Source organism: Moschus berezovskii, chromosome 4 (genome assembly GCF_049115385.1).
Source record: "Moschus berezovskii isolate FMDL1 chromosome 4, NW_MosBer_1.0, whole genome shotgun sequence".
NCBI lineage: Eukaryota > Metazoa > Chordata > Mammalia > Artiodactyla > Moschidae > Moschus > Moschus berezovskii.
In genome coordinates, this window is record NC_142463.1 from 107,961,197 (window position 1) to 108,031,631 (window position 70,435).

The 70,435-nt window shown below is 47.4% G+C and overlaps 4 protein-coding genes and 1 long non-coding RNA gene across 5 annotated transcripts; 1 reads left to right on the top strand and 4 right to left on the bottom strand.

Moving 5' to 3' along the window:
- Positions 1–7,303: 7,303 nt before the first annotated feature.
- LOC129540896 (protein S100-A12) lies at positions 7,304–8,833 on the bottom strand. The gene is made up of 3 exons (XM_055402401.2): positions 8,678–8,833; positions 7,993–8,149; positions 7,304–7,532 (listed from the first exon to the last, which is right to left on the bottom strand). Exons 2-3 carry the CDS (start codon positions 8,128–8,130, stop codon positions 7,392–7,394), a joined length of 279 nt encoding a protein of 92 aa, XP_055258376.2. The 5' UTR covers positions 8,131–8,149; positions 8,678–8,833; the 3' UTR covers positions 7,304–7,391.
- Positions 8,834–16,638: 7,805 nt separating this feature from the next.
- LOC148778191 (uncharacterized) lies at positions 16,639–25,117 on the bottom strand. The gene is made up of 3 exons (XR_016037135.1): positions 24,822–25,117; positions 18,881–19,117; positions 16,639–17,192 (listed from the first exon to the last, which is right to left on the bottom strand). It is a non-coding gene; the product is annotated as an uncharacterized LOC148778191 (long non-coding RNA).
- Positions 25,118–26,565: 1,448 nt separating this feature from the next.
- Positions 26,566–27,667, bottom strand: S100A8 (S100 calcium binding protein A8). The gene is made up of 3 exons (XM_055402586.2): positions 27,514–27,667; positions 26,915–27,077; positions 26,566–26,764 (listed from the first exon to the last, which is right to left on the bottom strand). Exons 2-3 carry the CDS (start codon positions 27,053–27,055, stop codon positions 26,636–26,638), a joined length of 270 nt encoding a protein of 89 aa, XP_055258561.2. The 5' UTR covers positions 27,056–27,077; positions 27,514–27,667; the 3' UTR covers positions 26,566–26,635.
- Positions 27,668–33,803: 6,136 nt separating this feature from the next.
- Positions 33,804–36,363, bottom strand: LOC129540538 (protein S100-A15A). The gene is made up of 2 exons (XM_055401604.2): positions 36,196–36,363; positions 33,804–33,980 (listed from the first exon to the last, which is right to left on the bottom strand). The coding sequence occupies exons 1-2, from the start codon at positions 36,343–36,345 to the stop codon at positions 33,804–33,806; spliced, it is 327 nt and encodes a 108-aa protein (XP_055257579.1). The 5' UTR covers positions 36,346–36,363.
- A 26,737-nt stretch (positions 36,364–63,100) lies between these two features.
- On the top strand, positions 63,101–66,002 carry LOC129540911 (protein S100-A7). Its single transcript, XM_055402445.2, has 3 exons — positions 63,101–63,252; positions 64,706–64,862; positions 65,789–66,002. Exons 2-3 carry the CDS (start codon positions 64,722–64,724, stop codon positions 65,951–65,953), a joined length of 306 nt encoding a protein of 101 aa, XP_055258420.2. The 5' UTR covers positions 63,101–63,252; positions 64,706–64,721; the 3' UTR covers positions 65,954–66,002.
- The last annotated feature ends 4,433 nt before the right edge of the window (positions 66,003–70,435 follow it).

Consider the following 70,435-nt stretch of genomic DNA (forward strand, 5'->3'; position numbering starts at 1 on the left):
TGATTTGAGGCAGAATTGAGACAGGTTAGGAGGCAGCACGATGGTCCACATGAGGCTAGGAGAGCCCAAGGTGGTGCTTCTCAGAGAAATGATGCTCTCAACCAGGGTCTCAAACTACCCAGACCCCATGTCAACAAGGCAGGTGTGTCCCGCCACCTCTACAGGAAAAAGAAGAGAATTGCATGACGTTTCCCAAGACCTTGCTGGGAAGAAAGGCCTCAGCTTTCACCAGCCGGCTGAGGCAATCTTACACAAGCCTGACACAAGCCCTGCCATGAAGTAAACTCCAGAATCCAACCTCAATGCCCTGCCCCCTCCCACAGTTGCTGAAAACCTGTGTTTTAGAAAGCCCTGTGTCATGGATTTTGACACTTCAATTACCAAAGTGACAGCAGGATTGAAACAATTGGTTGCTCAAGTCCTGCTTCCCCTTGGGACTCCGGCTGAAACAATTCCTCTACCCCAAGACTGGTCAATCCCCTGGCTGAACTAGACCTCTAGCTTCTGTCCTCAGAGGTCCCTGCCTGCACACATCAAACAGGGAAAGTGGTCACCGGGGTAGGGGGAGAGACTGGCCTCCAGGGAGCATTCCCAGGGTTTCTCTTTTCTCTGTGGGTTCCCTCACTTTTGCCCATGAACCCAGAATTGTCTCATGTACGGTGAGATTGTAGAGTGAGAAGGGGGACTATTGCCAATTTTGCAGGAAAGGGGGACCTCTTCCAGGGCCCTAAAGGGAGCCGTTGTCTAACACTCAGAGATGAATTGTCCGAGGAGTCACATGTTCCGACAAAGCAAGAGACTTTACTGGGAAGGGACACCTGGGTGGAGAGAAGCAGGGTAAGGGGACCCAGGAGAACCATCTGCCACATGGCTCGAAGTCTCGGGTTTTGTGGTGATGGGGTTAGTTTCCGGGCTGTCTCTGGCCAGTCTCTCTGACTCAGGGTCCTTCCTGGTGCTGCACACACGGCTCAGCCAAAATGTGTTCCAATGAGGAGGTCTCTGGGAGGTCGGTAGGATGCTCCTCTCCTTTTGACCTTTCCTGAATTCTTCTGATTTGAAGTGGCTTGTTAATTTCATGTTCCTTACCAGGACCTCCTGTGGTAAAATAACTCACAGGAGTGGTTCCCAGGTGCCTGGCCAGGGTGGGCAGTTTCAGCCTGTGTGTTTCCCCCAACACCAAGACTGCGGCGGGCGAGGGGTGCAGCCGAGAGCAGTGGGTGTTTGCCCTGGGGCAGCAGGACTCCAGCGTGGGGCACAGGGCGGCCCAGCCCACTTCCACCCGTCCCCTGCTCTCTGCCCTCTCCTCTCGGTCTGCCTCCTCTCCTCGTCCCTTCCTACAATTTTCTCTCTGAGTCTCTTTCTCAATCTCCTTCACTTGGTGCTTTCTGCCTCTTGATCTCAGGCCTGAGGTGCAGTCTCAAGTAAGTAGGGTATTGTCAGGGAGGGGAATGCCTCTGAAGTATAATCAGGGTCATATCTCACCAGGGGTGACGCCTCCTAAACAAAAGGTGCTCAGCTTCTGAGATGCCGGTTAACAATGGAAGGAGATTACAATGGGAAAGAGCTACTGATAGGGCTGAGGGTACCGAGCCTGGAAAAGAGAAGCTGGAGGGGATTGTGACAACTGCCTTCGAATATTGCCGAGGTCTGGAAAGAGGGGTCCTCTCCACAGCGAGGAGTCCAAAACCCTCTGCGATGGGGTGTACTTGCTGTCGGGTCTCCCCACCCTCCCCACCACGGCCACAAGCATCTCACTTTCATTTTATAAAAGCTGTTGTTCCCCTCAGTTAGCAAACAGTAACTTGATTCTGCTAAACCAATAGGCATCACTGAATAACTGAAGGGGCAGAACACTGTCTCAAGCTCACAAAACACCGCAGGTCCCAGCTCGGCTGGAGTTTCTCTTCAGGGAAACTCAGGCAAGAAACAAGCCAAGGAAGAAAGAATAGATCGTTGCAGGTGCGGATGAGTGCCACAATAAGAGGAAGACATGCTAGAACAACTACTAACGGGGCTGGGGAACCAGACAGGGCTTCCCGGGAAGCTGACAAGCAGAATGAGACCTGGGTGACAAGAAGCACCAGAGAAAGTCTGCAGGGTCTTCATCAGGTAGTGACACAATGTGATTTACGTTTGGGCATCACACTGGCTACTGCGTGGACAAGGGATTGGGGACCCAGAGCAGGAGCACAGGAATCAGGTTGGAGGCTGCTACTGGGATTTACCGATGTTTACTGATGTTTGCATCAAACACTTTGCAGGTCCCCTGCCTTCGAGAAGCCTTCAACCTAACAGGGGCAACAGACACCCAAATAGCTATTTTTCATATTAAGTTGTGACCATAAGACAAAGGTGATGAGAAGCACAGGGTGCCTGGGAGCACAGAGGAGGTGCTTGTCAATAGTCTTCTTGGGTGGAGCAGGTGTGGGGAGGAGGGAGGATTAAGGAAAGGTTCCTGAGATTAGTGCTGAAAGGGCAAGAATTGAACTTCTGCTTACCTGGGGCTGGTTAAGTAACAAGGGAAATCAGAGAAGCAGAGGAAGTCAGGTCTTGCCCGTCAGATTTTCACAATCTGGTTGACTTCCTTTTAACGTTGAAGACTTTTACATACGGGCCAAGTTAAATGACAGGTCTTAAGGAAAGTTATGACCAACCTTCAGTTCAGTTCAGTTCAGTTCAGTTGCTCAGTCGTGAACCGACTCTTTGCGACCCCATGAATCACAGCACGCCAGGCCTCCCTGTCCATCACCAACTCCCGGAGTTCACTCAAACTCATGTCCATCGAGTCGGTGATGCCATCCAGCCATCTCATTCTCTGCCGTCCCCGTCTCCTCCTACCCCCAATCCCTCCTAGTATCAGACTCTTTTCCATTGAGTCAACTCATCGCATGAGGTGGCCAAAGTATTGGAGTTTCAGCTTTAGCATCAGTCCTTCCAATGAACACCCAGGATTGATCTCTTTTAGAATGGACTGGTTGGATTTTCTTGCAGTCCAAGGGACTCTCAAGAGTCTTCTCCAGCACCACAGTTCAAAAGCATCCATTCTTCGGCGATCAGCTTTCATCACAGTCCAACTCTCACATCCATACATGACCACGGGAAAAACCATAGCCTTGACTACAAGTCAAGAAACACCTGGAGTAACAGGCAAATTTGGCCTTGGAGCACGGAATGAAGCAGGGCAAAGGCTAATAGAGTTTTGCCAAGAGAACGCACTGGTCATGACCAACCTAGATAGTATATTAAAAAGCAGAGACATTACTTTGCCAACAAAGGTCCATCTAGTCAAGGCTATGGTTTTTTCAGTGGTCATGTATGGATGTGAGAGTTGGACTGTGAAGAAAGCTGATCACCGAAGAATTGATGCTTTTGAACTGTGGTGCTGAGAAGACTCTTGAGAGTCCCTTGGACTGCAAGGAGATCCAGCCAGTCCATTCTAAAGGAGATCGATCCTGGGTGTTCATTGGAAGGACTGATGCTAAAGCTGAAACTCCAATACTTTGGCCACCTCATGCAATGAGTTGACTCACTGGAAAAGAATCTGATGCTGGGAAGGATTGGGGGCGGGAGGAGAAGGGGACGACAGAGAATGAGATGGCTGGATGGCATCACCGACTCGATGGACATGAATTTGAGTGAACTCCGGGAGTTGGTGATGGACAGGGAGGCCTGGCGTGCTGTGATTCATGGGGTCGCAAAGAGTCGGTCACGACTGAGCGACTGAACTGAACTGAACTGAACTAGCCATGCTAGCCCCAGGGGCTGTTGGTGGCCATCTCACTGAATCCAGATTCTTCTCCTGACTTCCAAAGTCCCAAAGTGCAAGTAAGCTTAGCTCACGGTGTGCGGCAGTGTGCCGGCCCAAGACATCCTCCTGAAGGGCAGGGGTGCACTCAGAGTGCCTGGAAGGCTGCACTTTGTGCCCCTTATCACAGAAGATGGGCTCAATCACGCAGTCGTGTCCAACTCTCTGTGACCCCATGGACTGTAGCCCACCAGGCTCCTCTGTCCATGGGATTTCCCAGGCAAGAATACTGGGTGGGTTGCCATTTCCTTCTCCGGGGGATCTTCCCAACCCAGGAATTGAACCCACATCTCCTGCATTGGCAAGTGGCCTTCCCATATAAATTAGCATTTTACTCTTAGTGTTAATACCTGCTTACTTGGCATCAGATGCTGTGCTAAGTGCTTTGCATGTTTTGCTAGGTTATCTAATCCTCACTTCAACTCTGGGAAAGATGCTGCTGTTATTTCCACTTTATTGATGGGGAAACTGGGGCTTAGAGATTTTAAGTAACTAGCTCAAGGTCTCACAATTAGTAAAAGGTAAAACTAGGATCTGAATCCAGAAATATATCTTTAATCCTCATACTTAGGCCACTACCATTTCTTTGCCCAAGAATACCCTGATTCCCATCTTTCTAGACCTTACTTGAAGTTCTCCATCCCATCCAAGTATCTCAGAACATTAAAGTTGAATTATACCTGCGTGTTCACCTAGTCTGAACTCTTCAAATGAATTTCCAGAATTCCTTTGAATTCTTCAAAAATTAAGAAGACAGAGATCCAGAGAGGCAAAGTGATTTTCCCAAGGTCAGTCAGCAAATGAGGGCTTTCCCTGAGTGGGCCTCCTTTCTCATTCAGCGATGGAAGCCTTCATTCCAAGACCACCTTCTCTGGGTCCTGAATTCCTTCATCTTCTGCCAATCCCACTCCATTTCCATCTTCATCCTCTGCCCTGGCCTCATCCCCAGGAGAGGTCTTCACAGGTTCTTTCTTTCCACAATCCCCTCCAGACTCAACTTTGCCTCAGATCCTCATCACAGAGATAGTGGTTTCCTCTGATGGACAGTCCAGCAAACCTCCAACCCTGGGGCCTCTGGGGCAAGGACTTATCACCTCCTGGCCTCAGTACTGAACCCCAGCTCTCTACACATCATCTCTGCCCGGCTTTGCACCAAAATACAAGCCCACCCCTGCCCCAGTATGAAGCTTCTCTTCTCTCTTTCCCTCATATCTGTCATGCCTGGACTCCAGCAAGTTACCCAGTCTTTTAAAATGGTGTCATAAACTCTGCCCTCCTGGCCTGTTCCTGCTGCTGAAGAGGAGGCAGGTGGGTCTGTCAGCCTAAGGCTGTGCCCTGGCTGCTGCTTTCATGGTACCCCAGCCTGCTCAGGCTGCTATAACAAATGCCCTAGACCAGAGGTCCCCAAACTTTTTGGCACCAGGGACCAGTTTCATGGAAGACAATTTTTCCACAGACAGGGTGTGCAAATGGTTTTAGGTTGATTCAAGCATATAACATTTGTTGTGCACTTTACTTTTAATCTAATTCTGCCACTGATCTGACAGGAATTACCAATTCACAGCCTGAAGGTTGGGGAGCCTTGCCATAAACTGGATGGCTTAAACTACAGACATTTAATCTCCCAGTTAAATCTCTCAGGCTGGAAGCCTGAGATCAAGCTGCCAAGTAGAGATGGGGGTGTGGTGAGGGCTCTCTTCCAGGCTTGTAGATTTGCTGTGTGCTCAGATGACCTCCTCTCCATGTGTGCTCATAGAGAGAAAGAAATATTTATTCTTCTTCTTACAAGGGCACTAATCCCACCATGAAGGTCCCACCCTCATGACTAACCTAATTGCCTCCCAAAGGGCCCATCTCCAAATACCAACACACTAGCGGTTAGAGCTTCAACAAATGAATTTGGGAGGGTACATGCACCCATAAAGTGCAAGTATTCTGACCTCTTGACAAAATGGACCTCTTGACATCTGGACTAAAGGGGCCTGCCATCTCTCCCAGACCTGACTCAGCACTCAACAGAGGATGGTGTTCAGGGAGGCCCCCACTAACTTCTTCCCATTCAGATGGAATGCACTTTTCACTAGGGAACCCAACACTTGGCCCCTAGGGAGATTATTCCATGCTTCTTCCCATTTTCCCCTGGACCTTTTTATAGGGGATCAAATCAAAAGCCTATTAATTTCCATGAGTTTTGAGCAAACTCCAAGAGATAGTGAAGGACAGGGAAGCCTGGTGCTCTGCAGTCCATGGGGTCAGAAAGAGTTGGACATGACTGAGTGACTGAACAACGATTTCCATTCATTCTTTCTTTCTTTCTTTTTTAACTGCTCTGGGTATTTGTTTCAGGATGAGGGCTTTTTGTTGTGAGCCCTGTTGTGAGACCCAGGATGGCACCTGGGTCCCCTGCCTGCAATGGAAGGCAGATTCTTAACCACTGGACCACCAGGTAAGCCCCCGTACGTTCACTTCTGTAAGAGATATTTCTGAAATAACTACTGCATGCCAAGCACAGTGCTGATGACAGAGATGCTGCACCTACTTGCACACACCTCCGTCAATGCAGGAGCCAGACATTAAACAAATAAGCACCCCAGTGGATACAGAATCTCATCAGGGGAGAAGAGCCCGGCAGGAGAGCAGCACAGTCCTAGGGGACCATGTCACGAAGAACCTGGCCTAGGTCAGCGTGGGGAGGGGAGTCTGGCCTGAGAAACCTTCCCTCCCCTGTACCTCACGCTTGCCTCCTGCTCCTGTCTCCCTTTTTCCCACACCTTTTCAAATCTGCCCCAAGTTTCATGATCCATACAGGAAGCATAAGTGAAACCATCTCACGCTCTGGCTCAAAAAACCCCTGACTCCTTAGCACACTTGGCACAAAGTCCAAGGTCCTCCACACAGACTGTAAGCCCCTGTTCCCTACACCTGTTTCCTGCAGGCACTCATCTCCCACCAGCCCCACCTCAGCTCTGCACCCGCCATCGTACTGGCCATCGAGCAGGTCAGGCTCGAGCCTGTCTCAGGGCCTCGACCTCTCTCTACAGGAACTCCTGACCCCCAGACATCTGCAAGCTGCTCTCCATCCTTTTCAGATCTCTGCCCAAATGCATCCCTCGGTCAACATATTTAAACCAGGAACCCTGTCCTTCCCTCTACCCTAGGGAGGTATTTAGGTTTCCACATATCTCTTTTCATTACCTACCAGTGTATCACAGGATGCATTTGTATGCTAATACTTGGTCGTTTGCGGTTGGTTCAATTCCCTCCCTATTAGAATGAAAACCCCAAAAAGATGAGGACTTCATGTCTTTGATCTCTGGCTATTATAGATGCTCACTAAATATTTGTTAAATAAATGAATAAATGAACAAATTAGAGAGATTTAATAAATTGTTAGTGAACAAATGAGCAGACAAGGGGGTCTCAGAGGTCTAAACGGGGCTTGTCAGAACAGCAGGGGTGAGGAAGGATCAAGAAAAAAAGGACACGGATTCTGCTAAGAACTTTGCCAAAGTACGTTTATTAATTCTCTCTTCCCTCGGGGAGGAGAAGGGAGCATCCTCTCGGGGCCGTCGCTGGAAAGAGCTTCCTACTCTTTGTGGATGTCTTCGTGGGCCGTCTTCAGCACCCTGGACACTAGGACTATGAATTCCTCGAAGCTGACCTGCCCATCTTTATTGGCATCCAGCTCTTGGAATATTTTGTCAATGGTAGGTTGATCTTTGGTGTTCTGGGAGAAGAGAAAGCAGGGGCAGTGAGTTCCCCTTTCTTCAGGCCTCGCATCCCTCAGAACTCAGCTCAGGGCAGCCAGGGAACAGTAACTCATGGGCCAAAACTATGTGGGAGAATCCAATATGAGAAAATGGAAGGCAGAGAGAAGCAGCTGTCTTGAGCCATCCTAGAACCAAGTCTTAACCTAGAAGATGTTGTATAGCTCAGTAATCCAACGCCGCCCGGCCCTGCCTCTCTCCACTTTACACAGAGAGGAAGGCGTGAAGCCTAAGGTGATGGAGAGAGCCATTCAGAGAGAGGTGGGCCCCTGTACCACAGCTGCGAGGGGCTGGGGAACATCCTTGGGAACACAAACTGGGGTGAACCCACCCCAGTCCTTGCCCCCACCATCATCCTTCAGGCCTCCGCCCTCAGCTCAAGGGGGTGGGAAACTTTGCCAAAAGAGGGGCCTCCCGTACCTTGAGGGTGTTGGGAAGTTCCTTTGTGATCAGCTGCTTCAGCTCACGCTTGATGAGGGTGTCGTAATCCCCCAGACGAACGGAGTACTGGTGGAAGATGTTGATGATTCCCTCCAGGTGATCTTCCAGCTTAGTCATCTTACCAGCCTACGTTCACCTTCAGGAGACAAGGGAGGTCTCGGGCAGTGCCTCCCCAACCCGCATTTCCACTGTCTCCTCTTTCCTCACTAATGGTTTAGACAAGCGCTACTATCCCGGGTCTGCTGCTCTCTTTGACCCACAGTGAAAGTTCTTATTTGCGCATAGAATAGGGGGAGAAGGACACAGGATACCACCTAAAGCATAAAAGAATCAGCCTTAACTGTCTCATGTTCCATGTGCCCCCATATCCTGGGGAGTATAATTCAGAGTATGGTCACTCAGGCTCGTCTGGGAAGGCTTCTGTGGTTGCCCAGGCTGTTTCCTTTCCCCAAGTGATGGCACTTTAGGGCCCTTACACATGCCGGCCACCCCATCCACATTGGCCATTCCCAAGTCCTGATCTGGGTCTTCCTATCAGAGCAAGAGCTGGCATGCTTGGTCCCAAAGTGCAGTCAGCCAGAGGGGGTTCAGATGGCAGGGAGTTGTGGCTCCCACCATCCTGCCAAGTGGCCCCCAAGGGCTGAGCCAAGGAAAGGACACTTACCCCTCTGCACAGAAGTATGGAATGCCAGGAGCGTGCACGGCAGTGCTGAGGAGCCCTGGACTAGGGAGGTTTTTATAAATCGGGCTTCACCTTTGACCTCTGGTGAAGAAACATCTCTGATTCATCTTGGGGTGAGTGCTGGTCGATACTCTGTTGCTCAAGAGAAGCTTCAGACCTGCGGCTTTGACTGCAATGCAGGCAGCTCAGATTGCACCCATGGCACATGCCACCTGCCACACCCCCCCAGCCTGAAACAGAACGCCCATCCCTGCCACACCCACACTCCCCTCATCCCATCCCCCCAACACACACACGCCCATCATGTTTCTCAGCCCTGGGGCAGGACCCAGCCTGCAGGCTGAGCTCTGTTCCCTGCTTCCTGTTAAGAGGCTAAGAGAACAAGTTTCAGTGCCTACATGGCTCCTACCCAGAAAGGGAAGGGCTGGGGGGAGGCGTTTGCTAAGTATCTGTACAACAAAAATGAGAATGGTAATAAAAAAACAATCAAAGTGGACATGTAACCCTGAAACAGAAAAAGGACACTGGTGTAAAACTAAAGAAATCTATCCCAAGGGTCAGGCAGGTTGCGCTGCCGCAGCAGGAGCTCCACGGATGCATCGCTCTGTGGGCGTGGATGCTCCGCTCACCTCCCCTGTCAGAGGTCCCCCCTTGCGCTGCTTCCGCTTGCAGAGCAGGAACCCTGCCCAGGCTGGCTGCCGATGGCCCAGCATTTGGAAGAATACATGCAGAGTTATTTCCTCGTCGTTGTGTCCTGTTTGGTTTCGACAGCTTTGATTTATTTTATTTTCGATGCCCCCTTTTGGCCACGTAAACTATTTCTGGTAATTATATATTTTTATTTATGAATAAAGAATGCTGTTTCTCATACCAAAAAAAAAAAAAAAACCCTAAAGAAATCTGAATGTAAAACTTAGAACTCAGTTGATAATAAAGCGTCAAGAGTGATTGATTAATTGTAACATATGTACCATGCTGTGTAAGATGTTAACAATCGGGGAGGCTATGCAGGACTATGGGAGCTGTCTATATTATTTTCTCAATTTTTCTCAATTTTTCCATACATCTAAAAAAACTTTTGAACTACTAACAAACAACTATCCCGGGTTGTTTGTTTGTTTTAAAGTCCAACGTTTTTGTTTTTGTCTTTGGCCATGCTGCGCGGCTTCTGGGATCTTAGTTCCCCGACTAGGGATTGAATCCAGGCCACAGCAGTGACAGACCAAGTCCTAACCACTGGACCACCAGGGAAATCCCCTTCTTTTAAAAACGGGCATGTGTTGGCCACTCACATCATGCCAGGCACCACCTTACACAAACCCTCACCTAATTCTCCAAACAGCTTTCACTCCAACAGTGGGGTGAGTGCTAATGGTTTGCTCATTTGAAGATGAAGAAAAGGAGTTTGGAGAGGTTAAGGAACTTTTCCAAGTGCCAAATTCAAGATTGTTTGCTTTTAAAACCTTTGCCATTTTGTAATTGTTCCTTAAAATGAGAATGGTTGTTTTTTCTTGTAAAAATAATATATGCTCATATTTTTTATAGAAAAAAACCCACTAATTTTTGGCAAATGATGCCATCTTGTATCAGACTGATCTTTTTCTTCCATTTATTTTTTTTAACACAATCTATTCTTGGAGAAGGAAATGGCAACCCACTCCAGTGTTCTTGCCTGGAGAATCCCAGGGATGGGGGAGCCTGGTGGGCTTCCATCTATGGGGTCACACAGAGTCGGACACGACTGAAGTGACTTAGCAGTAGAAGCATTCTTGATTAGCCTTTTTAAAAATCCTTTCTTCTTTGCTCCCAACTCACTGTGTCAGACTTGGGCACAGAACAGCACAAATTCTGTGGTTGTCCTGCAGGAATTTGGAGTCTAATGGGTTCAGACACCTTCCTGAATCATAATACACACAGTTCACCGCACATGGAGGTGGGAGATTTCTGAGCACTCATCAGGCCAAGACTAGTGACTGGGATTCCACACTGGAATAGGGCCTTGGGAGAACCAGGACTGCCTGGCAGGCCACAGTGAGAAGGGTGCCAGGGACCAAACTGTGCCCTTGGGCAAGCCCTTGACCTCTGCGAGCCTGCTTCTTCATCTGCATTAGTCAGCTCACCAGCCTCCTTTAGTTCCCAGAGGAGTTATGAGGCTAGCTGATAGAATATGTGAGAGAAGGCTTGAAAACAGTAAACGGCCATCTTTAAGTTGGGTTTTCTTTTACCCTTACCCACCCAGCATAGATATGGGTCATTTAACCCAGCAGGCACGAGCCTGAGTCCACAGCCAGCCCTCCAGGGCTCAGTCACTGGACACCAGGGGTGTCCAGCAGAACAAAGAGACCTTCCTCTTCTGTGTCCTGACAAGTGGCCACTGATAGGGGAGGCTACACCCCAGCTTTCCCTCTGAGCACCAGCCCCTACATCTGTGCCTGACCAGCAATGCCTTTCAGAAGGCAAGGGAGTCCGTGTGTCAGGCAAATGGCCCAGTTCCTGGCATGCGGAATAATGGTCATTGCCTTACCTTCCTCCCTTCTCCCACCTGGCCCCACTGAAAAGGTAGGATTGGCCCCAAGGGGCAAGGCCAAGCCTGGGCAGTGTTCCCTCCTGCCGCTGGCCTTGGTGCTCCCAAGGGTATTCCAGAGACTGGTGGCCTCCTGGCTGTGCCTTGGGCTGGCCCTGCCTCCCCATCGACAGGACCTCCTCAAGGTCAGGACTGTGTCGGAAGGCTGATGCTCACGGCAGCCGAGGAGGGTGAAGAGTATGGGCCACTCTTCTGTTGATAGTTTGATACAGATGCTACAGCAATGGTGGACACATGTCATTATACATTTGTCAAAACCCACAGAATGTACAACACGAAAACTGAGCAGCAATGTGAGTTATGGACCTTGGTTAACAACAGGGCATTAATGTTGGCTCATCAACTGTAGCAAATGTTGTTCAGTTGCTCAGTCGTGTCCGACTGTTTGCGACCCCAGGGACTGCAGCACGCCAGGCTTCCCTGTCCTTCACTATCTCCCGGAGTTTACTCAGACTCATGTCCATTGAGTCGGTGATGCCATCCGACCATCTCTTCCTCTGCCAGACATCAGTAACCATGGAGCTGGGGGAGGGAGGGCTAAGGGGTATACAAGAACTCTGGACTTTCTGCTCAATTTTGCTGTAAACCTAAAACCTCCCTTAAAAAATAAAGTTTATTAATAAAAAAATACTACTGCCTCTAAAGTCACTATGTACAAAAAGTAATAGGATACTGTACAACAAGAAACAACCTTTTCAAATAAATTCTGAGACAAATTGATAGAGATTCACCTGCACAACTCCCTCTACGAAGTTAGTCAAACTACCATGACAATAGTGGGGTACATTAAAGAAAATGTTGACTAACAAAAACATGAATTCATTCTATCTCTTCTAACCTCAATGAGAAATAAATACATGCTCTAAAGTAGATGATAGATCTTCAAGAGAATGAAACTGAATGTGATCATGCAAGCACCTTGACAATGTATATTCTCTAAATTTTCATAATGCAAAGAAACGTGAATTAAGCTGATAAATCTGAGTAAAGCGTATATGGGAATTTCTTGTACTGCACCTGTAATTTCTCTGTGAGTTTGGAATTATCAAAGTAAATTACATCAAACTGAAATTATATCAAAGTTTAAAATTACCCACAAAGTACTCATAGCAGCTGAAATGACTTTGTTAGTCGCACTCAAGCCTTGGGGAGGGGCACACATAGAGCTGAAGGTGCGGCAGGGTGACCGGAAGGGGCAGGTTGCAGCCCACCAAGATGGGACCACCCTCCAAGTGATCCCAGAGCGCAGCTCTGGGTCGAGACAATAAGCATGAGTGCCTGCCCTTGCAGAGGCACGCTCTCTAAAAGATGCTTCTCTGGGAGGGAAACAAACTCCCAGGCAAGCAAGGAGAGGGGAAAAAGAGGATGACATTGCCTTATAAGGCAGCAGTCCCCAACCTTTCTGCCATCAGGAGTCAGTTTTGTAGAAGACAATTTCTCCATGGACCAGGTTAGGGGGGATGGTTTCAGGATGATCCAAGCTCATTACTTTTATTGTGCATTTTATTTCTATTATTATTACATCAGCTCCACCTCAGATCATCAGGCATTAGATTAAAAAGGTTGGGGACCCTGCTCTAAAGGATGGGAAGTTCTGGGTCTAAAGGGATTCCATTCCTGGAGATGTGGAAGCAGGCTCAGATCAACTCCAACCTCTGAGCAGTGGTGAGCAGAAGGGCAGCGTGGGTTCCTTCACCTGGCAAACACTTCCTAGCCCTTCATATCTGCTGGTCACTGCTGGCCAGGCACTAGGGGAAGCAGCCACGAACAGAACAGACATGAACCTGCCCTCACTGAACAGTCTAGGGAGGACACAGATGAGAACGGCTCTCTGATAAGGTGTTGACAGAGCTAAAAAGGGCGGGGAAGCAGAGGCATTGCTTCTTGCTCTTTGAACAAAATAAATTATCAGCCTTATCTTCAGTTTTGGCAAGTGGACAAAAATCTTTTCTGTCTGTAAGGGAAGGGAGACCTTTCCCTCAGTTTTTTCTAGAATGCAAAGCTAATCACTGGAGCATTTTTCAGAAAGGATCCCAGGGCTTTCAGGAACTGAGACACCAATCCCTCTATGCCTTCCCTCCACTTTCTTATCACAATTCCTGAATTCCTGTTAGAAAAGCTGTCAAGTTGGGCTATGATAACCAGGATCAAAGCCCCAAGGTAGGAAGAGGTTATCAAGGACTCTGAAATAAAATCTTTTGAAATCTAACCTAGTGATCTCCATTCAGTACTCTAGACTCCACTACATGCTTTGTGTTAACTGGTTACCATGGCGACAGGTACGGCCTAAATGAGGACCCAGACCACCCCTGCAGCACACCTCTGCAGCAGTGGGCTAGCAATTTGTCCCTAAAACTGCCCAGACCTGGAGGCTTCAGTGGCCACACCTTACAACCACAAGAAGCAACTGCTTTGGGGGGACAACCAGTGAGACCCTAGCTCCCTATCTCCTTGGCTTGTGAAGGCAGAACAGATCCTACCAATGGAGTAAGAAAGCCACCAGGGTGTTTGGGCATTTCACGAATGGGAAGGCTGCAGGAGGAGGAGAAACTAGACGGGTAGGAGCATGAAATGGCAAGAAAATGAGATACTTGTAGTGCTGTGTTCATCCTGAACCGAACAAACCGTGTCACAATTCTATTTTGAAATCACATCCAGATTACTCAGTGTCACGGGCTACTTTACCCCTCCTGAATTAGACAACCGATGTTGATACAAGGCTGTGATTATGTTAGAAAATTGGGTGTGGCAGAGCCTGTCCAAGGTCACTGCTCGCTTTCTTTTTACTTTTTCAGGTGAAATTAACTCTATTTTTTAAACAGCTTTATTGCGGCATAACTGATATACAAAACTTGCACATATTTAATGTGTAAAACTTAATGAATTTAGACATTTTCAAACACCGGTGATACCATCACCACAATCGGGTCATAAGCACATCCATCACCCCTGACAGCTTCCTTGAGTGCCTTTGGCTTTGTCTTTGGTTTCTGCGGTAAGAACACTTGGGTGAGATTGCCATCTTAACAAACATTTGAGTGCACGATGTTGTTGTTGTTCGGTCACTAAGTCGTGTCCGACTCTTTGTGACCCCATGAACTGCAGCGCCAGGCTTCCCTGTCCTTCACTGTCTCCTGGAGTTTGCTCAGATTCGTGTCCATTGGGTCAGTGATGCTACCTGAGCATCTCATCCTCTGCTGCCCTCTTCTCCTTTTATCCTTCCCACCATCAGGGTCTTTTTCAATGAGTCAGCTCTTCACATCTGGTGGCCAAAGTATTGGAGTTTCAATATCAGTACTTCCAATGAATATTCAGGGTTGATTTCCTCTAGAATAGACTGATTTTATCTCCTTGAAGTCCAAGGGACTCTCAAGAATCTTCTCCATCACCACAGTTCGAAAGTATAAATTTTCTGGTGTTTAGCCTTCTTTACAGTCCAACTCTCACATCCATACATGACTACTGGAAAAAACATAGCTTAGACTACATGGACCTTTGACTATGTCACCAAAGTGATGTCTCTGCTTTTTAATATGCTGTCTAGGTTTGTCATAGCTTTCCTTCTAAGGAGCAAGCATCTTTTAATTTCATGGCTACAGTCACTCTCCACGGTAATTTTGGAGACCAAGAAAATAAAATCTGCCACTACTTCTACTTTTCCCCTTCTATTTGCCACAAATTAATGGGACCAAATGCCATATTCTTAGTTTTTGAATGTTGAGTTTCAAGCCAGCTTTTCACTCTCCTCTTTCATCCTCATTAAGAGGCTCTTTAGTTCCTCTTTACTTTCTACTTTCTGCCTTTAGAGTGGTATCATCTGCATATCTGAGATTGTTGATATTTCTCCCAGGAATCTTGCTTGATTCCAGCTTGTGATTCAGTGCCTGATGCCATATCTTTAACCGTAGGCACTATGTAAGCACTGAAGCTGAAACTCCAATACTTTGGCCACCTGATGGGAAGAACTGACTCATTGGAAAAGACCCTGATGCTGGGAAAGATTGAAGGCAGGAGGCGAAGAGGATGACAGAGGATGAGATGGCTGGATGGCATCACTGACTCGATGGACATGAGTTTGAGTAAATTCTGGGAGTTGGTGATGGACAGGGAGGCCTGGGATGCTGCAGTCCATGGGGTCCCAAAGAGTTGGACACGACTGAGCGGCTGATCTGAACTGACTGTGTTGTACAGCACATCTCTCGGTCTGTTTCATCTCACAGGACTATAACTTTATACCCCTGAACAGTAGTAGTCACTGCTGCCTAGAAGGATACAGCTCAAAGGGGTGAGACTGCTTGAAGAACTCCAGAAGAGCCGCTTACTACTGCATTCCATATCATTTTGAGACATGCAAAAGACTATACATAGCATATAAGTTCATTAAAAGGCAAAATAAAGCAGCAAATATCTGTGAATCTATAGGAAGCTTTTAGTACCCCGGACAGAAACCAAGTGATTGGTAAAGTATTCCAGAACACAGAGAAGGAAGAAACTAAATAACTTTTTTGTTTGCTGAGAAATGTAATCCTCTGAGAGTGGCCAGACACACTAGCAGGGAAGACAAGTATGCTTTAAGAATGATAGTTACTAGCCAAGACATGTCCATGGTCAGATGAGTGGATAAAGATGTGGTATGTGCACACAATGGAATACTTCTCAGCCATAAAAATGAATGAAATAATGTCATTTGCAGCAACATGGATGGAAATAGAGATTTCCATATTAAGTGAGCGGGAGACCTGGGTTTGTTCCCTGGGTCGGGAAGATCCCCTGGAGAAGGAAACGGTAACCCACTCCAGTATTCTTGCCTGGAGAATCCCATGGACGGAGAAGCCTGGTAGGCTACAGTCCACGGGGTCGCATAGAGTCGGACACGACTGAGCGACGGAACGGAAACGGAACGGAAACGGAAGGCAGAAAGAGAAAGACAAATGCCATATTGTATCCTTTATATGTGGAATTTAAACTACAGCACAAATGAACCTACCTATGAAACAGAAACAGACTCACAGAAGTAGGGAATAGACTTGTGGTTGCCAAGGGGGAGGCGGTGAGGGAGTGGTGGACTGAGAGTTTGGGATTAGCAGATGCAAACCTATGACATAAACAGCAAGGCCCTGCTGTACAGCACAGGGAACTGTATTCAATATCCTGAGAAAAATCATAACGGGGGGAAGAGAATATATGTGTGTGTATATGGCTGAATCACTTAGCTGTACAATAGAAACTGATACAACATGAATCAACTATACTTCAGTTTAATAAAATAAAATACCTTTTAATGAAAAAAAGTGATTTGCTACTACAAAAAAAATCAGTAATTTTTTAAAAATTTTATTTATTATTTTGGCTGCCCTGGATCTTTGTTGCTATAAAAGGGTTTTCTCTAGGTTGTGGCAAGCATGGGTCATTCTCCAGCTGTGGCTTCTCATGGTCATGCCTTCCCTTGTTGCAGAGTGTGGGCTCTCAGAGCGTGGGCTCAGTGTAGTTGTGGCACATAGGCTTAGTTGCCAGCAGCATGTGGAATTTTCCAAGACCAGGGATCAAACCCATGTCCTCTACATTGGCAGGCAAATTCTTAACCACTGGACCACCAGGGAAATCCAAAATCGGTCACTTTAAATAAAGCAAATACTACATTTCGTGCGGGGTAGGGAGTTTGGGAGAATGATTTGTTAGCTTCTCTACCTCAGACTGAATTTCTTAAGACTCCGACCCTCTTCCTAGAAGGGGGCAGGCCCACATTGCTTGGATCAGTGGGTTCTGGGAACAATGATACACTGAGGCTCTGACCCAACCTAGAGTGGTTGGTGGAGTCAGTCCATTGTGAAGAGGGAGTGTGGTTGATGAAAGCTGACATTACAGCCTCAGGGGAGCATGCATTCCAGGCAGGACTGGGAACCTGGCTGAAAACTGTAAGAGAAAAAAAGAGATGAAGGAGGTCAAGAGGCTCTGCAAGAACCATATGGGCTTCCTGTAGAAAAAGCATCCGTAACTGTGGTGGAGAAACAGAGGCCACAAAAGGTGTACTCGGAGCTGTGAAGAGTTACATAGCCCCAGTGGAATTCCCCAGAAACCTGAAAAGGTGACTGTTGTTGCTAGACCCTGTGCTCCAGAAACTGCTGGAGGAAGCATCAGGGCCCAAGGGTGCCCCAGGCAGGCTCGACCTTTTGAGTCAGGGGAAAGGGGGACACCTGTCACAAAAGTCTCTGGGCTGAGGCCCTCCAGGTTGACTGGTGTCCTTGAGGCTAGTTCTGGCAGGTTGGGGCGGGGGGTGGGGAGGGTGGAAGCAGGCAGTAGTCTGGTTCATAGCATGAGGGAAAAAAGAGACAGACACATCTCATTGGAGAAAGCAGCTAAGGGCCCCATAGAGGTCAAGGCACCTGACTGGGACTTTGAATTCCACTCAGGGCATCAGTCAATGGGAAATTCCAAAGCTCTGAAGGTAAGTCTGAGAAGGGGCTTTTTCTGAGACAACTTCTAAAAACCTTGAGAAAATGAAAATGGCCATCCTCTCCCCTGTCTGTGGACAAGGTGGCTGTTTTCTGGTGACCTGTTCCATACGGTGAACCTGTCTATGGTGTTTCAGAAGCTGAGGCTGACATACATGGGAGATGAGGCCTCTTGAGAAGCTTTCAGCCCCACAGGATTCAGCTCAGTAATCACCAGGGTCTTTTCCTACCCCAGGGCAGAAACACTAGAGGAAGACAATAAAAACTCAGGTCGGGGAAAGGCAGACACCCAAAAGAAATTCAACAGAGGTCTCTGCTCCCTCCAGCTGCATCCCCCATCAGAGAACAGAGAAGAAGCAAGAGGGAGCAAGGGCTGCCCCTTCCCAGCCTGGAGAGCCCCAGAACTGGAGAAGTCCACAACGCTGCAGGTGAGAACTGCATGACTGATGGATCAGCCACAAGTGTCCAAATACAGACAGATTAAAGCCTGAAACAGGAGCTGTTTACCTGTTTTCAGAATAGGGAAAACAGAGAGCTATCTTGAAGCAGTTCTGCTTTGCTCTCTGGGGCAATGGCACTGAGCTACCTGCCCTCTGACCCTCCCCCGCCCTGCCCCGGTAGGCAGTTAGTCAACACTGCTGCTGGCCCAACTGGGGAAGAGAAATCTCCTAGAGATACGAGGCAAGGACGACATATGTCCCAAGTCAGATCCACAGGTAGGAAAACTTTCCTGAAACCAAATTAATATGGTGAGCAAAAGGGGAGATCATGCCAGTGACAAAGGAAACACAGGAACAATAAAATTGATGGAAACTCTTCCAAACCCAAGCTTCCCACGTGCTTTGGGTGACAGTGTCCTCTGTAGAGGCCGCAGGGCCTGGCCCTTATAGAGGGCTTCCCAGCAGCTTGCTAGAAATGCATCATCCACAGAATTGGCCTTGAACATCAGCTTTTATAACAAATAGAAGCAAACACGAAAGAAACTACTGCTGTTCATGAGAGCAGAAATGATCCTCAGACTCCCCACTGGCCTGAGTGAGCCCCAGGCTCAAGAAAGAGATACCAGATACCCTTTTAGTAGGAGATACAGAAAATTGAGCAGTTAACTGGGAAAATAAAAACACATAGTCGTAAATGATCAAATCATACTTATTGCATTTGGAATTTCCTTGGAAGATCCCCATCTGCCTTGTGGATCAATTGATTTTCCTGGAATTGGAGCCCGTTGGTTTTTGAAACAGTAGTTGGAATTGTGTAGAAGTCTGGTTGATGGGGCAGAGGTGATGTTGACTGTCAACTGTCTATGCTGAAATTGGCTTAGTTTGAAGGATTTGTACAGGATACCTCCAAACCCTTCAATAGCATGGAATAGTTGGCAGAATATTTCTGGAGTGAAAAAAAAAAGGCAGATAAAGCATTTTTTTAAATTTATTGAAAAGGTAATTCTCTGTGAGACCCAGAATAGGTAACTGAAGAAGGGAGTGCATCAGAAATGATTTCTGAAGTTCCCTACCTCAGACTGCAAATTTCTAAATTTCTGAACCTTTTCCTAGAGGAGGGGACTCAGGATTAATATCTGATGACCTCTGGAGTCCCAGAGTATAGCATCCTCTATTCTGCTCCAAGCCTGAGAGTTCCAGATGCAGGCTGCAGAAAAAGCCATTCGGCCTACAGAGAAAACTAAGAAACACCAGCTAATCAGTGTGTTTTCCAGTAATGGCATTAATAGCCTGAAGGGAAGAACTAAGTTCAGCTTGGCTGGACACATTCCTGAAAAAATATACAAGAGTAGCAGTTATTCAGAAGGAGAAACAGAGAAGGTAATGAAATGCAAAGACAAGAGTGCCCCGTGGAGTATTAGTTTGCTCCACAAGCTCAGTGTCTCCAGATCTCCCATTACTTCTCATTTAGTTTTTCTTGTCTTATAACATTGGCTAGGGCCCCGCAATACTAATATTAGATAGAAGTGGTAATGGAGGCATCCTTGTGTTTTTCCTGTTATTAAAGATTAATGTCTGTGGAAACAACATAAACGTCCATCAAAAGGTGAATGGATAAAGAAGGTATGGTACATATATATGATGGAATGTTCAGTTCAGTCGCTCAGTCGTGTCCGACTCTTTGCGACCCCATGAATCACAGCACGCCAGGCCTCCCTGTCCATCACCAACTCCCGGAGTTCACTCAAACTCATGTCCATCGAGTCGGTGATGCCATCCAGCCATCTCATTCTCTGTCGTCTCCTTCTCCTCCTGCCCCCAATCCCTCCCAGCATCAGAGTGTTTTCCAGTGAGTCAACTCTTCACATGAGGTGGCCAAAGTATTGGAGCTTCAGCTTTAGCATCAGTCCTTCCAATGAACACCCAGGACCAATCTCCTTTAGAATGGACTGGTTGGATCTCCTTGCAGTCCAAGGGACTCTCAATGGAATGTTACTTGGCTGTAAAAAAGAATGAAATGGTGCCATTTGCATCAACATGGAGGGATCTAGAGATTATCATACTAACTGAAGTATATCAGACAGAGGAAGACAAATATTATATGATATTATTTATCTGTGGACTCTTTAAAAAATGATACTAATAAATTTATTTATGAAACAGAAATAGACCCACAGACAGAAAACAAACTCATGGTTACCGAAGAGGAAGCAGAGGGGAGGGATAAATTGGAAGTTTGAGATTAACGTATACACACAACTACATATGGAGTAGATGACCAATGAGGACTTACTGTATAGCACACAGGAACTATACTCAATATTTTGTAATATCCAATGGGGGAAAGGAATCTGAAAAATAATATATATGTATGTATAACTGAATCACTGTGCTATACACCTAAAACTAACACACCGTTGTAAATTAACTATACTTCAAAAAAGTAAATGTCTAATATTTTTCCATTAAGTATGACATTTATGATGGGGTCTTAATGAATTGCATTATAGTGAAGAGTTCTAGGACCAAAGCAGGAAAGAAATCCAGAGCATTTTATTTGTGTTCGATATTTTACTCTAGAAAGCACAGAAGGGAAATGTGCCATAACAAGACAAGATCCTGAGTAAGCTGAGCTGATTGGAGCCCTTGATGGGCTAGGTTGATGAAGAATCTCTGATTCTGGATGCAGGATATAGTTCTATGCGTTCTGCTGCTAATGAGGTCCCTTCAAGAGGAAGAAGAAACTTCTGCCCACTGAAAGGGCAATGGGTACAAATCATTTGAAAGAGTTGCTAAAGGTCGATGCCCTGACCTAAGCAGGCAGTTCAGACCATGATTTTGCAAACAAGAGAATTATTCATATGGAAATTTCCACCACTCCTAAAACTGGAAGGAAGACTCCCCAACCCAAAAAGAGGGACAGTCCCTAAGAGCTTACGGAAGTCAAAATGTTAACCCCAGTTCTACAGTCATTGTCTGGAGGATTGCTCACACCAGGAAAAAAAATAACCACAGTAATTCAGGCCCAAGTGAGGGTGAGGACCTGGAGATAGAAGAAAGAAGCCCAAGAGAGAAAGTTCATTCTGGTAACTGCGCGGGGCAAGGACAAAGAGACCAAGAAGGCCAGAAGAAGAATGGCAGGCCCTCTGCAAACACAGGCTGGAAACCAACCAGAAGAAAAGCACTTTCATGTCTGAACCAGGGTTTCCTGCCTGGAGACAACCACAGATCTAATCCTAGCTTTGCCATTTGCCACATTAATAAATTTTGTTGAGTTTCTTAACTTCTCTGAACCTCCTTATGTGCAAAATGGAAATATCAATTATCAGTCTTATAGGGGTGTTATAAGAAACAAAAGAGAAAATATATCATAAAGTCTAGTGCTTAAAAGCAAAATTATCAACAAATATAGTGAGCCTGTGTCAAAATTCTTATTTTAATTCATTAATAAGAGAATCAGCAAAGATTTTTAAAAACTGATTTGAAGAATATTTGAGAATATATAAAGACATTCAGGAAAGGAATGACTAAGATTCTTAAATACGACTCAACTTTTAATAGGGAGATAAAAATTAAAGCAACAACCTCAAATGTGAATGTCTTGATTTTATTTTTATGATGATTTTATCTCCAACAGTTCCTGCTTCCAAAACTAAACACTGGAATAATACTGAATTGTCACTTAATTTAAGATAAGTAATTGCTTCTAATGACTAGTTTGTCTCTTGTCATGTATATATTTGAGTTTTTCTCTTGTGCATAATATTATTTGAACAAATGTAGACAGTTTATATGGGGCTTCCCAGGTGGCACTAGTGGTAAAGAACCCGCCTGCCAATGCAGGAGACATAAGAGACACAGGTTCAATCCCTGGGTCAGGAAGATCCCCTGGAGGAGGGTATGGCAACCCACTCCAGTATTCTTGCCTGGAGAATCCCGTGGACAGCAGAGCCTGGTGGGCTACAGTCCATGAAGTCACAAAGACTCGGACACAACTGAGAGACTAAGCACACACACACACACACACACAGCTCATATGCTGCCTTTTTCAGTTCAACTTTGCATGGCCTCAAAGTTGGCTATGGAGTATGTCTCATGTGGGAATACATAGGGGTTTAACATCTCTGCCAAGCTATAGGATCATATTACCCCACCAAGCAGATGTAAACTGCCTACTTCTTTATCCATTGTGATCTGTTAACCAAACATACTGTGCTGACCATGTTGCACTTCCAAAAGTGCCAGATGGTGGAAGATTAACAAGCAGCAAGGCCTTGCTTCTACTCAGGCAAACTCTAGCCTGAGATCAAAGATTTAAGCAATCACCATTTTGTCTTTCTCCAAAAATCATTTTTGAGATGATTTTTTTTTCCGTTCACACTGATTCCAGAAGGATAGCACCTTCCCTCCCCTTCTGGACTTCCCTTGTGGCTCAATGGTAAAGAATCCACCTGCCAATGCAGGAGATGAGGGCTCTATTCCTGGGTTGGGAAGATCCCCTAGAGAAGGGAATGGCCACCCATTGCAGTATTCTTGCCTGGAGAATCCCATGAACAGAGAAGCCTGGTGGGCTACAGTCCATGGGGTCACAGAGAGGCGACAGAGCTGAGCAAATAACACTTTTTTTCCCCTTCTCAGCCCATCTGAAGTTAGGCTGAATTCGCTAGGTCAGGAGGCCAGAATCTAGGCTGATATCTGGACCCAACCAGAATCACTGCGGCTCCCACATGGAAGGATGTACAAGGAAGTCTTCTCCACTGGGATAAGCTGTATGTTCAGCTCCTAGACACCAGTTGCCCAATTCCAGATACTCCCCACGCTCTTTAACAATTCTGTCACAACTGCAAGGCACTTGGCTGAAGTTGGGAGTCTTGGGTCTTGGGTGGAAAAGTCGGATTTCAGACAAGTCATCCTCCAAGGCTGGACCAGCCTCAACTGGTGAGCCAAGTTCTCCTTTGTGGGTTCAGAATGACATGAGGCTTCCTACTAAACCACTTATTTCTCAACTTTCCACCACCTTTTTCTTCCTTTGTTGTTGGGGCAACAGGAAACCGAGACACCTTGCTCTGGGCTACAAGCCCTGTCTGACTCTGCGCAGTAGGTCCTGTAATGGGCACAGCCTTGTTTGTACATTACAATCTGCAAGCCTACCTCCTCCACAGACCTTCCAAAGATGGCCTCACTCATCTCCACCTCATTCTTCAGGTGGCCAGTGCCAGCTGGTCTACCTCCCACGTTCAACCATGAGCTTGGGTATCAACCATTTGACAATGCAGGGTCAATGCAGTTCTTCACAATCACTGGCCCACCACTTATGGTGAAACTCCAGTGGGCATTCTGGGCTGCCTTCCCCATGGTCCTCTGAGAGAACTCAGAGAAAGTGGACTCATTAGGCTTTCAACCAGCAGAACACAGTTGACAATGGTAAATCCCCCACCATCACCCCACCCAAAAGAATCCATTAGCAACAAGTCTAACAGTGCATTTTCAAGGAGAGTGAAAGGCACCGGGATATGTTGCCCCTCACCCCAACTCAGACACATACAAATACACACACAGACCCCCCCCACCACCACCAGTGTGGATTACTGAGGCAGAATGGGGCTGCCCTCTCCTCTTGTGCATTCACCCATTATGCTCCCTAAATATTGAGCGAGGCCTGGGATGCTTCTTGGTGAACCATGACAACCTTTCCCATCTTTTTTGGCCTGGGCCACATTTGGACCAGCAGCTCACGTTTAAAGGTGCCTCTCAGAACTTCAGTGAGAGCCTCCTCGATACAGAGAGTGTAATCACACTCCTGAGTTAGGTGAGAGTCAGACACGACTGACCGACTGAGCACGCACGCACTTGGCTTTGGGGAAAAGATGAAGAGATCCTCCAGGAAAACTGAGAAGGAAGAACTTTTGTCCCTAACCCTCCCACGCCTGCCCAGAGGGCGCCCACCTCCATACTTCATGACTAGATCCCCCATCCCATTCTATGTCCCAGTCTCAGCTCTCTGCTGACGGCCAACCGTTTTCACTAATACATTAGCAGACAATAGAACTAGCTGGTAATTAAAGCCTTGCTCTGTGAATAAGGGTTTAAGCGGTAATCTTTCCCTGTTCATTTGCATTTCTGTATGACTAAACACTACACAAAGGAAAAGCCCAGTGATCTGGGCTGAGTAATCTTCAGCACTGGGACCCAGTTCATCTGAGTGGCATTTTGTTGGGTGAGGGAGAAACTTGCTCCTCCTGAAATTCGGAGGGGGGAATTGGCCAACTCCTTTTCTCCTCCTGGGGTTGAAGCACCTCTGCCTTCACCAAGGGTCCCCTCCTTCCCCCATCTCCACCCTCACTGAGTTGGGCTCCTCTGCAGCCCAGGCTCCTGGAGTTAGAGGCACACAATCATCCCAGAGAGGGGAAGGCTCCCTGCTGTTTATGCAGTGGTTCAGCGCCTGATGCACACAGAGGGACCCCAAGCCAGCATCCATCTCCTGGGACACAGTGCCCCCACCCCAGCTTCACAGAGCAGAAGAGTTGTGAAGGGGTGGGGCAGCAGCAGAGAAACTAATTTAGCCCTTAGGGGCACTTGTTCCCCACCGCCTATCCACCCCACTGAGTCCAGCCACAGACAAAACAACAGTATGGAAATACATACTCTACCTTCCATTACTAAAAATCCAGAAGCCAGACAAATGTTCTCAACATCTGAGGGGTGTCTGCATCCTTTTATAGTGATGAAAGACTCAGAGGAATGAGCATATACATATACAATCAGAGTGGTGTACTCAACTTCAGGTCTGTTCCAGAGATGCACCAGGCATGCGTGCTTGCTCAGTCATTGCAGCTGTGTCTGTTGACCTCATGGACTGTAGCCCACCAGGCTCCTCTGTCCATGAGGATTCTCCAGGCAAGAATACTGGAGTGGGTTGCCATGCTCTCCTCCAGGGGATCTTCCCAACAGCATCTCTTAACATCTCCTGCGTTAGCAGGCAGGCTCTTTACCACTAGCGCCACCTAGGAAGCCCCAAGATGTACCATGTGAAGTGAAGTGAAGTGAAAGTCACTCAGTTGTGTCCGACTCTTTGTGACCCCATGGACTATACAGTCCATGGAATTCTCCAGGCCAGAACACTGGAGTGGGTAGCCTTTTCCTTCTCCAGGGGATCTTCCCAACCCAGGGATCGAACCCAGGTCTCCCACATTGCAAGCAGGTTCTTTACCATCTGAGCCACAAGGGAAGCCCCAAGATGTACCATAGACCAAGTCAAAATCCCTGGTGTAGAGACTCTGGTGACAACTCCCAACTCCCTTCTCCATAACTAACATCACCACTCCTCCCACTAAGTGAAGACAACAGTAAGTGTCCCAAAGACGCCGCAGGGAAACTCAGCTTGCTGGCTGGGTTCTGGTGAGAGACGCCCATTCATTTTCTGGCCCTCCTGTTTCACCAGACCCTTGGAAACCCGGAGTAATGACAGGGAGATTATTTTAGGTAAGTCACTGATTCTCAAAGCATTCACCCCACAGGGAAACAATTGAGTACCCTATTCTTCACACTGAGTTTCCTTAATGTACTAGCCTGTCTGCCCTTTCCTTTATTTTTTAATATCTATTTATTTATTCACTGTGTTGAGTCTCAGTTGAAGTGCGAGGGCTTCTCCGTAGCTGTGGCCCGGGGGCTCTAGAGAGCATGGGCTCAGTACCTGTGGTACGTGGGCTTAGTTGCCCTGCAGCGTGTGTTATCTTCCTGGACCAGGGATCAAGTCCATGTCTCCTGCATTGGAAGGCAAATTCTTAATCACTGGGCCACCAGGGAAATCCTTCTTTTATTACTGAATAAAGTTAAGAGGTTGGGAATGGAGAAAGAAAGCTTCTTAAACCTCTTTAGAAGAAATTACAAGTGTGGGGGCCAGGGGGCTTATTAGTGTTACTTAATGTAGCATCCACCTAAAGTCACACCACAACATAGAATCTCTCTCTCTCTCTCTCTCACACACACACACACACACACACTTCTACACAGTTATCTCCCTAACTTCCTGAAAGTTACATCTAAGACATTTTCCTGGAAATTAAAATTTAGAGAATACTCTGAGTTTTCTTTATGTCACCCTGTTCTCAAATCACCCATATCACTCATACTACAGCTATAGCGTCTTGGACTTTCTAGAATCCTTAAATCCTGGAACTCAGGACTCAGGATTGTGGGGCTGGAAAAGCTCAGGAATTGTTTGGGGAAGAACATGGGGAGGAGAGCAGACAGGTGGCAAGCACAGAGGGCTGGTGACGGATACGTAGTGGGGGTAACACAGGTTTGTTTCTCTTCCTTCGGGTTTTCCAACCCTCCCTCCACCCCCGCAGGAGCCTCATTCCACAAAAGGAAAGCAAGCAATCAGCAGAGACCTGAGGTATCAACTATTTTATTACTCTGCAGGGACGAGTCCAGGGGCCTAGCCCCAGGCCCAGTAGTTCTGCTATTCTTTGTGAATGTCTTCATGGGCTGCCAGGCCCACCTTTATCACCAGCACAAGGAACTCCTCGAAGTTAATTCCACCATCCTGATTGATGTCCAACTCTTTGAACCAAGTGTCCGCATCCTTTTTCTGTGAAGGTTGGAGAGAGAGAAGTCAGAGGGTAAAGATCTCAGGGAAGCTGAGGTGTGGCTGTCTGTACGGGGCAACGCAGGAGATCAGTGACCCAGGGCTTCATCAGAGCCAGGCCAAGAACCCCAACCACACGCAGTCCCTCCTTACCTTCATATACTTAGGACACTCTGTCTCTAACAATTTCTTCAAGTCATCCCTATAGACGGCATGGTAATTCCCTTTCAGCAGGGAGTACTTGTGGAAGACATCAATCAGGGAGTTAATGGCACTCTCCAGATCCGTCAGCATGGTGTCCAAGGATCTGCCCCACCTGGAAGACGGAGCATCCAGGCAGGCCCAAAGTGGGGATGGTGCCTGTGGGGACACTCAGGAAGCTCCTACCCCAGGGGATGGCTTTGTCTTGGATGGCACCATCCAAGTAACTAAAGCCAGCAGAGGGCTATGGCTACAGGGGGAAGGGGTGGGATGATGTAGGTGAGGGTGTGGGAGGGAGCAGGGTGCCCAAGCACACACAGTGCCTGCCAGCTCTCCCCACATCCTCATCCTCTGCCCAGGATGGGCCCAACCGTGCCCTCACTCAGAAGTCCTAGAGCCCTCGGCCCCTTCTTCAGCCCCAGGCTCATGTTCCTCTGGACCCAGTCCAGATGCCAGCGAGCTTTCTCTCCCCTCCCCTGAGAAGGCTGCTGCACTCCTCAGCCCGCCCCAGGGGAAGCCCACAGTGTGGGACAGACCACACTTCCACTTACCAGGTCTCCCCGAAACAGAGTTGCCCAAGGACATGCAGGACTCAGTGTCAGCTCCCTTTTATAGCAACCAGCACTGGCCAGCTGCCCAGGGCCTCGGGCCGCTCAGAGGCAGCTACTCCCTCCCAGTGTTGCAGCCTCAAGTTTCCCAACAAGGAGAATGGGGCAATCACTGTGCAGAATGAAAGGTCCTGAGGGGGGGCACAGGAAGGGTAGAAGGAGGAAGGCGAGTGCCAGGCAGTGACGCCCAGGAGGAGAAACCAGGGAGCAGGCGTGGTGGGCTGCTGGCATCCCCTGGCATGGCCAACTGTGGAAGCTTACTCCTAAGTCCTTCCCACGGTTGCTGTGGTTATTTGCATGGCTTCTCTATGCCTCTCGGAAATAGAACTGAAGTTGAATGCCTCATTTTGAGTGCGTGCAAATAAGCTTAGTCCTCCATAGCATTCATCACATTGTCAAAAGGGTCCAAAGGCCCGTAAAATGTTAAGAACACTTGTCCTTGTCACTGGATTTTTAGTAATGGAAGGCGGAGTATTTCCATCATTGTTGTTATGTTTGGCTGGACTCAGCGGGGATGTGTGCTGCTAAGGGTTAAGTCAGTTTGTCTGCTGCTGTCCCTACACCTTCACAACACCTCTGTTCTGTGAGGCTGGGGTTGGGGGGGCACTGTCCTAGGAGCTGGATGCTGGCTTGGGGTCCCCCTGCGAGCATGAGACACTGAGCCGCTGCGTAAACAGCAGGGACCCTTCCATCCTCTCTGGGGGGATTATGTGCCTGTGACCCCAGGAGTCTGGGCTATAGAGGAAAACAACTCTGTGCGGGTGGGGGAAGGAGGGCACTTTTGGAGAAGGCAGAAATGCTTCAACCCTAGGAGGAGAAGAGGAGGTGGGCAATTCCCCCTGGATTTCAGGAGGAGCGAGTCCTTCCCCGCAACCAGTGCTGAAGATTTGTGATCATTTCTCTTGTACAGAGCACTTGACATTCATGTAACCTATTCAGACCCTCAGAACATGCCTATCAGAAAGTCGGGGCACAGAGCCCCCTCAATCTATACACATGGAAGCCGAGACCTAGAAAGGGGAAGCGGTTCACACAGTTTTCCAGTGCAGATGTGTCAGAGCGCAGACAGGATCCCAGAGCACCAGGCTCCAGGGCATGATCTGACAAGAACATGACTCTGCCGAGAAAGCCCCTCCCATCTCTCCATCCTTCATACATTGAACCAATATTTTCCTTATGCTTCTCCAAGGCCTAGGCCATCATCGCCTCCTAGAGGAAGCAGATGGGATTAGCCTCTCTCTACTTGGGATTAGCCTCTCTCTACTTGTTCCTGCAGCCCTTTGGGCTTTATTCTGTCATTAACTTTGTAGCCGTGTGACCTTGGGCTAATTACTTACCCTCTCTGTGCTTTAGTTAGCTCAACTATTAAATAAAGATTACAATAAAGTCTACCTCCAACCTACAGAATAGGAGAGAATATTTGCAAATCATATATATGAGAAAGGGTTAATATCCAGAATACAGAAAGAACTCCTACAACTCAACTCCAAAAGAAAACAAATAACCCAATGAAAACTGGGGTGGGAGGGAGGTTCCAGATGGAGGGGATATATGTATACTTCTAGTTGATTCACGTTGTACTGCAGAAACAAACCACAACATTGTAAAGCAATTATCTTCCAATTAAAAACAAATTTCTAAAAAACCGAGCAAATGAATAAACATTTCTCCAAAGAAGACATGCAAATGATTCATAAGTACAGGAAAAGATACTCCACATCACTAATCATTAGAGAAGGCAAATCAAAACCACAATGAGATACCACCTCACACCCCTTAGAACATCTACTGCCAAGAAAAACAGAAAACATGAAGTCTTGAAAAGGACGTGGGCACTGCTGGTGGGAATGTAAACTAGTGAAGTCACTGAGGCAAAATAATCGAGTGGTTCCTCAAAAAATTAAAAACCAAATTACCATTTGATGCAGCAATTCCACTTCCGGGTACATACCCAAAATAATTGAAAGCAGAGTCTCAAAAGGATATTTGTACCCTCATGTTCACAGAAGCATTATTCGCAACAGCCAAAATGTGGAAGCAACCCAAGTGTCCATCCACAGATGAATGGATAAATAAATGTGGTATATACATACAATGGAATAGTATTCAGCCTTTAGAAAGGAGGAAAATCTTGACACATGATACAACATGGGTGAACCTTGAGGACAGACAGTGAAGTAAGACATTCAACAAGACCAATATCTCCATTTATATGAGGCGCCTGGAGTAGCTGAACTCATGAAAACAGAAAGTAGAGTGGTGGTTGCCCAGGTCTAGGAGGAGGGGGCTGTGGGGTAATTGTTTATTGGGTACAGAGTTTTAGTTCCAAGATGAGGAGAGTCCTGGAGACTGGATGCACAACAATGGGAATACATTGGGAATTTAACACAACTGAACTGGACACTTAAAAACTGGTTAGGATGGTAAATTTTATGTTTATATATAGCTCAGTCGTGTCCTACTCTTTGTGACCCCATGGATTGTAGCCCACCAGGTTCTGCTGTCCAAGGAATTTTTCAGGCAAGAATACTGGAGTGGGTTGCCATTTCCTACTCCAAGGTTTCATATATATATATAACCACAATTTAAATATTTTAAAATCCTAAATGCTTCCACTCCCCCAAAATAAAATCTGCCCGATAGCGTTGTTGTGAGCATTACAAATAGATGCAAAATATTTGTGACTTGTGGGCTTTTATTAATGGATACTGTATTTTAATTAAAAGCTTACACACAAAAAGCATGTGAGCCATTTAAAGCAGCACATAGTAAGCAAGCACTGTGTGCGTGTGTGCCGTGATCACTGCCCTGTCAATAAGTCTGATTCCCCAGCTGAGCTGTGAAGCCTTGAGGACCCAGACTGCGTCACCTGTCTCTGCCTCCCTGGGGCCCAGCTCAGGGTCAGCTATATGCTGTGACAGCAACAACAATCAATAAGAACAAACAATAGCAAAATAATGGTTGGCATTTATTGGGCTCTTACCATGTGCCAGGAACCACAGTCATTGTTTAAGAGCTTTATTTACATTAATCCATTTAACCCTCACAATAATCCAATGAAGTACGTTCTATCATAAGTTCCACTTTACAGATGAGGAAACTGAGGCCCACAGAGACACGGCATTCGGTGCCTCAAATGACCCGGGTGACATGACCTACTGTGACATCATCCATTTCCTGCACTTGACTGGAATACCTCTTGGCCAGTGCTTCTCATCCTTCCTGACCCAGCCCAGGCACCATCTGCTCTGGCCCATTGCTGACTCTCTGTCCCCCAGCGCTGTCAACACTGAGTGGATTCTCACCTCCATGCTATCAAGCCGTCCTGCGTTACACATGCGCTCTGCTATACTGGAGTTCATCTGTTTATTGCCTGTCTTTTCTTTGGGACTAAGGGCCCCTTGAGAGCAGAAACCACATCACATCCTGGGGTCTGGTGCATACCAGGTACCCAGTTAATACTTACTGAGGGGATAAATGACTGAAGGGCTGAACACTCGATCGAGCCCTTATCCCACGCAGAAATTCCCTTTGCCACACCCAGCCACGTTAAACGATAGTGTTTGGGAAAAAGCAGGATATAGACCCACCCACCAAATACAGTCTGCCTTCCTTGATAGTCAACCTCTTGATAGGAAAAAAGGGCTGTTTATGACGTCAAATATGACAAGTTTTCAACCAATGATCAAACACTTGGCGCCTACCTATGGTGGTCCAGGCCCACTTCTAAATGACCTGCACGATCACATCCTACCCCAAGTAGCACATCATATTTTCAGTGTTTTTGCTAACTCATCTGATAGCACCGTAAAGTGGACACCACAGATATAACAGTCCCTTTGTGACAGATGAGGAAACCGAGGCCTGAGGTCCTACGGGCCTGTGTCCTGCTTTGTTTTGGTGCTCACACGCCAAACACACACTGTGGAACAAGCTGGCTTTTTCTGAGATTCTTCTTCGGGTTCGTTCCCCAGCCCAGGATGACCTTCACGCTGACCTCTCTCAAGGATGGTGATGGCGAGATTGATGGAAACGGTGTTTTTCCAGGCCCCGACCCCTCAGGAGATGCCTGCCTTGAAGCCACTCCTGAGAACGTCCGGGTGGAAACAGCTTTCTTCATCCAGAAAGGACGGGAAACAGTCCCCAGGTCCAGTGAGGGAATCATAAACCGTGATCCCCTCCAGCATCGTGTGCTTGTCAGTGGAGCCTGCTGCTCAGCGAGGCCATGAAATGCCGCCCCAGAGACGCTCCCCCTGGACAGGCAGCCTTGGGGGCTTCCGGGAGAGCAGGAGCCAGGCTGAGCTGACCCGGCAGGAGACGGTGTCAGGAACTGGGCAAGCACGAGTCTGTAATCAGACTGACAGACATGGGGCAAGCCAGGGGGAACGGAACTTAGTCCTGTTTACAGGAAAGAGCTCGGTCCTGGATGTGTGCCTCAACGCCAGGCCCGAGCCCGTGGCTGAGGAAATGAGGACAGAGCGTGCAGCGCCGGGGGAGAAACCCCCAGGAAGAGAGACAAGGACTGGGCTGAGCCGCCGCTTTGTAATCAAAGGCCTGTGCAACCCAGTACATTTCAGGTGAGACAGGCAGGGAGGATCCACCTGGGCCTGGGGCAAGGGTGGCCTGAGTCACCCTGCCAACTGTCTCCCAGTCTCTGGATGTGACTAAGGGCCTGCAAGAGGCAACGTAGACCCCAGTCATGGGATTCCAGTCCACAGGCCCCATTCCTGCACACCCCCCGCTCCACTCTGTGTGCTGACGCTGGGCCATGCACGGGTCACGGAGATGACAGGATGGGGTCCCTGTCTTGGTGAAGGATACAGACAGCCACACATAACCTGAGTGCAGGACAAGCACCTCCACAATGGAGGTCCAGAGGGAAAGTGGGGCCAGTGACACTGACCCCTAAATGATGAGAATTGAAGATCAGCCAGTGTGTGGACCTGGCGTCCGTGGAGGACCTGCCTCTGAGCTCCACTGATCAGGAGCAAAGGTCTCCAGTTCGGCCTGCAGGGCGCTGCTCCCCGTTTGGTTCACAGATCCAGTTAGCAGAGGGAACCAAACCAAGTCCCTTAAATGACACCCCTAGTCACTGCATAGGGATGCAGACAGTTACCCATCACTCTCAAATAACTCATTGTCTCTAGCACAGTCGACTCGGGACATGGGTTCTCAGACCATCCTCAGAGAAGAAACCCACCAAAATGGACCTGGCAAGACCTAAAGGCAGATGAGACCCTCTCCCAAGAGAGTGTGCGTCAGACTCCTGGGCTCCCAGGGAGAGACAAAAGCAAACAGCACGGAGAGAGGGCAGGGCAGGTCTGAGTTGGGAGAGACGAGGGAGCCACAAATGGCCCAGAGTCAGAACAACACTCACACCCATCATCGTTCATTTATTAATAAAACCAAACCAAACCAAACCCTCCTCTCCCCAGGAAGCCTTCCCTGATCGACAGTCACCCACGTTCCACTCATCACTCTTCCCATTGACAGGCTGCATCGCCAACTTTAAGTCTGACCCATCTCTGACTCAATGTGTGGAAACCCCACCTCACAATCTTCCGTCACCGACTGGCCATGGACCTGCCACCCATGTCAATTGCCAGCATCATCTTCCCCACCCTGTCCTGGCCCCTTCCCAGTCCCAGCGGCTCCGCCTTTGTTGGGGCTCTCTTTTGAAGCTGGGAGAACTTCTGCCCTCATGGCTCCTGTCCAATCAGGTGTGTGTAGCGAATGAGTGACCAGAACATCAATGGTGAGGCCTGGCTTCCTTGTCAGAGAGCTGACTCCCTGAGAGAAGAGACTCCACCCTCTCAGACCGAAAGCTGAGGGTAAGGGCTGTCTCCCTGCTCAGACAGGGGCTCCTGGGGCAGGACTGGCTCCTCCCTCAGACAGGGGTTCCTGGGGGCAGGGGCTGTCTCCCCACTCAGACAAGGGTTCCTGGGGCAGGACTGGCTCCTCCCTCAGACAGGGGCTCCTGGGGCACAGACTACCCAAAATGACAGATCCTCAGAGTAGGACCAAACCTTTCTTTCTGGGCCCAGAGCAGATGCATGGAACCAGGAACTGAGCAACACCCAGAAGTCTTTACAAAGTTGCTTTATTCTCTTCCCTCACAGTGTCCACTCCACGCGCGCGCACACACACACACGCGCACGCGCGCGCGCGCGGCTGTGTCTTCAGCTGCCCACGGCTAGGTCACACCTGCTCCCCAGGCAGGCCCCGCGCTCCCCCTAATAGAGGCTGTGCCGGGTACAGTAGTGGGCACACAGCTGCCGGTGGTACTGAAGGTGGTAGTCCTTCACCAGCTTGCCCAAGATGTAGAGGAACTCCTCAAAGCAGATCTGGTTGTCCTGGTTCTTGTCTGCCGTCCGGAACAACTGTGTGATGTAGTGCGGCTCCTTCCGGCCCTGATGAGTGAGCAGAGGGTCAACCACACACCCCAGCACCACCCTGCAGTGAAGGCCAGGCGCTCCTCGGCCTGCTGGTGGGAGGACGGGGGCAGTGGGAGGGGAGAGTGTGGCCTGGCCCTGTCTGGAGGGGGTTCGCAGGAGACAGCTCCTCATACGGTCAGCAGCCAGAACCCTCTGTGCTGCAGAATGTTCAGGCCGCAGTGTCAGGGGCACCTCAGCTAACTGGACCTGCGGCTGCATGGGAGACAGCGCAGGCAGGGCTCCATGAGCTGGTTGACTGGGCACCCCCAACACAATTCACCTTTGCCCATCATCAGGGGCTGTGGGCTAAGTCGGTTCAGTCATATCAGACGCTATGCAACCCCATGGACTCTAACCTACCAGGCTCCTTTGTCCATGGGCATTCTCCAGGCAAGAATACTGGAGGGGGTTGCCATGCCCTCCTCCAGGGGATCTTCCCAACCCAGGGATTGAACCCGGGTCTCTTGCATTGGCAGGTCTGCCCTTTCCCACTAGCGCCACTTGCCTCTCTCCACTAGCTAAAGTGCCAGCTCCCCTGCAGGGACAGCCCAGCCCAGGGGCATCAGGGTGGAAGGCTATGCCTTCCTGCTCCACAGTGGGAGCCTCCAGGGCAGAACCCCCTGCCCCTCGTGTCTGCGTCTCCAGAGCTACTGCAGGGCCAACACCAAGTGGGGTCAGATACCTCCATGCACTGTCATCTGCCTGGGAACTGTTTAGGACTCAGTGCCCATGTCACCTCCAGAAAGCACAAAAGACAGGAAAGGCCAGAGCTAGGGGGCTGGGACGTCCCAAGTAGGCAGCCCTCAGGGCTGGTATAGGGCGGAAAGGAGCATTTGAGGGGGTAGGGACAGCAGGGAGGAGTCCCCCTCAGAGGGTCGGTGAAGGCAGGTGGGTCACTGAGCAGTGCTGGTGAAGCAGGTGTCAGCAGGATTTCGTTGGTGGGCACGGGAAAGCTGGGGTGAACCTCTCAGAAAGCTTCCAGGAAGGTCGTAGCAATAGCAAGCAGCCGTGGGCCTGGAAGCAGTCCTCACCCCTGTGGAAATTCTCCCTTTCCATCTTCCCCATGGCCCCCATCTACCTATTATCTTATCTCCTCCACAAATTTGGTTGACCTGAGAAACTGGAGGCCTCTGGCCTGGGGCAGGCATGTCCCAGCTTCCCTCCTCTCAGATCACGGCCCAGGCTGCTGTTTGCCCAGTGAGTCCTCCAGTGCAGGTTCTGGGGGTCCTTGCATAGTCCCATGACATTGGCCACTGGCCTTGGAAAGAAAAAGTTTTCCCAGAAACAGGGACTAGCCAGTCACCCTGGTCCCACTGCCCTGTGACTCTCGAGCTGCACTCCAATAAACAGAGGGTGAGGCTCTCTCCTCTGATGTGTCCCAGAGGCAGGCAGGGGACACGACTTGAGGCGTGACCAGGGGAGGTGCCTCTCCTGGAATGGAGGGTCTTGAGTTGGGCACCACCTGAAGTACTCTGGACGTGACATTCCAGAGACCCCGGGGCTGAGCGCCAAGGGCCAAGAGACAGACACTTCTGCCAGCCTTGCAGTCCCCAAGGAGCTGGGGAGTCACAGGGCTGGGCCTGATGACAGAGGAGAGGCACAAGCCTGAGGAGGTGACTGAGCCCAGCCTGAGTTCCGGGGCTGGGCCCCCAGGCTGCTCGGAGGGACTCTGCTGGCCTCTCAGATGGGAGAGGAAATGATATTTCCCAGCCCCGCAGGTCAGCAGCAGCCACCACAGCCCAAACTGTCCTCCACTGGGACCGGGAGGTGGATGAGAGAGGCTTATACAGACCCCAGGAGAAGGGCCTAGGGTTCAAAGGTCAGGTGTGGGGCAAGGTCGCTGACCGAACTAGCCTGTGGGCAGAGGAAGGATTTAGGTCCTTTTCTTTCCAGAAGCAGGTCAGGCAGAAGAACAAACAGGTTTGGGGTTAGGACTGAGTTTCAGGGATTAGCCGTGTTTGGTCTGGAGTGGGGCCAGGCAGAGAGTTTCAGGAGAGGGAAGGACAGAAAATAAAGCTAGGCTGGGCCACGCTTCCCCCACCAAACATCCTGCCTTCCTCCCACCCTCACGCCCCCACCCCTAGCCGGAAGCGCTCCAAAGAGATGGCTTCCTGTACCTTCACCCGCACCACTCACTTCCAGCCCCACAAGCAACCCCATACTTTATGTATCCCCTCCCAACCCCACGCACCAAGGTCTCCATGAAACGGGGCACGTTGTCCATGAGCAGAGCCTTCAGCTCCTCCAGCGACAGTGTCTCTGTATCCCCTTCCCGGGCAGCATACTCATGGTAGCAGTGGATGATTTGGAAGAGGGACTCCTCCACTGGTGTGTCTGGCATGGTGGCTGGGCCTGGGCCCAGGATGGAGCAACTCAGGAGATGCAGGGGAAGCCACTGGGGATAGTGCAGAATCTGGGGGCAGGGAGCACAGCAGAGTAGGCCACGCAGAGGCCAGGCCACAACAGGTGGGCGCTTCCTCCAGGAATCTTCTGCCCATTGTGTAAGGGCCCCTCTCTGCCCTCCCCACCTGACCCCTTGCAAACTTGGCTCAGCCTCCCTGCCCTGCAGGAAACTGTCACAAACTCAGGACAGGGCTCTGTCCCTTCCCTGAGCCAGCAGGCTTCCAGGAGACAGGATCTGTGTCCTGTGTCCCACCCCAAACCATGTCCTCAGCTTAGGAGCCCTCAAAATCGAGAAATCAAGGAGCCCTCGAAATCAAGAGTGAGAAGAAATTAGACTCTTGGAAGCAAGATGACATATCCCAATGGAAATATTTTTAAACCCCTTGAGAAGGCAAGATACCCACTACCATAAACTATTTTATAACACAAACAGAATATTGAGATAATTATCACACCCAGAACCCCAGACGTGCTAAAATAATTGTTTTCCTTTTGGGGCTGAATACAGACGGCACAGGGATCTCCATCTTGCTCCCACTCCTTCCCTGACTGGCCCTCTCTGAAGGAGTCTATGTGCCATCCGCATGCCCCAGGGGCCCCCAGAGTCTCTGTGTGGGGGGCTGTTCAGTGCCCAGTGTCAGGGGCAGGCAGGAGCGCCGTGGCCTCTCCCAGTCACCCCACAGCCCCATCCAGGTGCTTTACATGAGTGAAGGCAGGTGCCCTCAACCCCCTGCTCCCCACTTCCTGTAGAGATGAGATCCCTGTTTTCAGGAGGCAGGGCTGTCCCATAGCATCAGCTGTCCTCCCTGGATTCTGGGCAGATAAGATTCAGGACAACTGGTTCCAATTCTTACGGAGCCAGCCAGGCCCTGGGCAAAGCAGTTTATGCACAGTATCCCATGCAATCCTCACAATGACCTTGTAAAGTAGGCATCACGCCCCCACCCCATTTTCCTGAGGAAGAAACGAAATCCAAAAGGGCTAAGTAAATTTCCCCAAATCACACACAACTGACCATTTGGAGCTGGAGTCAGTCAGTGTCTTTGGTGGTTTTGATTTGGAAGTCCTTAACCCTTTTGAGGCCACAGTATGCGATTGGGACATCCATCTACAAGGCACACATCGTCCAAAATGGGTAAGCAACTCCTTTCAGCTATCCTGGACCTGTGCGGGATATCCTGGACCCACATAACCCAGCCTACCCCCACAGCTCCCTCGGACCAGGCGCTGACCTGTTGCTACTGGGGTGAGGCTGCTGCTGATCCACAGTCTTGATCTGTGTTTTATCCTAGGGATTCCTCAGGGCTCAGGCAGGAGCAGGTGTGAGAGCAGGGGCTCCTCCGCCAAGTTCCGCATCCTGCCCATCCTCAGAGCCTCCAATTATGGCAGCCAGTGCTGCGACTCTGAACAGGTTCCACAGCAACACGACTGGGCCTTAATTGCATTCCTGAGATGACATCACAGGACACTGCTTTCTATGATTAACTCAGTCAGCTTCAGGGACCCACCTGCCCTCAGAGCCTGATCTAAAGCATCTCAGGACCACAGAAGATCATGTTATCCATCTCCCTACTTCAGAGCTCATCATCACAGCTCCCGGGCTCATTCAGGGTCAGACCCATAACTTAAATACATCTTTGGGGACGTCCTCCCACAATTAGCAAACCCCCAGACTCCAGAGTCACGAAACACATTCATTCGTCCAACAAATATTTCTCAAGCAGTAGGCCCTCTCTAGGCAATAAAGAGTAAGACACAAGGCCAAGTCACAGGGTGGGGACACTTGGAGGGGACAGAGTCACACACAGTCAGAGAGCACTGGGAACACTGCTAATTTAGTGGCATAAACAGGGCACCCTGGGCACCCAAGGAGCACCTTCTGCCTGCCTGGAAAGCAGAAAGCTGAGGAAGGTTTCCTTGGGAGGTGCCATTTGCCGTGGCACTTGAAAACATGATTGCAAGGAAATGCATGGAGAACCAGGCACTCCAGAGGAAAAGAGGAAAAGGCTTTGCCCAGGGGCAAAGGCTCAGGTGCATGAGACAGTGGCTTGCTTGGGGGATGAAGTCCACAGGGGTATCCGAGGAGCAGTTAGAAGAAACAAGACTGGAAAGGGAGGATGCAGACCAGATGTGAAAGGCCCTGTGTGCCAGGCTAGAGCCGCAATTTTATCCTGCGCAAAGAAAGCAGCTGACGGAGGGTTTTTAAATGGGTTGGGTGATGGGTGAGCGGTGACAGAAGTAGTAAGGACACAGTTTCTATAAGGAAGGAACCCACTGCAAAGAGGAAGTGATCTACTCTAGAGGGGTCCTGATGTGTAAGCTTGGCCTCCATTCAGGTGCCATCTGGCTGACAGGTTCTTGAGTGACGGGTGAACTGCCTCACCCCCCCACCCCCGCCCCCAAGCCTTCTCTCCGCCATCCCCTTCCACTTCTGTCTCACCCGTGCATCTTCCATGGGAGGAGCCACACAGGCTGATGAGTAAATCTCCCAGAAGGGAGCGCCAAAGGACAGTTAATTAACCAGAGGTTGTGTCTTGGCATGCCTGAAGATTTGAGGGGAAAATAGGTATATAGTTAAAGCAAAACGTTTTCCAGTTTACAGGGTGAGCCTTCATCTGCCCAACTTAATGATTTCCTCAGCAAGCAAGTGGTTCATCAATACACTTTTATATTTTGAAATATAAAAAAGAAAATAAAATAATAAAAATAAAATAAAAGCAGGGCTCTGAAAATAAAAGCAGGGCTCAAATTTCTAAACAGTAAAACAATTTGGCAATGCCAAGCTGAAGTCACAGAGATATTTTTGTTTCAGCCATGATTCTCCTGGGAATTTATTTTACAAAAGTAATCAGAGAGACATTTAAAAGCAATAAAGAAGAAAATGTTCACAACTCCAATATCTATAGCCAAGGGACAAAATAGAAGTGAAAACCTTGAAAACAACTACTTATCAAATTTCAGATGGAGATACATCCTTAGACAATCTCCACATAATCATTTGTTACTCAAAAGGAACTCCATTTTTGGCCCATGGCGTGAAGTGGGTAGAAGGTCATGTGCACCCCTCTTCACCCTGCCTTTGTTCAACCTGGGAAAAAATGACTCTCTACATCATCGCACAACACAACGATGACCTCCTTCCACAGCTCTGCTGTAATGATATTGTCTCTTATTGTTATGCTGTGGACATCTTCTCACACTATTAATCAATGCAAGCCTGGTTTTTAATAACTGTGGAGTGATCATTTGATTCATGTATCAAAATTTATTTTATTAATCTATTATTGGCAGACATTTAAAATACTCCAAGTCTGTTCACTTTAATCAACCCTTTCTTTAATGTTGATATTTCTTCAGAATTTTGGCATTTGTGGTAGGTTCTGGGGAGAAGGGGAACAGAACTGAATTGATATTCCCTTCCCCTGCCAGAGTCAACACTCTGTATCCACCCAAAGCCCACCACCAGAGCCACCACCCACATCTCATTATGAGAAGCAAATTCCTAAACACCAGCTCTACAGCCAACCCACACATACACACACCTGAACACAGGCATTACTGCTGCAGTGAGGGCTCCCAGGAGGGCTCCCCTCAGCCATGACTTCCTCCTGTGAGAGAAAAGGCCCCCACAGCAGCCTCCCCATCCTAATATGAAGATCGGTAGACTCCTCTACAGTGCTGCATCAGAATGCATGTATCGAGATATTTACCTTTACCTGTGAGATTTATGCTGCCCTATGTTTTCACATGGCTGTTTAGTGAGTTTTCATTTCAATTTGAAGACCTTTCTTAAGTGTTTCTTGTGAGGCAGCTCTACTGACACAAAGTCCCTTAGTTTTGTTCGTCTGGGGAAAGAAAAAAAAGAAAAGCCTAGGATCTAACGATTTCATGGGTGAATTCTACCAAACATTCAGAAAAGAATACCACCAGTGCTTCTTAAACTCTTTCAAAAAATAGAAGAAGGGGGAACACTTCCAAACTCAGTTCTTGAGTCCAGCATCACACCCATACCAAAATCAGGTAAAGATTCCACAAGAAAATAAAACTACAGGCCAATACCCCTGATGAATGTAGATGCAAAAATCCTGAGTAAATACTAGCTAACTGAATTTAAAAATACGTTAAAAGGGATGCAAGGATGGTTCAGCATGTGTAAGTCAATCAAGGCAGTATAATACGTTAATAAAATGAAAGGAAAAAAACATGATTATTTCAATAAATGCAGAAAAGGCACTTGACAAAGTCTAACTTTCATTTACAATTAAAATTCTCAACAATGTAGGTATAGAAACATCTTATCTCAACACAATAAGCAGCATATATGAGAAGCCCACAAGTAACTTCATAGTTAATGGGGGAAAAACTGAAAGCTTTCCCTCTAAGATCTGGCATAAGGCAAGGAGGCTTACTCTTGTCACTTCTTGTCAACATAACAATGGAAGTTCTAGTTAGAGAAATTAGACCAGAAGAGGAAATAAAAGGCATCCAAATAGGACAAGAAGAAATAAAAGTATCTGTTTGCAGATAGCAAGATGATATACTTCAGTTCAGGTCAGTCACTCAGTCATGTCCGCCTCTCTGCGACCCCATGAATCACAGCACGCCAGGCCTCCCTGTCCATCACCAACTCCCGGAGTTCACCCAAACTCATGTCCATAGAGTCGGTGATGCCATCCAGCCATCTCATTCTCTGTCGTCCCCGTCTCCTCCTGCCCCCAACCTTTCCCAGCATCAGAGTCTTTTCCAGTGAATCAACTCATCGCATGAGGCGGCCAAAGTATTGCAGTTTCAGCTTTAGTATCAGTCCCTCCAATGAACACCCAGGATTGATCTCCTTTAGAATGGACTGGTTGGATCTCCTTGCAGTACAAGGGACTCTCAAAAGTCTTCTCCAGCACCACAGTTCAAAAGCACCAATTCTTCGGCGATCAGCCTTCTTCACAGTCCAACTCTCACATCCATACATGGCCACGGGAAAAACCATAGCCTTGACTAGACGGACCTTAGTTGGCAAAGTAATGTCTCTGCTTTTTAATATGCCATCTAGGTTGGTCATAACTTTCCTTCCAAGGAGTAAGCGTCTTTTAATTTCATGGCTGCAATCAGCATCTGCAGTGATTTTGGAGCCTCAAAAAAATAAAATCTGACACTGTCTCCACTGTTTTTCCATCTATTTCCCATGAAGTGATGGAACCAGATGCCATGATCTTTGTTTTCTGAATGTTGAGCTTCAAGCCAACCTTTTCACTCTCCTCTTTCACTTTCATCAAGAGGCTTTTGAGTTCCTCTTCACTTTCTGCCATAAGGGTGGTGTCATCTGCATATCTGAGGTTATTGATATTTCTCCCGGCAATCCTGATTCCAGCTTGTGCTTCTTCCAGCCCAGCGTTCCTCATGATGTACTCTGCATAGAAGTTAAATAAGCAGGGTGACAATATACAGCCTTGACGTACTCCTTTTCCTATTTGGAACCAGTCTGTTGTTCCATGTCCAGTTCTGACTGTTGCGTCCTGACCTGCGTACAGGTTTCTCAAGAGGCAGGTCAGGTGGTCTGGTATTCCTAAACACCTACAAAAATCCTGTTATAAATAATAAACTAATTCAATAAAGTTACAGGATATGAAATAAACATATGAAATCCACTGTATTTCTATACACAAACAATAAGCTATCCAAAAGGGAAAAGAAGAAAGTAATCTCATTCACAACAGCAACAAAAGGAATGAAATACTTAGGAAACAACAACAGGTGAAAAACTTGAACTCTGAGAACCTATAAAATATTTATTAAGGAAATTTTTAAAAACACAGACAAAAGGAAAGATATCCTTTGCTCGTGGACTGGAAGAATTAATATTGTTAAAATGTCCATCCTAACCAGAGTGATCTATAGAGTCAATGCAATCCCTATCAAAATCCTAGTGACATTCCTTACAGAAATAGACAAACAATCCTAAAATTTGTATGGAACTGTAAAAGACCCTGAATAACCAAAGCAATCTTGAGCAATAAGAGCAAAGCTAAAGACATTTGATGATTTCAAAATTCATTACAACACTACAGTAATCAAAACAGTATGATACTGGCATAAGAGGAGACATATAGATGAATGAAACAGAATGCAGAGTCCAGAAATAAATCCACGCCTTAAAGTCAGCTGATCTGCAACAAGAGTGCCAAGAACACAAAATGAGGAAAAATCAGTCTCTTTAAAAAATGGTGTTGAGAAAATTGAATATCAACATGCAGAAAAAGGAACCACTCTCAGGAAGCATTTAACAGGAGGCTTCCTGTGTGCTGTTTTGGATCTGTCATGAATCCTCTATTCCTTATTAATTCCTGAATATTCAGGAATTAAGAGGAGTTGGCAAACTGCTCCCGGGGCTGAGGAATGCATGAATTTCCTTCAGTAGTTTTTCCATATGGTGATAAGTAACTACATACAACCCTTTTCCTTTTTATGAACCATATGGTAAAAGTGATTATTTACAACCCTCTCTCTTTGATACGGATGGCCTTGTGTTTCCTTGATAATTTGTAAGTCTGGACTTTTGATCTTTATCTTTGCTGAAAATAGTAGCTTGTGGGTTGGAAGAAGCACAAGCTGGAATCAAGATTGCCGGGAGAAATATCAATAACCTTAGATATGCAGATGACACCACCCTTATGGCAGAAAGTGAAGAAGAACTAAAAAGCTTCTTGATGAAAGTGAAAGAGGAGAGTGAAAAGGTTGGCTTAAAGCTCAACATTCAGAAAACAAAGATCATGGCATCTGGTCCCATCACTTCATGGGAAATAGATGGAAAAACACTGGAGACAGTGTCAGACTTTATTTTTTTGGGCTCCAAAATCACTGCAGATGCTGATTGCAGCCATGAAATTAAAAGACGCTTACTCCTTGGAAGGAAAGTTATGACCAACCTAGATGGCATATTTAAAAGCAGAGACATTACTTTGCCAATCAAGGTCCGTCTAGTCAAGGCTATGGTTTTTCCAGTGGCCATGTATGGATGTGAGAGTTGGACTGTGAAGAAAGCTGAGCGCCGAAGAATTGATGCTTTTGAACTGTGGTGTTGGAGAAGACTCTTGAGAGTCCCTTGGACTGCAAGGAGATCCAACCAGTCCATTCTAAAGGAGATCAATCCTGGGTGTTCATTGGAAGGACTGATGCTAAAGCTGAGACTCCAATACTTTGGCCACCTCATGTGATGAGTTGATTCACTGGAAAAGACTCTGATGCTGGGAAGGATTGGGGGCAGGAGGAGACGGGGACGACAAAGAATGAGATGGCTGGATGGCATCACCGACTCTATGGACATGAGTTTGAGTGAACTCCGGGAGTTGGTGATGGACAGGGAGGCCTGGCGTGCTGTGATTCATGGGGTCGCAGAGAGTCGGACACGACTGAGCGACTGAACTGAACTGAAGATAGTATATATATCCGCACCATGTTGAATAAAACACACTTGTTCCATCAGAGCTTGGGTCCCCGTGTCTTTCTTTCTCTCTCTCTCTACTCCCTAAGGCTAATTCTCTGGAGCATAGAAACACGTAGTGCTCACTCCTGCCTGGGCTTCTAAGAATCTCTCGAGAAGGCGCACTGTGCCTTCACCTCCTCGAGAGGGCGCCCGGTGCCTTCGTGAGCGACGGAAGCTCTGTGTCAAGAGCTTGATTGGTTTTCTCTGTAAAGCAAGGAATATCAGCCTCTTTCTCTCTCTAACTTTCTTATCGTCGTTTCCGGACCACCAGGTTCCGGTCCATTAAAGGACCTCAACAAACCATGATCTCATCATATACAAAAATCAACTAAAGAAGGATTAAAGACTTAAATGTAAGTCCTGAAACTGTAAAACTACTAGAAAAAAACATAGGGGGAAAGCTTCTTGATATTGGTCTGGGTAATAATGTTTTAATATGGACCCCCAAATCACAGGCAACAAAAGCTAAGACAAGTGGGATTGCATTAAATTAAAAAGCTCTGCACTGCAAAGGAAACAACCAACAGAGTGAAAAGGAAACCAGAATAGGAGAAAATATTTGCAAACCATATATTTGATAAAGGGTTAATATTGAAAATAAATAAGAAATTCATACAGCTCAACAGCCAAAAAACTAATATCCCCCAGGCAAAGAATCTGAATTTATATTTCTCAAAGGAATACATACAAATAGCCAGAAGGTATATGAAGAAGCGTTCAATTTCAATAGTTAAATAGGAAATGCAGCTCAAAACCACAGTAACATAAAACTTCATACCTGTCAGAGGGATTTCTATCAGAAAGACAAAAGGTAACAAATGCTGGTGAAGATGTGGAGAAAAGCAAATCCTTATATACTGTTTTGGAGAATCTGTATGGAGTTGGTGATGTACAGGGAGGCCTGACGTGCTGTGATTCATGGGGTTGCAAAGAGTCAGACACAACTGAACGACTGAACTGAACTGAATTGATATTGGTATAGATTTCATGGAAAATAATGGAGGTTTCCTCAAAACTTAAAGATAAGATTACCTATGATCCAGCAATCCTACTTCTGAATATATATTCAAAGGAAATGAAACCAGGATCTCAAAGAGATATCTGCATTCCTGTGTTTATTTCAGCATTATTCATGTAGCCAAAATATGCTAAAACCCAAATGTCCATAGACATGGATTCCTGGTGGTACAATGGATAAGAATCCACCAATGCTGGGGACACGGGTTCGACCCCTGGTCTGGGAAGATTCCACGTGCCAATCAGCAACTAAGCCCCTGAGTCACAAACTGAAGCCTGTGTGCAGTAGAGCCCGCCCACAGACTACAACTACTGGAGCCCACACGCCTAATGCCTCTGCTCCCCAACAAGAGAAGCCATCGCAGAGAAGCCAGGGCACCACAATCAAGAGTAGCCCGTGTTCAGTGCAACCAGAGAAAGCCCACATGCAGCAACCCAGCACAACCAAAAATAAATAAATAACTTTAAAAAAATGTCCATAGACAAGTGAACGGATAAAGAAAACATGATACGTGTATACAATGGAACATTGTCCGGCCATTAAAAAAAGAAAGAGATCTTGCCGTTTTCAGCAACATGAATGAGCCTAGAGAAGGTCATGCTAAATGAAACAAACCAGACACAGAAGGACAAATACTGCATGATCGCACTATATGTCTCATCTAAAAGGGCTGGAATGTGAAGTCAAATGGGCCTTAGGAAGCATCACTACAAACAAAGCTAGTGGAGGTGATGGAATTCCAGTTGAGCTATTTCAAATCCTGAGAGATGATGCAGTGAAAGTGCTGCACTCAATATGCCAGCAAATTTGGAAAACTCAGCAGTGGCCACAGGACTGGAAAAGATCAGTTTTCATTCCAATCCCAAAGAAAGGCAATGCCAAAGAATGCTCAAACTACCGCACAATTGCACTCATCTCACACGCTAGCAAAGTAATGCTTAAAATTCTCCAAGTCAGACTTAGGCAATACGTGAACTGTGAACTTCCAGATGTTCAAGCAGGTTTTAGGAAAGGCAGAGGAACCAGAGATCAAATTGCCAACATCTTCTGGATCATCAGAAAAGCAAGAGCGTTCCAGAAAAAAACATCTATTTCTACTTTATTGACTATGCCAAAGCCTTTGACTGTGTGGATCACAATAAACTGTGGAAAATTCTGAAAGAGATGGGAATACCAGACCACCTGACCTGCCTCTTGAGAAACCTGTATGCAGGTCAGGAAGCAGCAGTTAGAACTGGACATGGAACAACAGATTGGTTCCAAATAGGAAAAGGAGTACGTCAAGGTTGTATATTGTCACCCTGCATATTTAACTTATATGCAGAGTACATCATGAGGAATGCTGGGCTGAAGGAAGCACAGACTGGAATCAAGATTGCCAGGAGAAATATCAATAACCTCAGATATGCAGATGACACCACCCTTATGGCAGAAAGTGAAGAAGAACTAAAGAGCCTCTTGATGAAAGTGAAAGAGGAGAGTGAAAAAGTCGGCTTCAAGCTCAACATTCCGAAAACTAAGAACATGGCATCCGGTCCCGTCACTTCATGGCAAATAGATGGGAAAACAGTGGAAACAGTGGCTGACTTTATTTTTCTGGGCTCCAGAATCACTGTGGATGGTGATTGCAGCCATGAAATTGAAAGACGCTTGCTCCTTAGAAGGATTATGACCAATCCAGACAGCATATTGAAAAGCAGAGACATTACTTTGTCAACAAAGGTCCATCTAGTCAAGGCTATGTTTTTTCCCAGTAGTCATGTACAGATGTGAGAGTTGGACTGTGAAGAAAGCTGAGCGCCAAAGAATTGATGCTTTTGAACTGTGGTGTTGGAGAAGACTCATGAGAGTCCCTCGGACTGCAAGGAGATCCAACCAGTTCATCCCCTTCCAATCAGTCTAAATATTCATTGGAAGGGCTGATGCTGAAGCTGAAACTCCAATCCTTTGGCCACCTAATGCAAAGAACTGACTCATTTGAAAAGACACTGATGCTGGGAAAGATTGAGGGCAGGAGGAGAAGGGGACAACAGAGGATGAGATGGTTGGATGGCATCACTGACTCAATGGACATGGGTTTGGGTGAACTCCGGGAGTTGGTGATGACAGGAAGGCCTGGCGTGCTGCGGTTCATGGGGTCGCAAAGAGTCAGACACGACTGACTGACTGAACTGAACTGAAAAGGGCTGAACTCAAAGAAAAGGAGTAGAAAGGTGATTACCAGGGAATTAAGGGAGAGGGAAATGGGAAGAAGTTGGTCAAGGGATACAAAGTTTCACCCAAGAAAAATGAGTAAATTCTAAAGAGCTAATGTAAAAAAAATGTGGCTACAATTAACAGTTCTTTACTGTACACTTGAAATTTTCCTAGAAGGTAGATGATAAGTGTTCTCATGCAGGAAAAAATTTTAAAACTTTATATATATATTTATTAATATATATATATATATGTGTGTGTGCTCAGTTGTGTCTAACTCTTTGCAATTCTTTGGACTGTAACCCTCCAGATTCCTGTCCGTGGGATTTTCCAGGCAAGAATACTGGACTGGGTTGCCATTTCCTCCTCCAAGGGATCTTCCCTACCCAGAGAATAAACACACATCTCTTGTGTCTCCTGCATTGCAGGCAGATTCTTTACTGCTAAGCCATTAGCGAAGCAAATATATATAATATATATGATTAATATGTTAATTAGCTTGATTATGGTGGTTATTTCACAATGCATTATGTATATCAAATCATCAAATTGCATACTTTAAATATATATCATTTTTGTCAAATATTCCTCAGTAATAAATTGTTTAATATTCTGCCTTCTAGAAGCTCATAGTCTGGAGGTAGAGACAGACCCCTACACAAATCTTTAAGGTAGTGTACTTAGAAAAGAACCACAAACTTGGTGCCAAACATGTATACCTATCACCACTAGGACACAATCCTAGCCTTCACAAACATCCCAGTTTTCAACGTCTTTCTGATTGTGGAGTCCAGCCATTGAAAACGACACCTTGTGGCAGGCAGCAGTCATTGCATCAAAGGACTTTGGTAGAAAAAGATTCACCCCGATTGGCCTTGAAGGACTCAGGGTTTTAGACAATTCAAGGATAGGTAAAGACCCCAAGAGAATAATATTAGATTTCTGGTTGGGTGGGGAGAGGAATTCAAACAATTACTTTTAAAAGTAAATAAATATGGCCAGATGATGAATCTGATGGCCATATTCATCAGAGGCTGAATCTGATTACACTGGTTAAATATGAGGCTCCATTTGGGACTTGTGCCAGTTCTCATTATAAATGAATAAATGAATGAATGTTAATCACGCAGTCATATCCAACTCTTTGCGACCCCATGGACTATAGCCCATCAGTCTCCTCTGTCCTTGGGATTCACCAGGCAAGAATACTGGAGTGGGTTGCCATTCCCTTCTTCAGGGGATCTTCCCAACCCAGGGATCAAACCTAGGTCTCCTGCATTGCAGGCAGATTCTTTACTGTCTGAGCCACCAAGTAAGCCCCAAGAATAGCCAAAGCAATTAAGAAAAGGAGAGTTGGAGGGTTTATAACACTAGATGTTGGTTAAGGTTTATTATAATAGCTGCCATAACTAAGACACTGTGAATCTAGACTGACAGAATAGTAAAAAAGCTGATAAACAGAATCCTCAATTAAGTAGAGTTGGGACTCCAGCAGGGGGAGCCCTCAGACTGTGACAATGGCAGAGGCTAAAGGAGATCCGTCCTGGGTGTTCACTGGAAGGACTGATGCTGAAGCTGAAACTCCAATACTTGGGCCACCTCATGCGAAGAGTTGACTCACTGGAAAAGACCCTGATGCTGGGAGGGATTGGGGACAGGAGGAGAAGGGGACGACAGAGGATGAGATGGCTGGATGGCATCACCGACTCGATGGACATAGGTTTGGGTGGACTCCGGGAGTTGGTGATGGACAGGGAGGCCTGGCGTGCTGTGATTCATGGGTTCGCAAAGAGTCGGACACGACTGAACGACTGAACTGAACTTAACATTAAGAAAGACTTCTTTCCTGTCAAGGACTTAACTGTGAAAAAGACCTGTTCTCTTTTATTTTGCTACAGTTTCCCAGCTTCTTTATCTTCCCTATAAAATCATCCTTCTTCACTTGATGTCAGGAATTTGCCCATGACTCTCTATGGTTGCAGACTCAACTGCAATTTGCTGCTGATCCCAAAGAAATACAGCTTTGCTGGAGAAATGTCTGGTAGTCTATTTGTTTCAGGTCAACAGAAGTAAATGGAGAACCGAGAAAAAGGCATATGTAATACAATATACTTGTTCTACGGCAAAAGAAGCACTGCTGAGCCATAGGAAAAGGAAAGCTTTTCAACACACTGGACTGGATCAGTTGGATACTCACATGAAAAAAAAAAAATGCAACTTGACCTCACAAGCCAACAAAAATTCCAAGTGGACTGCAGGTCTAAAGGTGAAAAGTAAAGGAATAAAACTCTTGTAACAGAAAAATATCAAGACCTTGGGGTAGGTAGGCAAAGATTCCTTAAACAAGGCAAAAGGAACACTAGTCCCACAGGGATGCTGGGATGTCAAGTGGGGTGCAGGAGCAGCCAGGCAGGTGCTCAACCTGAGAGTTGCTCGGTGAACCCAGATTCTCTGAGGGCCACCCCAATGCCTCTAGCCCATCTCCCTCTCTGGGAGTCTCTGAGAGACAGCCCACCCCCCAGATCCAATCCCACTCATAAAGATAACTAGATAGTCAGGAAAATGGTCTTTCTTCAGACTTTTCCTCTCTGACTGATTTGGGCTTGTTTTCCATGCATTTGTGGAAAAGGGTGACCAGGTCCCTGGTGGCCTCCTTGGACAGTGTGACTCACCTTTGCTGTCAACTGGCCGAGGCTGACAAGGCAGCGGCATGGGTGTATACACCAAACTGAGAACCTGTAGGAAAGAAGAATGAGAGGTGAGGGCTGTGGGGGGGGGGATAGAAATAAAGCTAAAAAGAAAAACCACAGACTTGCTTTTCCTTTGATAGAGATGATTTGGTAGGAAGCTCCGTAAATAGGAGGGATGAGGGATAAAGGCTGAAGGCCTAGAACTGTGAGCCCAGGAGAAGATGGTGCCGGCCATGGAAGAGTTGGAGTAGGGGAACCAGGCTGAGCTGTGGGGTTGGGAATTGTAGGTTCTGGGTGCAGGGTACACAGGGCTGAGGAGAGGCCATAGAGATAAGAACAACACCCCTTGGAGCCAGAAGCTGCAAATCAGTACCCAGCTTCCTCTACTGCCACCCTAACTTGTCATCCTATCACCCATTAACCCAGGGCCCTTAAGTCTGGGGTGCTCAAGGGATGATCCAAGCTATGGTCAGAACAGAACCAGAATCCTGGGGGAGCTCACCAACCTGTTTGGAGGCTTATATCATGGGAAGAGTCACATCAAGAATGAAACGGACAGGCTCAAGGGGCATATTAGGGAACCGACCCACCCATATAACAAAGTCACTGTAGGGCCCTGGTTTTAACAGAAAGCAAGTGGAGGCAGAGGCACCTTCCTTACATTCCCACCCCTGTACACAAGGCTCAAGATGGAAGAAAGAGAGAAAGAAGGAATGATTCATTAGAGAGCAAAGTCTCCAGTTTCTGCGGAAGTGTTTGCAGCTAGCTTCTGTCGGTAGAAGTACTAAAAAGAAAAGGATCTTGGCACAGAATTTTTCAATCAGCGTAAGGACAAGCACTTGAAGGACAAGACAGCTGATCTTTAGGTGGGGGATTAAATCAAAAGGCGGACATGGTTATTTTAATTTATTTTTTATAGAGGTATAGTTAAATTGCAATGTTGTGTTAATTAATGGTATACAGCAAAGTGACTTAGTTATACATATACAAACATTCTTTTTCATATTCTCTTCCACTATAGTTTATCACAGGATATTAAATGTAATTCCCTTTGCTATATAATAGGACCTTGTTGCTTATCCATTTTATATATACCAGTTTACATCTGCTAATCCCAAACTCGCAAGTTATCCTTCCCCCACAGGAGCATCCCTCCCCCTTGGCAACCACAAGTCTATTTTCTGTCTGTGAGTCTGTTTCTCTTTCATGGATAGGTTCATTTGTAGATATTTTAGATTCCACAAAGAAGTAATATCATATGGCATTGGTTGTTCTCTTTCTGACATGTCACTTAGTATGGTAATCTCTAGCTGCATCCATGCTGCTTCAAATGGCATTATTTCATTTTTTTTCATGGCTGAGTAGCATTCCGTTGTATATATGTACCATGTCTTCTTTATCCATTCATCTATCGATGGACATTTAGGCTGTTTCCATGTCTTGGCTATTGTGAATAGTGCTGCTATGACCATAGAAACACTTGTTCTTATGTTCATAGCAGCACTGTTGAATTCTATTTTTGAATTATAGTTTTATCTGGATATATGCACAGGAGTGGAATTGCTGGATCACACGGTAATTCTGTTTTTACTTTTCTAAGGAACTTCTATACTGTTTTCCAAAGTGACTGCACCAACATACATTCCCACTAAAGCGTAAGAGGGCTCCCTTTACTACAGACAAACTCCAGCATTTGTTATTTGTAAACTGTTTAATGACAACCATTCTGACCAGTGCAAGGTGGTATCTTGTAGTTTGGATCTTCATTTCCCTAACAACTAATGTTATAATGTTATATTACTAATGCTGAGCATCTTTTCATGTGCCTATTGGCCATCTGTATTCCTTTTTTGAAGAAATGTCTCTTTAGGTCTGCTGCCCACTTTTCAATTGGTTTTATTGTTGTTGTTGACGTTGTTGTCAAGTTGCATGAGCTGTTTATATATTTTAAAAAGCAAGCCCTTGGTTTGTCACATCATTTAATAATATTTTCTCCCATTCTACCGGTTGTCTTTTCATTTTGTTTATGATTTCCTTTGTTGTGAAAAAGGTTGCAAGTTTGGTTTGATCCTACTTGTTTATTTTTGCTATTGCTGCTCTTTGGGAGGTTGATCTAAGAAAATATTGGTATGATTTATATCAGAGAATATTTTTCGTATACTCTCTTCTAGGAGTTTTATGTTGTCACATCTTATGTTTAAGTCTTTATGCCATTTTGAATTTATTTTATTTTTGTGTATGGTGTGAGGGTGTGTTCTGACTTCATTGATTTACATGTGGCTGTCCAACTTTCCCAACATGACCTGCTGAAGAGACTGTTTTTCTTTTCCTGTTGTATATTCTTAACTCCTTTGTCAAAGACTAATTGACCACAGGTGTGTGGGTTTATTTCTAGGCTCCCCATTCTGTTCCATTGATCCATATGTCTGTTTTTGTACCAATACCATGCTATTTTGATTACTGTAGCTTTGTAGTATTGTCTGAAGTCTGAGATGATTATACCTCCTGCTTTATTCTTTTTCTCCAGGTTTGGTTTGGCAATCCTTGGTCTTTTATAGGTCCGTATGAATTTTAGGATTATTTTTTTCTAGTTTTGTGGAAAATATCATGGGTAATTTGATAGGGGTCATATTAAAACTGTAGATTGCTTTCAGGGCGTGTGTGCATGCTAAGTCACTCAGTCGTGACTAACTCTTTGTGAGTCCATGGACTGTAGCCCATGAGGCTCCCCCATCCATGGGATTCTCCAGGGAAGAATACTGGGGTGGGTTGCCATTTCCTACTCCATTTCTTTGGGTAGTAGGGCATTTTAAAATTTTTATTGGCGTGTAAGTACTTTACAATGTTGTCTTCATTTTTGCTGTATAACAAGGTGAATCAGTTACATGTATGTACACATGCCCTCTTTTTTAGATTTCTTCCCATTTAGGTCACCACAGAGTACTGAGTAGCGCTCCCTGTGCTGTACTGCAGGTCCTCAGTGATTCTCTATTGTATGCATTTGTTGTTGCTGTTCAGTCACTAAGTCACACCTGTTTCTTTGTGACCCCATGGACTGCAGCATGCCAGACTCCTCCGTCCTCCACTATCCTCCAGATTTTGTTCAAATTCACTTCCACTGAGTCAGTAATGCTATCTAACCATCTCATCCTCTGCTGCCAACTTCTCCTTTTGCCTTCTATCTTTCCCAGCATCAGGATCTTTTCTAATGAGTCAGATCTTCACATCAGTTAGTCAAAGTATTGAAGCTTCAGCTTCAGCAACAGTCCTTTCAGTGAATATGCAGGGTTGATTTCCTTTAGGATTGATTGGTTTGACCTCCTTGCAGTCCAAAGGACTCTCAAGAGCACCACAGTTCAAAAGCATCAACTCTTTGGCAATCAGCCTTCTTTATGGTTCAACTCTCATGTCCATACATGACTACTGGAAAAACCATACCTTTGACTATGCAGACCTTTATCATCACAGTGATGTCTCTGCTTTTTAATATGCTGTCTAGATTTGTCATGGCTTTCCTTAAAAGGACCAAGCGTCTTTTAATTTCATGGCTGCAGTCACCATCCACAGTGATTTTGTAGCCCAAGAAAATCAAATCTGTCACTGCTTCCACTTTTTCCCCTTCTATTTGCCATGAAGTGATGGGACCAGTTACCATGATCTCCTCTTTCACCCTCATCAAGAGGCTTTTTCATTTCACTTTCTGCACCTTCATGGTTCACAGCCTTGTCATAGCTCAATGAAGCTATGAGTCATACCAGGCAGGGCCACCCAAGATGGACGGGTCATAGTGAAGAGCTCTGACATAAGCTTCAGTCGTCCACTGGAGGAGGAAATGGCAACTCATTCCAGTATTCTTGCCACAAGAACCCCATAAATAGTATGAAAAGGTAAACAGAAATGATATTGGAAGATGAGCACCCAGGTCAGAAGGTGTCCAGTATGCTACTGGGGAAGAGCAAGGGGAAATTACTAATAGTTCCAGGGAGAATGAAGGGACTGGGTCAAAGCAGAAACACTCAGTTGTGGCTGTGTCTTGTGGTGAAAGTGAAATCCGATGCTATAAAGAACAATATTGCATAGGAACTTGGAAGTTTAGGTCCATTAATCAGGGTAAATTGTACGTGGTCAAGCAGGAGATGGCAAGATTGAACACTGACATTTTAGGAATCGGTGAACTAAAATGGATGGAAACGGGCAAATTTAATTCAGATGACTATTACATCTACTACTGTGGTCAAGAATCCCTTAGAAGAAATGGAGTAGCCCTCGTAGTCAACAAGAGTTCAAAATGCAATATTGGGTGCAACCTCAAAAACTACAAAATGATCTCAGTTCGTTTCCAAGGCAAACCATTCAACATCACAGTAATCCAAGTCTATGCCCCAACCACTGATGCCTAAGAAGCTGAAGTTGACCAGTTCTATGAAGACCTACAACACCTTCAAAAACTAACAATAATAATAATAATAAAAAAAAAGGAGACGTCTTTTTCATCATAGGGAATTGGATTGCAAAAGTAGGAAGTTAAGAGATACCCAGAATAACAGACAAGTTTGACCTTGGAGTAAAAAATGAAGCAGAGCAAAGGCTAACAAAGTTTTGTCATGAGAACATGCTGGTCATAGCAAACACCCTCTTCCAACAACACAAGAGATGACTACACATGAACATCACCAGATAGTCAATACCTAAATTAAACTGATTATGTTCTTTGCAGCCAAAGATGGAAAAAACTCTATACAGTCAGCAAAAACAAGACCTGGAGCTGACTATGTCTCAGATCATCAACTCCTTATTGCATAATTCAGGCTTAAATTGAAGAAAGTAGGAAAAATCACTAGACCATTCAGGTATGACCTAAATCAAATCCTTTATGATTATACAGTGAAGGTAACGAATAGATTCAAGGGATTAGATCTGGTAGACAGAGCGCCTGAAGAACTATGGACAGAAGTTAGTAACATTGTACAGGAGGTAGTGACCAAAACCACCCTAAAGTAAAAGAAACGCAAGAAGGTGAAGTGGTTGTCTGAGAAGGCTTTACGAATAGCTGAGGAAAGAAGAGAAGGGAAAGGCAAAGGAAAAAGGAAAAGGTATACCCAATTGAATGCAGAGTTCTAGAGAACAGTAAGGAGACGTAAAAAGGTCTTCTTCAATGAACAATGAAAAGAAATAGAGGAAAACAAAAGGATGAGAAAGACTAGCAATCTCTTCTAGAAAATCGGAGGGAAAATATAAAGGGAACATTTCATGCAAGGATGGGCATGATAAAGAACAGAAATGGTAAGGACCTAACAGAAGCAGAAGAGATTGAGAAGAGGTGGCAAAAATACACAGAAGAACTATACAAAAAAAAGTCTTAATGATCCTGATAACCACAATGGTGTGGTCACTCATCTAGAGCCAGATATCCTGGAGTGTGAAGTCAAGCGAATCTTCAGTTCAGTTCAGTCGCTCAGTCCTGTCCGACTCTTTGTGACCCCATGAATCACAGCATGCCAGGCCTCCCTGTCCATCACCAACTCCCGGAGTTCACTCAAACTCATTTTCATCGAGTCGGTGATGCCATCCAGCCATCTCATTCTCTGTCGTCCCCTTCTCCTCCCGCCCCCAACCTTTCCCAGCATCAGAGTCTTTTCCAGTGAGTCAACTCTTCGCATGAGGTGGCCAAAGTATTGGAGTTTCAGCTTTAGCATCAGTCCTTCCAATTCGCTTCATTGGAAGCGAATCTTAGGAAGCATTATTACTAACAAAGGTAGTGGAAGTGATGAAATTCCAGCTGAGCTGTTTCAAATCCTAAAAGATGATGCTGTGAAACTGCTGCACTCAATCTGTCAGGAAATTTAGAAAACTCAGCAGTGGCCACAGGACTGGAAAAGATCAGTTTTCATTCCAGTCCAAAGAAAGGCAATGCCAAAGAATGGTCAAATTACAATACAATTTCACCCATTTCACATGATAGCAAGGTTATGCTGAAAATCCTTCAAGCTAGGCTTCAGTAGTACATAAACTGAGAACTTCCAGATGTACAAGCTGGGTTTAGATAAGGTAGAGGGACCAAACATCAAATGGCCAGCATTCATTGAATCATAGTGAAAACAAGGGAATTCCATAAAAGCATCTGCTTCGTTAACTATGCTGCAGTCTATGACTGTGTGGATCACAACAAACTGGAAAATTCTTAAAAAGATGAGAATACCAGACCACCTTACCTGTCTCCTGAGAAACCTGTATGTGGGTAAAGAAGCAACAATTAGAATCGGACATGGAACAACTGACAGGTTCAAAATTGGCAAAGGCATACGTCAAGGCTGTTTATTGTCACTCAGCTAATTAACTTCTATGCAGAATACATTATGGGCTTCCCTGGTAGCTCAGCTGGTAAAGAATCCACCTGCAATGCAGGAAACCCCAGTTCAATTCCTGGGTCCAGAAGATACCCTGGAGAAGAGATAGGCTACCCACTCCAGTATTCTTGGGCTTCCCTGGTGGCTCAGATGGTAAAGAATATGCCTGCAATGTGGGAAGCCTAGGTTCAATCTCAGGGCTGGAAGATCCCCTGGAGGAAGGCATGGCAAACTACTCCAGTATTCTTGCCTGGAGAATCCCCATGGACAGAGGAACCTGGCAGGCTACAGTTCACGGGATCACAAAGAGTCAGACATGACTGAGCGACTAAGCACAGCACAGAGTACATTATGCAAAAGGCCAGGCTGGATGAATCACAGGCTGGAATCAAGACTGCCAGGAAAAGTACCAACAGCCTCAGAAAGGCAGATGATACCACTCTAACGGCAGAAAGTGCAGAGGGACTAAAGAACCTCTAGATGAGGGTGAAAGAGGAGAGTGAAAGCTGGATTGAAACTCAACATTTTATACGTAGTGTATATATGTCAATCCCAGCTTCCCAATGTACTTCACCTCCCCTCCTTACCACTCTGATATCCATAAGTTTTCTCTACATCTGTCTCTCTATTTCTGCTTTGTGAATAGTTCATCTGTGCCATTTTTCTAGATTCCATATATAAGTGATATTATTATATGATATTTGTTTTTCTGTTTCTGACTTATTTCACTCTGTATAACAGGCTCTAGGCCTATCCATGTCTCTGCAAATGGGTGAGTAGTATTCTATTACATATACCACATCTTCTTTACCCACTCCTCTGTTGATGGACATTTAGGGTGCTTCCGGTCCTAGCTGTTGTAAATTGTGCTGCATTGGGGTGCATGTATCCTTTTGAATTATTACTTTCTCCAGGTATATGTCCAGGAGTGGCGTTGCTGAGTCATATGATAATTCTATTGTTGATTTTTTGAGGCGCCTCCATGTTGTTCTCCATAGTGGCTGTACCAATTTACATTCCCACCAACAGTATAGAAGGGTCCCCTTTTCTCCACTTCCTCTCCAGGATTTGTTGTTTGTAGATTTTTTTTATGGCAGCCATTCTCACCAGTGTAAGGCAACACCTCTTTGTAGTTTTGATTTGCCTCTCACTATTAGTAAGGCTGAGCATCTTTTCGTGTGTTTGTTGGCTATCTTTATGAGCTCTTCAGAGAAATGCCTATTTAGATCTCCCACCCATTTTTTTTCACTGGGTTGTTTGCTTTTCTGATACTGAGATGCATGAGCTGTTTGTATATTTTGGAGATGAGTCCCTCATCAGTTGCTTCATCCTGAGGGTTGTCTTTCACTTCTTTATGGCTTCCCTTGCTGTGCAAAAGCTTTTAAGACCATTCCCTGCTGGCTCAGAGGGTAAAGCGTCTGCCTGCAATGCGGGAGACCTGCGTTTGATCCCTGGGTCGGGAAGACCCCCTGGAGAAGGAAATGGCAACCCACTTCAGTATTCTGGCCTGGAAAATCCCATGGACGGAGAAGCCTGGTGGGCTACAGTTCATGGGGTTGCAAAGAGTCGGACATGACTGAGGGACTTCACTTCACTTTACTCAACAATATTAATTCTTCCAATCCAAGAGCATGGGATATAATTCCATTTCTTTGAGTTGTCTTCAGTTGCCTTTATTAATGTTTTATAGTTCTCAGCCTTTAAGTCTTTCACTTCCTTGGTGAGATTTAGTCCTAAGTATTTTATTTTAGGTGTTGCAATTTTTAAAGGTATTGTTTTCTTACGTTCCTTTTCTGACATTTCATTATTGGTATTAAGAAATGCAACCGATTAGACAGAACCAATCAGCTTTTACTCTATCCCATGCCACCCCAGCCCTATCCCCCAGAGTGAATGATTCAGAAGTCTGTGTTCATTAGAGCTGAGAGATGATAGAAAGTATACATTGGTCTCTGCCCCCTGTTTCTGGCACAGAGCTCCTGAAACCCTTGCACTAGAAACATCTTTTGTTCTAATACTTGGTCTTTGACCCTGACTCCTGACACAGGGTTCTGGAAACCCTTGTGCTTTTCTGGGTGATATGAGTGTCTTTTGCTTTAAAGAAGTGACTGGGTGGGCTGCTGATTGAGGGTTGGTCACCGAAACGACCAAGCCATGATTAGAAGCTTGAAATTTTCAGTTCTTCCTTCATTCTCTTAAGAGAGAAGTACTGAAAATGGAGTTAATGATACATCATCCCAAGTGATGAAGACTCCGTAAAATCCCAAAAGTAAAGGATTCAGAGGGCTTCCAGGAGGCACAGGAGAGGGGCACGCCCAGAGAGGGCATGGAAGCTCCACTGTTATGCTTCTATCCCCAAAACATGATTTTATGCAAAGCTCGGTGGTAGGCATTGGGAAAAGATTCAGTTCAGTTTAATTGCTCAGTCGTGTCCAACTCTTTGTGACTCAATGAACCACAGCACACCAGGTCTCCCTGTCTATAACCAACTCCCAGAGTTTACCCAAATTAATGTACATTGAGTCAGTGATGCCATCCAACCATCCCATCCTCTGTCATCCCCTACTCCTCCGGCCTTCGATCTTTCCCCAAATCAGGGTCTTTTCAAGTGAGTCAGCTCTTCGCATCAGGTGGCCAAAATATTGGAGTTTCAGCCTCAACATCAGTCCTTCCAATGAATATCCAGGACTGATTTCCTTTAAGATGGACTGGTTGGATCTCCTTGCTGTCCAAGGGACTCTCAAGAGTCTTCTCCAACACCATTGTTCAAAAGCATCAATTCTTCGGCGATCAGCTTTCTTTATAGTCCAACTCTCACATACACACATGACCACTGGAAAAACCATAGTCTTGACTAGACGGACTTTTGTTGACAAAGTAATGTCTCTGCTTTTTAATGTGCTGTTTAGGTTGGTCATAACTTTCCTTCCAAGGAGTAAGCGTCTTTTAATTTCATGGCTGCAGTCGCTATCTGCAGTGATTTTGGAGCCCCCCAAAATAAAGTCTGCCACTGTTTCCCCATCTATTTGCTACGAAGTGATGGGACCAGATGCCATGTTCTTAGTTTTCTGAATGTTTACCTTGAAGCCAACTTTTTCACTCTCCTCTTTCACTTTCGTCAAGAGGCTTTTGAGTTCCTCTTCACTTTCTGCCATAAGGGTGGTGTCATCTGCATATCTGAGGTTATTGATATTTCTCCCTGCAATCTTGATTCCAGCTTGTGCTTCCTTCAGCCCAGCATTTCTCATGATGTACTCTGCATGTAAGTTAAATAAGCAGGGTGACAATATACAACCTTGATGTACTCCTCTTTCCCATTTGGAACCAGTCTGTTGTTCCATGTCCAGTTCTAACTGTTGCTTCCTGACCTGCATACAGGTTTCTCAAGAGGCAGGTCAGGTGGTCTGGTATTCCCATCTCTCTCAGAATTTTCCACACTTTATTGTGATACACACAGGAAATAGCGACCCACTCCAGTACTCTTGCCTGGAAAATTCCATGGACAGAGGAACCTTGTAGGCCCCAGTCCATGGGGTCGCAAAGAGTCGGACATGACTGAGCAACTTCACTTCACTTCACATAGTCAAAAGCTTTGGCTTAGTCAATGAACAGAAGTAGATGTTTTTCTGGAACTCTCTTGCTTTTTTGATGATCCAGTGGATGTTGGCAATTTGATCTCTGGTTCCTCTGCCTTTTCTAAAACCTGCTTGAACATCTGGAAGTTCATGGTTCACGTATTGCTGAAGCCTGGCTTGGAGAATTTTGAGCATGACTTTACTAGCATGTGAGATGAGTGCAATTGTGCGGTAGTTTGAGCATTCTTTGGCATTGCCTTTCTTTGGGATTGGGATGAAGTCTGACCTTTTCCAGTCCCGTGGCCACTGATGAGTTTTCCAAATTTGCTGTCATATTGAGTGCAGCATCATCTTTTAGGATTTGAAATAGCTCAACTGGAATTCCCTCACCTCCACTAGCTTTGTTCGTAGTGATGCTTTCTAAGGCCCACTTGACTTCACATTCCAGGATGTCTGGCTCTAGGTCAGTGATCACACCATCGTGATTATCTGGGTGGTGAAGATCTTTTTTGTACAGTTCTTCTGTGTATTCTTGCCACCTCTTCTTAGTATCTTCTGCTTCTGTTAGGTATAACAGAGTATAAATAAATGAGAAGAATGTAAATTAGAGTATAGATAAACTCAGGAGCTTTCCCTACCAGAAGACACAGCTGCAAAAATTAAAATATGCTGATTAGTACTCACATGGAAACCAGCAAAGACATCCCAGCAACCCTGGAGAAACCTCACGTGACAACTGTGTGTGACAAGTCCTCAGTAGCACCACCAAGCAGAAGCTAAAGAAATAGAAAATCAAATATCCCTGCTCAGGGCAGGAATCTCCTACTGGGTCTGTGACTGGCACTGCCAGAATAGGAGCAGTGCTGTCTGTAGATAAGAATCTCAGGGAGCCTTCTGGGAATGGACCCCGCCACTTCCTCCCACTCTCCAGCCTCAGCCTAGATGCACCAACCTTACATTGAAGAGACTGGGAAGGAGATCAGGAATGATGTCAAATTTGAGTGGATTCTCCACAACGTCCCAAATCTGAGCAGAAGTAACCCTAGGGTCACCTCTCAACACTGTCTGCATAGGTGACCTAAGAGAAAGCGAATTCCTTTGGTTCTCAGGGTCACAGAATTAATAACAGTAAATCCCCCCTACACACCCATTCCAGTCAAGATCTGGAAAGCTTTTCAGGAGGTGAGCACAGGCTCCGGGCTGCGTTAGAGTTTCCATCCTCCAGGGTGATAACTGAGAAGCAGCATTGTGCCCTGATACCCTCCAGTGAGTGCCTCAGCCTTATCCCCTCCCTTCTTGCCCCTACCCAAACCGCTGCTGGAAGCCCAGGTCAATGCTTAGCACAACCCTAATGACTACAGACAGAGCAAGTGCCTATCTCTGATCACCATCTCACTGCCACCTCCCCAAAGTGTGTCAGATGCTGGCAATGCTCCAAGGCTATTCAAAGGATGCCCCCAACCAATCTGTCTCTGATTCTCCCACCTGATGAGTGATTTCTCCCACCTCAGCATTCCAACAGTCTTCCCCTGAACCTTTCTGACGATATCTCACTTGCTGGTTCAACCAGTGTCCATGGAGTTCTCACCTAGCTCTGGGCATTGGGGCCAGTGAGAGTGAGACGTGGACCAGACCTCAGCGAGTGTGGCCAGGGGAGAGTGTGAGAAACTAACCAACATGAGCAAGGATGTGGGGACCATGACTCTGCCTGGAGGCCGCCCATGGGAAGTACCACTGAACTGCAGGAGGTCTGCGGTCTCTGAGGTCTGGGGCCAGGGCCTTCCACCCTCTCCCTGCTCCCACCACCAACGCACTGTATATCCCCAACACAGGGTAGACTGGGGATATACTCACGTGCCCCCAGGAGACGGAGCAACACTCAAGTGCCATCCACACCTGCAATATCTTTCTCTCTCTGCTCCCCCTACACGCACATCCAGAACAGAGTCTACGCTCAAAATATAAATAATACATAAGTACAAATAAACAAATAGACAAACAAGAAAAATGACAAGCTGTTTTTTTCATTTTCTCCTGCCACCAAAGTGGGATCTTTTGGGAAGCCCGGACTGTGCTGCTTCCATGGAGAAACCCTCAAGAGGTCCCAGATATTGACCACCCGTTTGGGGTCTCCATTCCCTGCTATGACCTCTCCTAGTTGGTGGAAAGCTACTTGGGCGAATAAGCTGGGTCCCAAAATAGGTCCCATCCTAGGGTGTCACCCTAGGGTGACATCAGGCTGGCTCAGCAGAGGCCCAGGGAGCCTGAGGACGACTCATCGGAAGAACCAGGACACTCTTGTGTCATATGAAGAAATTCAGGAAGAGGGAGCAGGAAGATGATCAGTGCCCGTGATTCGTCAGCCCCTTTCCTCACCAGCCTAGAGGGGCTCCGCTGACTACCCCATCTTGTTTCCCACACCTAGCGTTTCAACAGCAGGTTTGGACACAGCAGAGCCCTGGGCTTGCCTGCCAACTCCCAAGAGATTGTTTGGCGTGGAGGAAGTTGAAAGGTCACGGAAGACAGGTAGGAATTCAGCATCAGGGACTGGGAGGAAACTTTGCCCAAGTCATAGCCCCCAGGATCGTTCAATGGCTGTCACCACCACTGGACCCAGACAGTGAGGTCTGAGTGGTCCAGGCGCCCCAGGAGCTGCAAGGGGAATTCAAGAGTGAGGAGGTGAACTCAGGACGCAGGGTTCTGACCCTGAGTGTCCCCTCAGCAGCAGGCGACCAGGCCGAGCCCACTGCCCTCTCTGCGTTCCCTCATCTGTCACTGTGGGTCCTGACACCTGTCTCCCTCCCAGGATCCACTGAGGACTGGGTGTGAAGGTGGCGGTGAGGTGACCTACCTCACATCTCTGGTCTGAGTCCCAGAAGCCAGGGCCTGATGTGACACAAGAAGTCTAGTTAGAGGAGTAAGACTAAGAATTTGAACCAGACTTTTCTGGGATCTGTTCTGACTGCTGTCTACTAGCTGTGTAGTCTCGGTTTACTTGAAATACTGAAGCACGTACTTTCCACTCTGACATGGAGACCACAGATCGAGCGCCCAGCTGGTGAGGACTGAAGAGAGGGCAAGAGCCGGCAGGCATGTTGAGCCCTGGCACACCTCAAGTTCTCAGGGAGTGGCGGTGGCGTTACTGTTCTCAGACCGAGTTTGTAGAAGGACTGAATAAATAAAACTGGAGACCATGCAGCTTCAGAGTCCAAAATTCCATCCACTTTAGGTCCAGAAACCCAGTTTTCTCTACTCTATTCCCAGTCCTCTTGCAATACATCTCTCCGGTTGGCCAGCCAAGATCCACTGGGAGGTGCAAGACCCAGTGTCCTGGGGTTCTGCCGGGGAAAGGCTGAGCACACCCTCCTGGGTGTGGCCCACCCACCTGAGTGGGGCAATGCTCCAGGAAGCAGAGAGCGAACAGAGCCGCAGGGCTCTGGGAAGAGCCCCGGGAAGAGCCCGGCTAAGCCTTATAAAGGGACCAGTCTCTTCCAGCGCACATCTCACTCGTCCTCCTCCTTGGTGCCGTCTCCTCTGATCAGGTAAGTCTGCTCCGGCCTATCTACCTTTTCTAGGAGGAGCGCACAGGGCTCAGCCTGGAGGAGCCGGGATGCAGCTCTGGGAGGGGATGCAGGAGCCTGTGGTCCAGTCGCAACTCTGCCGCCAACAGGGCTGTGTGCCTTCACCCCTGCTGAGGTCCCATCTGTGTGGCAAGGGGACCAAAGGCTCCCTGCTCCTCCACTGGCTCCTCGGCGATGCTCTTGTGGATGCGTGCCCAGTGGGAGCTGAGGACCTTCCCCCTCCTCTTGCTTTCCTCCTTCTCTGGACTCACCTGCTTCTCAGGCCAAAAAACCCACCGCGAGGAGAGTGGGAGCCCCAGCCAAAGCCTTAACCCCAGACCTGGACCCCCGCTCACCATTACCCTGGTGAGACATCCTGCCCCCACCTGGGAGAAAGACTGATCAACCAGAGCTCCCCACCTGCTCCCCAGCAGGAAAATGCTCGGGGACCGTCTGCACACAGGGCTCGGCTCTGGTCTTGGCCACGTTGACAGAAGGCCTTGGGTGGGTCCTCTTACTGACAGAACAGTGGGATCTTTGTCCTACATCAGAAGGCAGTGGCGTTTGTCTTAGATACTGACACGTGTGACCCAGGGTCATTTCCTGGCTGCTTAGGAAGGTCTGGGATGGGGGGGCTGCTCTGTCCAGTTTCTCTGGTTGGGGTCCCCGGCAGCCCAGACCTCTGTCTGCTGGGGGAAGAACCTGCTTAGGGAAGTCAGACATTCTCTTTATTTTAATGAGGTCAAGCCTTGGAGTTGCAGAAAATTGGAAGGATCCCCATCTCCCACATTCCACCCAACAGCCTAGAACTGAGTTGTGTATTTCCTTTCACTTCAAAATCCCAGGCTGATTCTGATCCCCAGTCCCTCTTTCTCTCTCAGGGGTGGTCCAGGAAGACCCCTACCAGGGCTCAGGACAAGGCTGTGTTTCTGCCCATCTCATGCAGAGCTTGTTTTATGGTGTTGGAGGGGGGTGGCCTCTAGGGGGTCTTCCTGAAGCAGCCCAGGAGGCTCAGACCAGATCAGAGGTGACAGTGTCCTGCCCTCGTGACTCTGACCCTGGCGCTGAACCTGAGGAGATGGATTTGCTGCCGTCTGGGGTGTGGGCTCATCCAAAGGCTTTGGTTGCTGGGTCCTGCCTCAGGCTCCCTGGGGCTGACCCCCATCTCTGCTTCCACACGCCGTGGTCCTCCCCACAGCGGAGCCTGCTGATCTCCTTCACCTGCTGACACCCTGAACTGTGGGGTCCCAGGTCCCACCCTTGGTCACTCCCTCCAGCTCCTCAGCCACTCCTCACACCACGTGGAGAAGCACAGTTCCTTCTGTTCCATCTGAGCCTCGCTTCACTGGCTGCTCAGTCCCCATGCAGGTGTCCTAACTTGGGGACCCTCCCCTGGGGGAAGGATGCAAAAGGTCACTGACTCCTCTCCTGGCAGCTCTTTTGAAGCCAAGATGAGCGGCTCTCAGCTTGAGCAGCCCATTATAGACTTGATCGACCTGTTTCACAAACACTCGGGGCGCGATGACACCATCGAGAAGGAGGCGCTGCTGCAGCTGCTGAAGGAGAATTTCCCCAACTTCCTCAGTGCCTGTGTGAGTGGGGCCCTGGTCCCCGTGGCGGCTGGGTCCTGGTGTGACTGAGGACCCTGTCCTGGGTGACTTTGCACAAGTTGCTCTCATTCTCTGACCCTCACTTTCTCATCTGCAAAAGGGCATCGTAGAACTTCCTATCCTGTCCTGCATCGGGGTGTAAAGAGATGATGTGTGCGGCAAAGTAGGAAAATGTGTGCATATAAGTAGTTGATGATAAGTCAGCAAAAAGCGCTGCAACTGGAGGGCAGTGGATGGGCCCCTCTCACCGGCCCCACCTTCTTATGAGAATCAAACTCTTCCGCTCAGACCCTGAGAGGCTCAAGAGGCTCCTCTAGGGTCTTGAGATCAGAGGGAAGGTGACAGAAATTCCATCACTGACAGAACTTAAGACCATTTTATACAACAAAGAACTCACCCACCGACCTGATTTAACTGGACAATTCAATGAACTGAACTGCTTACAAAAAGAAGAGGTTACCAGGGTAAGCAAGAACAGGGAACTCAGAGCAAGTAAGGTCTCATAGGTCAAATGAAGAGGGGGTTGGCATGAGGCAGACAAGGGTAGGGCTTATTTTGAGTCCCAGAGCAGAACTTAGGTAGGTGGTCACCTGCAGGGAGTTGGTGGGGGAGGGGGCGGTGGTCTGGGGCTGGAGACCCCCCGCCAGCACGCTGATCAGGGCAGCTCAGGGCAGAGTCTGCTCACCATGTGAACTCTCATCCAAGTTCACGTTCGGGGGAGGACCCTCTGTTGAGCCGCAGGGCAACGTCAGTGTCCCGACCTCTTTCCAGCCTCCCCTCCTCAACGCCACACCAGACACCTTCGGGCTGTGCTGCGTCCTCATTTCTCTGTCTCTGCCTCTTCCTCTTCTCCCAGCTCATCACTCTGGTGGGGCTGAATGTGCCTTGCTTTGTGCTTTTTCCCACAGGAGAAAAGGGGCAGAGATTACTTGTCCAACATCTTTGAGAAAAAGGACAAGAATAAGGACCAGAAGATCGACTTTTCTGAGTTCCTGTCCTTGCTGGCGGACATCGCCACAGACTATCACGAGCACAGCCATGGAGGGGAGCTCTGTTCCGGGGGAAGTCAGTGAGCCCAGCGGCCTCCAGACAACCGACAGACAATAAAGTGTCCCCCCCAGATTCTGGCTTATTTCCTTCCTTTATGGGGGCGCCTGTGTTGTCAAAACTGCTACTCCTGGGAGAATATTACCCGGAATTTCCGCCAGGTGGACGGGCCAAGACGGGGCTAGCAGGGCGCCCTCTCGTGGCCTCCAGCATCAGTGAGCATGTTTCTCAACAGGGCCTCTTGTCCACCTCTGTCCCTGCTCCCCAATAAATGTCGCCAACATTTGGGGTCCCAGAGATGGAGGCCAGGACAAAGCATTCCAGCAGGCCCCAGACACGCTTTTCCTTTTGAAGGCAGGGCTCAGCATCTGGTGACCGAGAAACTGCAGTAAGCACAAGCCAGTGTCTCCACACTGGGCCTCATGCCCCAACATTTTCCCGAAGGCCTGGTGGAGACTGTCACTGCTTTTAAAGGATTTCCTTGCTGGGCGGGTGTGAGGGGCAGTTTCAGGACACAGGGCCATTTGTCGCTGTGAACAGCGGTTCCAGATGGTTGAATCTCCTGTCCTGTGGCCTGGGGTCCCTGGGCTGTGTCCTGGTCCCTGTGCATGCACTGGTGTGTTTTCGCCTGTGTGAGTGTCCCTATGGAAGTGAGAGTCACCCTGTTTGCTGAGCTGATTCTCAGTAACTGTTTGCTGCAAGCCAGGAGCTGGGTGTTTGGGGAAAGCACATGGTGATGGACGCTCCAGGCAGAGGAGGTCTAGCTAGTCCAGGGGTCCAGACATCCTATAGGAGTCAAGTGAGGAGACGGGACTGCAGAAGGAGCGCAGTGAGGGAGGAGGAGCGCTGTGCGGAGCATGTACATTCCCATCTCCTCTATCTGCCACGGGTAGGGGCATGTCATTACCCGTTGGCCCTTTGAAGCCAGGCAAGGTTCTAGGGGCTGAGGATTTAGAAACAAGCACAATACAGGGGCCCCCCCAAACAGGTCACTGGCTCTCCTCAGAGATGCAAGTATCTCCAGGGCGCCACAAGGCAGAGTCAGCGCTTACCGCCCTCCCCAGTGCCGGTTATCGATATCGTGTCCCCTGCAGATTCAGCCAGCATCCCCATCTTGAGGTCACCTCTTCTGGCCCTATCACTCCCCACCCCCCCACTCAGGCTCCCACTGACCTCTTAATCAGGCAAAGCTTCATCGTGGATCAATCAGGCAACTGTCTCCACATCCTTCTGCTCTCCTGCCAGCTGGTGACATGTAGAATAAGTTATTGTCCATGTGGGTGACTTCTCAGCTTCCTTGACACCATTCCTTGAGCACTTCAATTTCCAGACCATCACCTCCTCTCTGCTTCAGGAACATCCTTGGCAGACTATTTTGCCAACATTCATAACCAATGGAAAATAAGAAAATAGGCTGATTCATGTCAATATATGGCAAAAATCACTACAATATTGTAAAGTAATTAGCCTCCAATTAAAATAAATACATTAATTTTTAAAAAATAAGAAAATAGCTCTAATAAAAGTGATTTAAAAAATAACACTAGTAATCAGAACAAGGCAGGCAACAGTTTACTGACTCCTGAGAGGTCTTCATTGAGACCTCTGGGCTGAGCTGGGCCTGGTTAACCTCTGACCCTCAATACAGGGCTTCCAGCCATGGGACGGGCTGTGTAAATCGATGGCAACTGCAGCATCACTAGAGAGAAACTCGGGAAAGCTGATCTTCTCACCTTGATCTTGTCTTCCTTCTTAAAGAACTCTTCTAAGAAATCTGGCTGTAAAGCTCACAGACCTAGAGAACCACTCATGATTGCCAGTTGGGAGGGATGGAATGAAGGGATAGTTAGAGAGCTTGAGATGGACAGGTACACACTTGCATATTTAGAGTGGATAACGAACAAGGACCTACTATACAGCAGAGGGAACACTGCTCAATGTTAAGGGGCAGCCTGCATAGAAGTTTGGCGGAGAATGGGTACATATACATGTGTGGCTAAGTCCCTTCTGTCCACCTGAAACTACACAACATTGTTATTAGGCTACGCATGCACGCAAAGTCACTTTAGTCACGTCCGACTCTGTGCAAGGCTATGGACTGTAGCCCACTAGGCTCCTCTGTCCTTGGGATTCTGCAGCAAGAGTACTGGACTGGGTTGCCTACCCTCCTCCAGGGGATCTTCCCGACCCAAGGATTCAACCCATGTCTCTTACGGCTCCTGCGTTGATAGGTGTGTTCTTTACCACTAGTGCCACCTGGGAAACCCTGTTAATAGGGCATATCCCAATACAAAATAAAAAGTTTAATTTAAAAAAAAAGAAGAAAGAAATCTGGCTCTTTCTTTACTGTGGGGAGAAGATATCAAACAAAGGAAAACTCGATTACAGCCTTGGCCTGGAGCGAGGAAGGAGGATGGCAGAGGCAGAGGGAGAAGAAGCGGGGTGCGTGTGGGCTACAGGAGGGTGGGTGTGGGTGGCCCTGGTGGGTGGGGCGGGAGCCCTGGCTCTGGGCTTTCCAGTTGGTGGCTCTTCGGCTGTAATGAAAGCACACACTGGACACCAGGAAGTTCTAGGTAGGGCCTGCCTGTGCTCCGGGGTGCTCAACACTCATTCTCCCTAGTCTGACACCCCTGGGATAGCAGTCTCAAAACTACCCTCATTCACCATTGTTCCCCTGTGTGTGTGCATTCTCAGTCACTCAGCTGTGTCCAACTCTTTTGCAATCTGATGGACTGTAGACCCACCGGGCTCCTCTGTCCATGGAATTTTCCAGGCAAGAATACTGGAGTGGGTTGACATTTCCTACTCCAGGGGTTCTTCCCAACCCAGGAAGTGACCTCACATCTCTTGCATCTCCTGCATTAGCAGGTTCTTTACCACTAGTGCCACCTGGGAAGCTAGGTTCTATGGCCCAACCAGAGGAGCCCCCCAGCGCCCAGCTGGAGTTGAGGCTAATTTTCACCAAGGTCATGGGATGCAAGTGGAGCCCAGAGGGTAAAGGGGCATTTGCTCTTGGGATTTGTAGGCTAGTCCATCCTAACTCCAGATCAAGACAGGCTGAGGCCAGAATAATGGTGAATAGCGGTCCCAGGACTGGTACAAGGCGGAAGTTACATACATGGAAGTATGTGAGCCCTCCAGTTCCTCTCTGAGCACCTTGAAGAGACCTGAGCCCAAAAAGTTAGGGGATGCCACAAACTGTAGAGTAAGCAGAAAAAAGGCAGCAGGGGTAGAGAAAGCTCTGGAAATCCTAGATTTGGGTCTATCCTCATTACCTGGGCTTCCTTGGTAGCTCAGCTGATAAAGAATCTACCTGCAATGCAGGAGACCCCAGTTCGATTTCTAGATCAGGAAGATCCCTTGGAGCAGGGATAGGCTACCCACTCCAGTATTCATGGGCTTCCCTGGTGGCTCAGATGGTAAAGAATCTGCCTACAGTGCTGGAGACCTGGGTCGAGAAGATCCCCTAGAGGAGGGAATGGCAACCCACTCCAGTATTTTTGCCAGGAGAATCCCCATGGACAGAGGAGCCGGGGGTCTACAGTCCATGGGGGTCACAAAGAGTCAGACACGACTGAGTGACTCAGCACTAAGCATTTGATTGCTACAAAGACATTCTGCCTGGAAGTTTTGTGCATCTCTCTGGATGTCACAGAGCCACCAAAAGGACGTAGGAGGTTGTCTGTCTAGTCCAGCCCCTCAGTGCCCAGAAGAGCAGAGTGAGGCCCAGAGAAAAAAGAGCGATGAGTCTTTCTGATGCTCCGAGACTCTCGGCCCAGCGGTAGTCCCCTGGGCTGAGCAGGGAGCAAAGCTGGGGCCTCGTGCCTTCAACCTGTAAGAAGCAAAGCGGCATGGAGGAGTGAGAGCTCTGCTCTGAGGTGAAGGGTGATCCCTTTACAGTCCTCAGATTTGAACGTGTCCCATCAGTTGCCCACGTGACACTGCTCTGGGCGGGGACTCACACTCAGGACTCAGCCCAACCCAGACCCCGCTCAGAGCCCTGTGGGGCTGGCCTGGCAGGTGGTGACGGAGGGAAGATGAGAGGGATGCTGTGCCTCAGGAAACACAACATTTGGGGATTTGCAGGTGGAACCAGAGTGTCTGATTATGTATCCAGTGAGTCACTAGACCAACTTTCGTTAACTGTCAATCATACAAGAGCTGCTGCCCTCAGTGGCAGTTTACTACCTGTCAGCGTGCTAAGAGCTTTGGATGCATTGCGTCATTTAATCCTCAGAAAAACCCTGTGCCATGGGTCTCAGTATCCCAGTTTGCAGATGTGAGGCTGAGGGCTTAGTAAATCTCCCAGGAGTTCAGTTCAGTTCAGTCTCTCAGTCGTGTCCAACTCTCCGCGACCCCATGAATCACAGCACGCCAGGCCTCCCTGTCCATCACCAACTCCCGGAGTCCACCCAAACTCATGTCCACAGAGTCGGTGATGCCATCCAGCCATCTCATTCTCTGTCGTCCCCGTCTCCTCCCGCCCCCAACCTTTCCCAGTGCTTCCT

Excerpts from the sequence above, each read along its gene's own strand:
- LOC129540896 (XM_055402401.2), bottom strand. The coding sequence starts at position 8,130 with ATGACTAAGCTGGAAGATCACCTGGAGGGAATCATCAACATCTTCCAC. Across the intron at positions 7,533-7,992 it reads AACTTCCCAACACCCTCAAG|AACACCAAAGATCAACCTAC; the intron begins GTACGGGAGGCC and ends CTCTTCTCCCAG.
- S100A8 (XM_055402586.2), bottom strand. The coding sequence starts at position 27,055 with ATGCTGACGGATCTGGAGAGTGCCATTAACTCCCTGATTGATGTCTTC. Across the intron at positions 26,765-26,914 it reads AGTGTCCTAAGTATATGAAG|AAAAAGGATGCGGACACTTG; the intron begins GTAAGGAGGGAC and ends CAACCTTCACAG.
- LOC129540538 (XM_055401604.2), bottom strand. The coding sequence starts at position 36,345 with ATGCCAGACACACCAGTGGAGGAGTCCCTCTTCCAAATCATCCACTGC. Across the intron at positions 33,981-36,195 it reads CCCGTTTCATGGAGACCTTG|GGCCGGAAGGAGCCGCACTA; the intron begins GTGCGTGGGGTT and ends CTCACTCATCAG.
- LOC129540911 (XM_055402445.2), top strand. The coding sequence starts at position 64,722 with ATGAGCGGCTCTCAGCTTGAGCAGCCCATTATAGACTTGATCGACCTG. Across the intron at positions 64,863-65,788 it reads CCAACTTCCTCAGTGCCTGT|GAGAAAAGGGGCAGAGATTA; the intron begins GTGAGTGGGGCC and ends TTTTTCCCACAG.